Below are 72,089 nucleotides of genomic sequence, written 5' to 3'. Positions count from 1 at the left end.
ATCTCTTTTGTCTCTTCTTTAATTCACGACAATGTAGAAATTTGAATGTAAAAACTAAAAAAACAATCTCTAATGCTTGTTTGATAAAAGGGTCTATTTGGGTTTTACCTAGATTTTATCCTAAAAATCTTTGTTTGGTAAAAACTAGGAAACATAATAAATAAATAAAAAAAACCTTCCATATATTCGGTTGAGTATCTTGTGGGTAAATTTTTATTGCAGAGATACTCGGTTGAGTGTTTGAAAATGAAAAAACAAACTTCAAACCTGTTTGTATTTCTTGATGATTTGGCTTGCAGCTTCATTAATATTGAAGTCTGTATCTAGCTTTGAACCTTCAATTGAAGAACTTCCTCTTGTATTACTTGATTGTAATGCGGAACTCATCTCTTTTCTGTAATCATTGTATCTCTAACTCCAAATGACCATTGATGATTGAGGAGGTTGTATATTGAAACTAGGCAATTTTCATATCTCTAGATAAACAACAAATGTATTATGTTTGGTTAGAACTTAGCACAAGAAAAAAATAATGATGATTTATATGAAGTGTTATTATTAAATTACCTTTTTGTCCAATTTCTCCTTCGCCTTGAAATGATTCCACTACAATATCGTATATTTGTCCCAAAATAGACGTCGAGTGATAGCTTCTACTACGTTCCATAAAATGAGGGTACTACTCGGTTTTCAATTCTTTTGGAACCACGAATTTTTTTTTCCAATTTTAGGCGCGTCTAGAGAGTCATAGTATATATATAGCAATTGAATCATTTTTTCTTTCAATCGTTCCTTTTCAATATAATCCTTCTCTTCCATGGTTAATAATCGATCCATGAATGCAAGCCAACTATCAGCTGTAATACCTCTAGAGCTACTGCAATGGGGAAGTGATAATTTAGTATTTTGAATGATAATATAAATTGTTTATTTATTAAATGGATGGATCATGGATGCTAAGGGATTATTTTTTATTTAATCCAAATAGCTTTAAATCAAACAAGCTTTTGCTTTTTCAAACATTCATTTGGAAGATTCATGCCGTTGACCAAGATTTGAACTATAATTTGGAATTGCCTAAACATCTATTATTTAATTTTAATTATTTTTCAAAGATGAAACTTAATTATTAATCTAATTAATAATGAAAATGTTAACCAGATATATGAAAAACTAATAAAAAATACTATTTCCATTATTTATCATAACTATTAATATAACTCAAATATTTATTAAATAATTATTTAATAAATTAAATATTTGACTATTTATTTAATTTTTGTTTTTTTTTTTCAATTTAAAATAACAAATGACAGTACATATCTTTGACCAATTGTCTTTTACTTTTTTTTATTTATTTTTTTTTTCTGAAACGAATACAGTATAATGATATTTGTGCAGAAAAAGATTTTCTAATATTATTTTTATGATACTACTCAGTTTAAATGAAAAGAAAACAACATTGGTACTGATTAAACTTACTAAACTATCTCAACCATGTTTGGGCTTTTAAATTTCGTGTGTTAAGCATTTGCGTAATAAACTAACTAACTAAAAAATAATATTTTTTAATTAAATATAAGTAATTAATTATTTAATAACATATAAATGACTCAACAATAATAAAATAATAAATGGTCTAAGTTTTTTTTATCAATACCCATTTCTTTCCATATTTACACCAACTTTTTAATATAATAATAAAAAGTTAATATTTAACCAATTTAATGTTATAATATTAATTAAAATAAAATTTATATTTAAAAAAAGTTGTATATTATTAATTTAAATATAATTTGATTACGATATAAATTAATTAAATCATTTGAAAAATCTTTTGATCATAACCTAATAAATTGATTTTCATTAATATATTATGTCTTAACGAATTTCCAAACATTCCCTTATTTTTATTTTGTTGAACGAGGCTATACCATCATTTGATCTCATTTAATGAGCTGACAAAACTAAAAATCCATCCATTATATCAAATCTCTTCATATCACTCCTTCTATCACCCAATTTAAAATATCATTCACTCTCTTCTCTTCTGTTTGTGTAGCTCTTCTGTTTGTGTAGGGTTTCTATTAGGAACTTCTCATTCTTGAAATTGAATTTTTATCCAAATTTTTTATTTTTCATACAAACTTTTATTTTAAAATTTGAATTATTTTATTTAATATTTCTTAATTTAAGATTTAATATTAAGTAACAACTATATGTTTAAAATCAAAATATAATTTTTTTAAGTTTAAAAAATATAAACTATTATTTGTGTAATAGATTGTGACTTAAAAAATTAAATATTTTTAGCAAATGTAATCATTTTTGTATTAATTTGAATGTCCTTTGATATTGATAATATTTTTTCTTATACACAATTCAATTATATATAAAAAAAAATTATAAACCCTAAACTAAAAATGAGAAAATCTTCAATCAATTTAAATTAAAGGTGACTAATTAAATAATTTGTAAAAAATATGTGTGGTTAAAGGGTTAAATTGTTGGATTATATATGAGCAGACAAAGAGTAATTAATTATTTAAAAAATAATAATTATTAAAAAAAATTATATAATAAAAGTTATTTCATACGGGTCCTAATATATGCAAAGCTGGACTTTGCATTTACGTGGATTGATGGGTGATATTGACAAAGTAAACCAAATCCTTTCATTTGATTTGTTTTATTTTTGTTAATTAAACCTCTGTCTTCACTCTCCCCTGTCTTTACTCTCTTTCAAAACCGTTTCACTCTCCTTCAAACCCATATCTTTCAAAACATCCACCAACACAAATCATCTTCATTCTCAAAATGTTTTCACATTATATTGGATGGTTTTCAAAGTGTTTTCACACCACCACCAACACAAACCATCTTCATTATCCTTCATACTGTCATCCATCTCAAACTCCTTCAAACTGTCATTCATCTCAAACTGTTACCGACAACGACGTGGGGCTGAAGCCGCGAGAGAGAACGACGAAATGATTTATTTCAAACAGTTATTACTAAATCTAATCGCTCAAAAATAAATATTTTGTTTGAAGGATTTAAATAAGTTTCAAAGCGACATGATTTACATCACCCCTCTTTTTTTTGCTATGCAATAGTTATTCAGGCTTTTTCAGAAATTTACACCGGCTGGAGGGGGATAAATCGATATTTTCTACTTCGTTCCATAAAATGAGTATGTATCTAGCTTTGAACCTTCAGTTGAAGATTCGTTCCATAAAATGAGTATGTATCTAGCTTTGAACCTTCAGTTGAAGAATCTTGTATTACTTGATTGTAATGCAGAACTCATCTCTTTTCTGTAATCATTGTATCTCTGACTCCAAATGACCATTGATGATCGAGACGAAGTAGAAGATATCGATTTAAGTCTATTTTAGGACAAATAGATGATGATGGAGATGATGAGGAAGGAGTGGATGAAGATAATCAAGCGGGGGATGAAGATGATGATGTAGGGAATACACATTTTGAAATTAACGATGATGGACTACGGAGGAGAAATCTATCTATGCTCTGGAAGAAGAGAATAATTGAAATTGATACAAACAAGATGAAAGAGAAACATCTACTTTAAAAATACTTCTAAATTTAACCACTAAGTAGTTGGAGATGGAACCACATCCCGTTCATAGTAATTAATATTTTTTTAGTTCACATTTTTTGTTACTTTAGTAATCGAGAGAGAATCTGATATATATTTATCCCCTCCAGCCGGTGTAAATTTCTGAAAAAACCTGAATAACTATTGCATGACAATAAAGAGGGGTGATGTAAATCATGTCGTTTTGAAACTTATTTAAATCCTTCAAACAAAATATTTGTTTTTGAGCGATTAGATTTAGTAATAACTGTTTGAAATAAATCATTTCGTCGTTCTCTCTCGCGGCTTCAGCCCCCACGTCCACCACGTCGTTGTCGGTAACAGTTTGAGATGAATGAAAGTTTGAAGGAGTTTGAGATAGATGACAGTTTGAAGGAGAATGAAGATGGTTTGTGTTGGTGGTGGTGTGAAAACACTTTAAAACCATCCAATACAATGTGAAAACATTTTAAGAATGAAGATGATTTGTGTTGGTAGAGGTTTTGAAAGATATGGGTTTGAAGGAGAGTGAAACGATTTTGAAGGAAAGTGAAGACAGATGTTTAATTAACAAAAATAAAACAAATCAAATGAAAGGATTTGGTTTACTTTTTCAATATCACCATTGTGCCTGAAGGATTGTTGAAATATTGTGCCTGAAGGATTGTTGAATGGCCATATATGAAGATGATCACCATGATCAGTTGGATTGTTGAATGGCCATATATGAAGATGATCACCATGATCAGTTGGAGTCATGAACCACGCACATGGATAAACACATAATGCAATTCCAGAACCATTATTCTCTTGTTCAGAAGAAACATTATAAGTTGGAAGTGTTGGTCCAACAGAGATGCCATTTTGTGACCCATTTGGTAATTGAATAAGAGGAGACAAAAAAATGGCTGTTGATTATATAGAAAAGGCGGAGGACAGGCAGATCGAGAAGAGGATGTCTTAGGGGGGGTTGACTTTGGTTCTACATTGGTTTCTTCCACAGTGTCCCTTCTGCCGATCTGAAATATAAGAGCAATATCAGAAGAGAAGTGTATTTAATTGAAATTAGAAAAGACAATCCATCTATACTTCACCTGTACTTTTAAGCTTTCATTGATGTTCTTCAGATCATCATATTCCTGATTGACCTGCTCCTTTTCCTTCAACATTTTGAAAAAATACAGTCGCTAAACTTTAAACAATACTAGAAAACAAGATCTACCGAAAAGAGAAAAATAGTTCCCAATGAAAATTCTTGAGAAAATTTAACGAAGAAAACAACTTAGAACAGCAGTATTGGCTGGTGTAGATTTTACCTTTTTCAGGTCGTCATTCTCCCAAGCTAAACTAGCAGCTTATTTCCTCAACTCCTCGGAATGAGCCTACCAAAAATACAAGCAATAATTGAAGTACAAAAATGAACAATGTAAAGAAAATATAGAGATACCCCACCCATCAATTGCAATGAAATTCAGCATTAAAGCTTAAATAAACATATGAGCCAGAGAAATTTAACATTAAAGTATGGCCCTTTGAAGATGACTGAGACCTAAACCCTAAACATTTCTTCTTCACTAGAAATGCTAACATTGGACAAGACGGGAAACACATCTTCATGATCATATGACAACGGCATAGGGAGAGTATTATATTGAATGTTGTATTTGTTTAGATTTATAAAAATTAGATCCACATTGTGTTTACACATGTCACATGGTTATAATGTTGGACAATTTATGATAATACCCAAGGCATTGCTTATTTCTAGTGGCACTCCATTTTCTCTCTTATTTGTCCATGTCCTTATCAAGCATTCACATTTACAACTTCCTACTGTTATTCTATCTTATCCAATTTATTCTATCTTATCCAATTATTCAATTTATTCTATCTTATCCAATTATTCAGTTCTTAAATGGTTTGACCATTCTTTGGGCCTCTAAATCAGTTTCATCATTGGTGACTAAATTCTTTGAATTGTGAGGCTATATAATTATTTTTATTTGACTGGTTATATTGTTTCATGAGACCAATTCTAGTTTTGTTTCTTCACCAATGGCATCACTTCAAGCACACAGTAAAATTGAATTTAAATACAAGGCAATAAAAGAAGTTCAAACCAACAGATGGGTCACATCTTGCACTCAAACTTCACTTGGATAGTCTTCTTACTCTAACTCTTCTTTTACATCCACTTTCTTTCTAAGCAAAAGACTTGAGGAAGATTAGGAATAAGCATTTAACGGATAAATTCAAAATCCAAACAGATCCGAATCCAAAATACTAATTTGGATAAATTCAAAATCCAAACAGATCCGAATCCAAAATACTAATTTGGATTAACTATTTCGGATTGGATTGAGTTCGGATTAGATTGATTTCGGATTGAATTAGGATTGTCCAAATTATCTAAACAAAAATACATTTTCCAATTTTTTCCCTAAATTGTGTTTCACCAGAATAAATTGATTTTCTCTATTTTTTTAGCATCAGTTATGCCACAACCAGTTTTTTTTGTAACCATCAAATTTTTATTTAGTCAATTAAAATTTTGATTTAAAAACATACTTCAATAATTGTATTAACAAATTAGAGACGTTTTTAACCAAATTAATTATAATAAAATGTATTATTAAAAAACTTAAATTTAATAATATTTTTTTCTTTTTTTAAATTAAGTGGATTATAAAGAAAAAGTGGACTGAACATTAAATTAACAAAACAAAACAAAAAGAAAGTAAAAATAAACATATTAAGTACTGAGAATTAAAAAATGTTAAATTAGATTATTCAAACTATACCCAGTCCAATCCGTATTAATCAATGTAATGGTTTGGATTACAGATAGGATAAATATAATATGGATCAGATTTAACCATTTACCATTTGTTCGCCCCTAAGGAAGACAAAGAACATTTGAGATTGTAAGATATGCTGGATGGTAGGAGTTTATAGTGATTGCATATATAAGTTTTCGCATTCCATGTTTTTGCTTAGGATTTCCAGATGTCATCTATTTCCTGATATAGTCTCTGAGAAGGCCTATTGATCCACACTTATCAAAACTATTCTAACAGACAAATCAATTTCACTACTTGATAAGTGGTGAAAAAATAATATTGTGTCCTAGCTACACGGTTATGATGCTTTGTTTTGTCTCTGAATGGAATTCACCCCTTTTAACTGGTGCACAGAAAGTGGCAAAGGTCCATAAAGTATAAGAATGGAAATTGTACAAGTTTGAGGTGATCCAGGCTGGATTCCTTCCTTCCTAACTATTATACTCAAGAATACATTAAAAGTGTGCTTACCTGGCGGCGGAGAATTGTTTGTCCAGCTGACTCTCTGTTTGCCAATACTCTATGGAGCCTTCGAGACTCTTTTTCTGCCTATAACATTCAGAGCTTTAATTAGCAAGCATGAAGGTGTATTCAGTAAGAGATATCACAGTCTCCATATACCTCATTCAAATGTTGTCTCGACTTGCCCACACTAAGATGAGGGGAAATTATGGTGGGAGGCAACAGACTATTATGGAGATTAACATCTCTTCCACCATTTTCTGTTATCTCCCTGTTGCTGTCCACATCTCGGTAATGCTGCTCAACACTCAGAGGAGATGCATCCTATTAAAATGAAAAAAAAAATGTTCTCATGTCCTGAACAAAGAATCACAAAGAACAGCATTTGAACATATAAATTGAAAATATTATTTTCATACTAAAAATGTTTAAATTAAATTAGTTCTCAGGTCCTGGGAAGATACCATCACATTTCCCGGCTTCCAAATAACATCAATGGCTAACAAGTTCACATTGTCCCCAAAGCTACCACAACTTTTTACTAGTATTATCTAGATCAGTAGTTGTAACTATAGAATATCTTAACTATACACAATTTGCAAACTCTGTAATGGATAAACGTTTACCTTTCATATTTTTCTGTACATGATATCTACATTGGCATAACTGATGAGAGGTTGTTAAGAATAAAGAAGTAGGGAAAATGATTTGTGGGCAATCTTGTAAATATTGAATACATTATGTAGCAGGATGGAAATAGTGAACCTAAGTTCTCACACCATCTCCACTTTTTTTCCATCACCTCTTCTCACTTAGAACCCTAATTTTCCTTGCTGAATAACAGCTAGCAGTTACTAAAATAGTGGAGCAGTTCCTGCATAAAAAAAACTGTGTTTTAACACTAGAGGCAGAGGATTCTGACAAGGGCAAAGCAGGGTTTGATGTCAAAATCAAATCTTTGATAAGTGGACTCGTCTTCAAACTACTAAATTTTGAAATATCTATGTAAATGAAGGCATCAAGTCCAAAACTAGCTATAAATCAGAGATCTAGTTGTAAATTTTGAAGATCATCAAATACAAACAAAAATACAAGATAAGTAAAGATTAAACCTTTCCAGAACCCATAAGCGGCGAAAGAGATACATCTCCCTCTTTTGAAGAACTCCTCAGCAATTCTTCTTCTTCTTCTTCTTCGTTAACCCGCCAAGCTGATGAATGTGCCAAACCAGCCAAAGCTTCCGCCGCTTCTATCTCAATATTCACCATTCCATCACCGACACAACCCACGTCTTCGCCGCTAATCCTAACCGCCGAAACCACCGTCACAAACGACGTACTCAGTGAAGTATTATTACTAGTGTTGGAGTCGAGCGCGATTTCCATGAAGTTGTAAGTTTCTTTTGGGGGAGAAAAGAAAGATAGCAGTTCCATTGGGAGGAGGATTTGCTTGGAGGAAGGTGAAGAACAGTATATTACTACTTCGGCAGTAGAAAGAGAGTGTGGGGGTAAAATCGGAAGAGGAAAATCATGGAGGCGCCACGTTTCATGCCAGATCATGACCAGTGGACTGCAAAGGCAACAATTATTTTGGAATTAACTTTGTTCGGTTTGAATATTTATATAAATAAAATTACTAAAATTTAATTTCATTTATTTTCGTAATTTTAATTCATTAATATAAAATAATAAAATATTATTTATTTTTATTTTTTCATTTATATATATGAGTACCATTTAAAGCCTGATTCAAATAGTAATTATTTAAATTATTTGAATTATTTGAAAAAAATAATAGTTGATGGTAATTTTAAGAAAGTATAAAAATTTTTGATAAAAGACTTAAAAAAAATATTTATATATAATAATAAAATAATAAAAAATATTTTAATATTTTTCGGATAATAAATTGTATGATACAATAGAAAAGAGGGGTGAAATTATATTTTTTAAATTTAGTTTATTGAAATAACTCAAATTGAACTAGGCAAAGTGTTTTATTAAAAAAATCATCACTTTATTAAAATTATCCCTAATTATTATTATTTTTCTCTAGGTTATTCAAATAAGGGACAATTCCTTATCTACGAATATTTCAAATAATTTTTCTATAATACCATTTTTATTTTTTTAAAGTGTCCGAATTGTCGGATCGAGACATGTGATTAATTTGGATATATATGAGAGTAAATTGATACTTTGGTTGGATTGTGGGTTGACCCGCCCATAAACTTAAAACGATTAAAAATAAAATAAAAAATGTTATAAATATGTTTCAAACTTACAACCTAACAAAACAAGTACAACCTTTAACAAACAAGAATAATAAGACTTTATATTTTAAATTTAACACCAAATTTGATGAACGCGAAACATTTTAACAATATAAATTCAACTTTCTTAACTAATTAATTTATATATAAAATGTTAAAAATAAAAATAAAAATGCTATCACATTTTCACCGTAATTTTTTCTAGGTTTTATATCATTAATCGTGCAAATGCACGGATTACGTGCTAGTTAAAATTAATAATACTTCATTAAATAATTAAAATAAAATATATTATATTAATATAAAAATAAAATATGTTAAATAAGAGATGGATACTAACCATAAGTTCCTAAATTCGAGTCCGTTAGGCGGCAAATTTTGCACTTTGTTAAATAGTCAAGTGTATTTGCGAACTACATATTTAATCTGTTGTTATATTTTTTTATCCTCTCTTCTAGTCTAGCGACAATAAGAGGTGGATATTAGCCATAAGTTCTTGGGTTCGAGTCCGTCAGTCAGTAAATTTTACGCCCAGTTAAATGATTAAGTGTGTTTACGGGCTATATATTTAATCCATTGTGTCATTTTTTTCATCCCCTCTTCTAGCCTAGCGAAAATAAGAGATGAATACTAACCCTAAGTTCTTGGGTTAAATGTTTAAGTGTGTTTGCGAGCTACATACTTAATTTGTTGTCCCATTCTAAAGTCTTATTAGCCTAGTTTGTTAAAGGATTGTATTTGTTTTTGTGTTTGTGGGCTACATACTTAAGAGGTGGATATTAACCATAAGTTCCTGGGTTCGAGCCGTCAAGCGGCAAGATCTGTGCCCAGTTAAATGATTAAGTGTGTTTACGGGTTACATACTTAATTCGCTGTCCCAAAATAAAATATGTTAAAATAATACACATATTTATTTAATTTTATAAATATAATATATATAATTAAAATTAAACATACTAATTAAATTATTCAAATAAATATTATAAATTAAAATAAAATACTTTATATTTATATAGAAAATAAAATACATAATTAATATTATATAAAATAAAATGAGTTTATTATATCGCAAATTTCGTCTTATATGTTCTTCTTGTCTGAATCGTCCACAAATTCTCATTTTTTTAGAGTTGTTCATTTCAGTTCGAATATGCAAACTTTAACTCCTTTCTTTTTTCGTCTTCTTCTTCATGTCTACATCGACAATGAGAACACCATACATTTCACAATTATTTACAAATTGAAACGCTCAATATGCTCGATTAAAAATGGGTTAGACTCATATTTCTAAATTGAGTAATGATATATACAGCACCTACCTCATTTGGTAGACAAGAAAGAGAAACTAGTTTTCTCTCTCTTGTATTTTTTTAAGATATATTTTCTTTTTTTGCCAAATGAGGTAGGCGCTATATGAAGGTGTTGTATAAGAGTGTTGTATAAGGGTGTTGTATATATCATTACTCTTCTAAATTTTATAACGTGTTTGATAAATTGTGGCATCAATATACTATTTCACTTTATGACGCATGTCAAACAACCTGCCACAATATGTGAACATGGAAAATTATATCGACTCTATTTTTCACATGAACAAAAATCTCCATATAAATTTTTATTTTCTATATAACGTATTTTTTTTTTAATTTTTATATAAAATATTTAATTTTTATTTTTATTTAATGTATTTTATTTTAATTTTATGTAATGTATTTTAATTTTAGTATATAATATTTACTTTTAGTTTATAATATTTATTTGAATGATTTAATTTAGTATGTTCAGTTGTAATTATATATATTTGTAACTCCGTAAAATTCTTTGTGCGTTTCTTTTTGGAAAAGTTCGAGGTTCGAGAAGTTTAAACCTCGGTTTACGTGTCAGTAAAAATATCGGAGGACAATAAGCATTTACTATTTTTGCATTACTTTTTTTACTATTTTTATAATAAGAGCGATAAACTTAATAATGAGGCGTTAAAAAACAGTAAAAATAATTGTTTTTAATATATTATTTATTCCCTTGATTTGTATATATTATTTTAATTTTAGTATATAATATTTACTTTTAGTTTATAATATTTATTTGAATGATTTAATTTAGTATGTTCAGTGGTAATTATATATATTTATAACCCCGTAAAAAATTTTGTGCGTTTCTTTTTGGAAAAGTTCGAGGTTCGAGAAGTTTAAACATCGGTTTGCGTGTCAGTAAAAATATCGGATGACAATAAGCATTTACTATTTTTGCATTACTTTTTTTTACTATTTTTATAATAAGAGCGATAAACTTAATAATGAGGCGTTAAAAAACAGTAAAAATAATTGTTTTTAATATATTATTTATTCCCTTGATTTGTATATATTATTTTAATTTTAGTATATAATATTTACTTTTAGTTTATAATATTTATTTGAATGATTTAATTTAGTATGTTCAGTGGTAATTATATATATTTGTAACCCCGTAAAAAATTTTGTGCGTTTCTTTTTGGAAAAGTTCGAGGTTCGAGAAGTTTAAACCTCGGTTTGCGTGTCAGTAAAAATATCGGATGACAATAAGCATTTACTATTTTTGCATTACTTTTTTTTACTATTTTTATAATAAGAGCGATAAACTTAATAATGAGGCGTTAAAAAAACAGTAAAAATAATTATTTTTAATATATTATTTATTCCCTCTTGATTTGTGTCAAATCCGAGCATGCCTTTATAAACTCTTCTTGAATTTTTTTTGCATGTAATGTAAATGAGAACTTTATGAACAAAATATACTATCATCAACATAATTATGGTGTTTGTGAGACGCCAATTGTTGTTAAAGGAAAAAAAAGTATAGTGAAAAAAAGAAAAGCTTTTGATTTTTTTAAAATAAAATAATAAAAATAAAGCACACCCGGTGGGACTCGAACCCACAATCGCTTGATTAGAAGTCAAGCGCCTTATCCATTAGGCCACGGGTGCTTGTGTTTGTTTTTTTTTTCTTTATTTAAATTACAAAATAAACATGTTTTAACATTGAGTTAATGACTTATGACAAACATTGAGATTAAATTTCTATATTTTGTGAGGGGAAATAAAATTTTAGTAGTCAATTTTAAAATTTTGAATATATTTTCCTCCCCGTCTTAAATAATAATGAATATATATTTTTCTCCCCGTCTTAAATAATAAGTTTATAGACGACCTAAAATTTAGGTCTTATTTGATTATCATTTGTTTAATTTTGAAATTTTTCGGAACTAAGAGATTTTTTAAAATACTTGACCTCTATTAGATAAATAATATACCATATATATATATATATATATATATATATATATATATATATATATATTAAATTGTGATTAAATTTAATTTAAATATTGATGAGATTTCTAAAAATATGTGAAAAAATGACACTTACAAATGCCCTGATATAATTGAAATTTATAAACAAAATAAAGGTATTTATGTCGAGCAATTATCTAGAAATCGAGCAACAATAAATTTATCTTTTCTTGAAGAAAAGTTAGTGAAGTAGATTTTCAAAAAATGCGAGTGAACGAGAAGATTGGAGGAGAGGTTAAAAAACACATGAACGCAAAACTTATCGCGGAGTATCCATAATGAGTCACTAATATTTGGGAACAGATTTACGTTATCCTGAGTTGAACTGAAACCCATTCCAAAACAAATTTTATAACGTGACATTACTCAGTAATTTCTTAATTTTTTTAATCCAATTTAATAAAATATTCACTTAGTTTTTCTCTTTTATTTTCTTAAGCCCAACTCAAATATTTTTCAAACCAAACATAACTCTAATTCTTAGATTTGTCATTGTTAACATTGTATTCATACCGAAGAAATATGAAAAAAATCAGAGTTTGCATGCAATATTGAGATTTGAATGAGGAATTGCCTAAAGACGACTGTGCACCACCTCTCAACACATTGGTTAATGACATGGCCGAACAAAAATTATTCTCATTTTTAAATACATTAACATGGTACATTTAGTTCTTGAAGGTGCGAGAGAACAAAAATTAGATTCTCTTTTTCGTCGAGCAAGGCACATTTTATTACTGAGTCATCTCGTTCAGACTAAAGAATGTTAGTGCTACCTATTAGAGTATTAGAAGGATGCAACCTCTATTTTAAATGAAATGATTTATAAAGAGATTAACGTCTACCTCGTTGATTTGTCATCAAGTTCAAAGAGGGACGAACACTTGTGCAACTTGGAAAAATCATCATATATATCCAAAATTATGACAAGCAATTTAATCCACAAAACGGGAAATGATTGAATTCATGATAACCCAAAGAGCAAAATCAATTAGATTAAACAATGTAAGGAATTAATCCATATTAGTTGTAAGTAAAAAAATGAAAAATAAATCATTAATATATCATAATTAAAACAGATAAATATATAAAAGAGTTAATATATAGAACAATAATTTGATGTCATAAATGGTATCAAGATTGTTGTGACTTAAATTTAATATGAGAGAAATTTCATTTTTTAAATTCACTCACGTATAGTTATATCATTCCTGACACTATTCATGACATCAAATGTATTCTCTCTATCATAATTACTCTTATACAAATAAACACTAGAGTTCCATTAAAACTATTAGGGCTGCACTAACGTTCTTTTCTGAGGTAACAGGTTTAACTATTAATGAAAGCAAAAGTGTGGCATTTTATGGAGGCGTGAAGGACGAAACAAAGAAGGACATCTTCAACATCATGGGCATCAAGGAAGGCAGCTTTCCCATAAGGTACTTAGGAATTCCGTTAACTGCGAAGCAGATCGAGATCTCACACTGCAAGTCGCTGATTGAAAAGGTAAAAAACACGATATCTGGCTGGGCAGCAAAAAAACTTTCTTATGCAGGGAGGATCAAACTTATCAAAACCGTGGTTATGGGCATAGTTGGCTATTGGGCGCAGTAAATGGTCATTCCGAAGAAGGTAATGAAGGAACTCGACACGCTGATGAGAAACTTTATCTGGGGTAGTAGTGGAAGAGGAGGAAAGAAAGTCAAATGGACCGCTCTCTGCAAACCGAAGGACGAGGGAGGCATCGACTTGAAGAACTGTATCGAGTGGAACAAGGCTTTAACCTTCAAGCATCTGTGGGCTTTGGAGCGCAATCAGGAGTCACTATGGATCAAATGGGTGCATACGAGGTTTATGAAACACGAAACCAGCATCTGGACCTGCAAAATTCACGAAGGTATGAGCTGGTCTCTAAAAAAGATTCTTAAACTAAGAAGCGATATTGCAGATCTTTATGACATCCGACTAGGGGACGGGAAAGGCACTCTATTCTGGCATGACCCTTGGTTTGAAAACCAGCCTATCATCGACAAGGAGGAGTTTCAAAATACTCGTATCAGAAGGGACTGCGCAAAAGCAAAAATCGGAGACATCAAAGACGGGATTGGAACTTGCTCTTGAGAAAAATTCCAGAAGGAAAGAGTATACTTGATCATATAAGTAACATACAACTACACGACAGACCGGATATTCATGAATAGAAAGCTGGGGACAATGGGAAGCTAGTATTGAAGAAAATATGGGAGGTAATCCGGGAAAAAGCGCAGAAAGTAGAATGGGCTCCTCTTGTATGGTCAACGAAGATTATCCCTCGAGACCAGTTCATTCTATGGCTCGCCTTCTGGGAAAGACTCAGCACTCGTGATCGTATCAGTAAGTATATGAGCATCCCGGACGCGAGCTGTCTTCTATGCATAGGAAATGAAGAAATCATAGATCACCTATTCGGGAGCTACTGTATTGCTTCGGAGCTTTGGGACAAATTCTATAAAAGCCTGGAGCTGACCAGTTTCCCGAGTGAATGGAATGAAATCAAAGAAGCAACACTACTCAAAGCCAAGGGAAATAGATTTGCAACAAGCGTGTTCAAGTGTGGCTTTGGAGCAGTGGTGTATAACATTTGGCAAGAACGGAATGCAAGGGTATATGACAGAACCCGCAGGAGCATTGACGAGTTATGGAAAGATATTGTATCGGATTGTAGCGCCCTCGCGGGAACGTGGAGAAGAATTCCAAGCACGGAGCAGAACTGAAATATCTACAGGAACTGAAATTTACCGTTTTTTAAACTCACTAGAATTGAAAGCATTGTAAACAAATAATTCATTTACGTTTTTAGCTTTTTAGCTTTTATTCAGAATGTTACGACTTCAAAATCATTCTAGGCCTGTCTAGAATGATCTCTTAAACTCGTGGTTTTTTTTCCCGTTTTTGGGAATTTTTAATGAAATGACGCTAAGTCGTTTTTCCCAAAAAAAAATAAACACTAGAGAGCCATAAATGAAATAAAATGTGCAAGAAAATAAACACCTAAAAAACAACATTGAAACAAGAATATTAAAATTATGAGCTCACTCTTAAAATCTTAATTAAAATCATATGATTTTATGATTAGAGTATGCTAAATGCTTAAGGATGATAATATGTAATTGTATACCTGATACTCGTGGGTACCCGATAGTCGGGTTCAAGTATTTTTAATAGGGTTCGGGATTGGGGTCGAGAATGAGAAGTGTAAAATATTACCCAATTGGGTTCGAGGTTAGAGATAGGGAGGGTGCGAAACTCAAATCCGATACCCGAAATATTAATATAAATAATATATATATATTTATTAAATTTTAAAATGACTTTTCAAATACCACATCATTACCATCATTAGAAATTTACAATAAATATATAATTTATGTTACTCATATTCACACTTCACTCTAAGATATTTTAATTTATCTTTCTCGTAACTCTTAATCTTCATTTTATCTAGTAACAAAATATTTTCTTTCTATTCACTCTTCACTTTTTATTTTTAAATTCAACAATTTTTAACTTTTTTCAACTTTCTCTCTCGCTTTTGTTGAATCTAATAAGTAATAACAGGAAAGTTGTTGTATTTGTCAACTTTTGCAAGTAATATTTTCATTTGTATTTTTAATATTTAGTATATTTAGAAAATAATAAATATAAAATTCATATTTAATCGAGTAATGGAGTATCCGTTAGAGATCGGGTACCCGACGAATCGAGGATGAGATGCAAATAGAGATACCCATCGGATTCGGAGTTAGGTAGTAAAATGAAAATGAGATTCGAAGATAGACACTTCAATACCCGATTGATATGGTACCCGTTTTCATCCCTATAAATACTAATGAGTCTACTCTAGATAAACTCTAGCTATTTGAATTTACAAGAGTAAAATTTTATGATTTAAACAAGTTTTACTAGAAAAAAAAATTTATGTTTAAATTATAGAAAAGTTATTATTTATTTAAATAAATAAATTAAATTAATTTAAATATAACTTTTTATATTATTATTTATTTATTATTATTATTATTTAATTAGTTTTTATTTAAATACATATAATTAATAACAATATATAATTAATATTTTTTAACAAAGTTTACAACTTAAAGTAAATTTTGGTACGACATTCATCCTCCATTTAAACTAAATTCTCAATTTTGAATGTGTTAGTGAAGCTCTCCAATTAAATAAATGGGTTGGAGGTAATTATGGAAAAATTTGTTAAACCAGGGTAAATTTGATGAAATGATCGAAAAATGACCCTAATATTGGGTCAAATTCGAAAAATGACCCATGCTTGATAAACTTTTCAAAAATGACATTTTCGGCCTGCGAAATATCTATTTTGCCCATTCGACTATTTTTACAGCGTATTACACTTATGTTGAATATGTAATAAGCGTACACTTATGCGTAATATGTAATACATGTAAGTATAATATGTGCAAACTCTAATACTCTAATATATAAACATTTTTCTATCTCATGACTCTCTCTCTCTTAAATAGTCAAATAAGAAGATCATGGCTAACAGATCTGTCCGAGATCGAAGCGATTGGAACTTTCTGGAAAAGACTATGACCACGAACACAGTCCCTCCTCTCATTATTGTTCAGTTGAATCATCTCGTCTCTTAGTCCCCTCTCCTAGAACCTTCTTGAGTCACAGCCAAAACAAACTTCAATGTCGATTTCACCCATAAGCTATGTGATGCTTCATGACAGAACCTTTCATTACTTCCTTTAATGTAGATAATTCAATGTCGATTTCCCGTTTCTCTCTTTCTCTCTGAAATAGGAACACATGCGGACCACTTTCATTGGTGATTGGAATGTAAGGGTTTGTCTATAAATTTTAGGAAAAATCAAATTACTTACCTGCTTTATTTGATTTATCTGTTACTTCTATTTTACAGTTTTGCATCAAACACCTAAATTTGTTTAGCCGAAGTGAGAAACTTGATCGGTTGTGGGAAAAAGGGCTATATGATTCAAATATTCTAATATCTTATAGAAAACCAAGTCCAGAATGGCTCCCTCAAAAATTCGTTGTCATTTAGGTTTTTAATTTTATCTTTTAAACTTCAAAGACTTTATGATTTCAAAATTTTCAGATTGTTTTTTTTTTTCAAATTAGATACTACATGTTGTAGCTGTTGTATACTTCAATAAGGAGAGTTAGTTTGAGTATTTGTAGGATCCCTAATGTTGATAGTTCCTTTCTTTCTACAGCATTCTATTTCTCTCGACATTGGGATCCATGACTTGCCTTTGGATAACTTCTCTCGTTCAGGAAGTGAAGGAGTAAACATGAGTCGGGTATCAGTAGGATTGGATCTCAATGAGCCTGTAAGTTCACAATGGGGAAGCTTGATGGACATCAGTATTATCGAGTCATTGACTTATTGCATTCAGTTTGTCTTAACAAGTAAACGAGTCCATCATTGTAATGATGATTAATGGAGAAGGGCAATTCATTAAGAAAACTAATTTGTAAGATCATTTCTTTCGAAGCTTTAGAGTAGAAAACTATTTACAATTTGAAATGACATTCCTTATAATTTGACAGTACAATTTACAATTAGAAATCATATTCACTCTATAACACAACCTATATTTTAATAAACTTTAAGGACAAAGAGAACTGAGCTATGTTTAGCTTGGAGTATGGAAACAGTGAATTTGGTGGAGCTAATCTGGAAAAGATTATAACAGACGACTATTACCTCGTTGAAATTGCTCTATCGATTGAAAACGTGCTAAAATGTTTTGTAATATACTATGAATTTGTAATTTTTTTCATTTTTCATTTTGAAATATCTTTCTTTTTCACACGAAATTTTGAAATTGATCTGATCTATCACATGCCCAGTTATACCATATATGGCGGTCCATCTCTATGAGTTTGATATTTTAAAGGTGTTATCTTATAATTTGTTGTTATTTTTAAGAATCCTTTCGAGTCTTCATTCCATCCCATTAAAAACTATAGAGATAGAGCAATGTCATGTGTGAAGAAAGCATGGAATAAGTGGAGATATACGAATAAGAGGGACTACATCCAACCACATAATGGCGATGAAGATGAAATCAGATTATAACCTCCTCCTGAATTCGACGACGAAGATTATGTTAAGATCGGGGACGCCCTTGGAGGACCGGGGTGTTTCCGGTTTCGGGAAGGGTGGCCGCTTACAACACACACAACACTTTGGTGATAGTCCAGTTAGAGACTATAACCGTTCTCAGCACTACACAAACTGTCACAGACTCTTGAACCGGGTTCAAGGGCGGAAATGTCTGTTTCAGTTTGAAGCAACGTATGCGACTTAGATGATGTTTTAGAAGGAGTCGGTTTTAGAGATGTGAGTGGACCGGTTTACGGAGTACGATTAATTTGGTTTGAGGTTAGATTAATTGAGTAAGTAATGAAACGAAAGAAAAGACACGAGACAAGATTTTTTATGGATGTTCGGAGCAAACCCTCCTACGTCACCCCTTCTTCTCAGATTATGAGAAGGATCTCCACTAACTTTTATAGTTACAACAACACTGCCGGTCGAGCCCAACTCGCTACTCGCCGGTTACACTAACTCACTCTTTGATGTAATACAATAACTCAACACAACAAGACACAGAAAGGTTCCGGTTTATGACACACCGGTTTTGGATCGTAAAAGTTTATCTCTCTAGGATCTTTGTAACTTAATTCTTTTCTTAGAAAGATGTGAATCATATTTTTTGCTTGATGATTTGCATTGAATGAGGACGCTTCATCTTCCTTTTATAGCTGATGAGATCCAACGGTCATTTTCTTCTCTCCTCTGGATTGGTTGATCATTATCACACCGGTGCAGAAAGGTTGCTTGCACGTTTCACCTTCCTCAACACTTGGCAATCATGCAGACAACTCTGAGTGTAGGATGACGTAATCGGTTTTCAGATTTGAACACGTGTCGGGCATGCACCTTCGGTTGTCAACTTCGGATCAGTAAAGCATCATTGCTTTCCTCGCATGCTTCCGATCGGATCTGATCTTCTTTTATTCCTTCGAGACACGTCTATTTCGTCATGTTACGTCACTCTTGTAGGTTGAAGTTTCCGGTTTCATCTCTTGTGCAATATGATCCGGCTGGTATGTGAACTTTTGACTTTGCTGGCCGGTCACTTGAGAGAGTGAAAACCGGTTCCTCTGATCTTTGACTTGATCACTTGGAATTGGTTTCTTTGAAGTATTTCAGCAACCGGTTTATGAGGCTCCAGCCGGTTCATACGATTTGGCCTCCACCTGCACATGAAAGTTAACAACTGTTTAGTTTTTCTAGTCGGTTCCAAAAATTAACTTTACTTAATTTTTCTTATCAATTTCTCCCTTTTTGATTATTTAGAATAAATATTCAAAACTTGTAATGTGTGGCCGGTTTGAAAATTAACTTTCTTAATTTTTCTTATCAATTTCTCCCTTTTTGATTATTTAGAATAAATATTCAAAACTTGTAATGTGTGGCCGGTCTGAAAAACTTGTTTAGCGATTTCTCCCTTTTGATTATTTTCTGTTTGAAGAAAATTTTCAAAAACATGTGTTTGAGTTTTTCAAAAAGGTATGTAGAGACTAATAAATTCAAAATGATGATAAAACGACTAAGTTCTGAAACAAAGTTAAACATAAGTTGTTTTTAAGGAAAGAAAAAGAGACTAAGGCTTGGATGGTCCCCCCTTTTCAAGTTCTTTCTCCATTTTTTTCGAGCCGCCTTCTTTCTTCCTCTTCCTTTGCCTTCCACTCCCTGTCGCGTCTTTCAGCGTCAATTTGAAATCCGGCCCACACACTTGAGATGCCGGGAGTCTTTTTGCCAAATCCAAAACCGGTACAGACTGGTTTTGGTTGATGAGGCGGTTGAGCAACAATTGGTCTGGAGCTTGGAGTTGCGGTTGACCTTTCAAGTGTCCTCTTCTTCGCCGGTTAAGTTCTTCGATATCCTCTTCTTCATCAACAGGTTGCACGTTCAGCCCGACTGGTACAATTACTCTTTGGCTGCTTTGTTCTGCCCGCTTTATTACCTCTGTAACCGCCTTCTTTTCTTCTTGTTTCGTGTTTTCATAGCGTGAGACGGTTGAGCCGGTGTGGGTTCCTGGATAGCTGCATGTTCTTCCTCGTTGCATTTCTGGGCAAACTCATGATCTTTCTCCTCAATTTCCTTCTACAACCGTTCCTTTTCCCTTTCTTCGTCTTGCAGTCTCTTAGCAGTTTCGGCATCAGACTCGATTTGCTCTTGAGTCTTGCTTACTTGGAGTTTGGACAACTCCCCAATTTGAATAGCCATGGCCTGCAACATATCTACCAGAGGAGCGGTTGCGGTTTGGATGGATTCTGCGATCAAGGATTTGACAGAGGTTTGCACAGCCTCATCTATCATGGATTTGATAGATGTTTGAACGGTGTTTGCTATTTCGGTTTTAACAGATCCCCGTATAGTGTTTGATAAATTCGCTTCAGCTGTTGCAATCCTCTCATCGGTTACAGTTTTGTAATTTCCAAGACATGACTCAATGGTATCAATCACCGCCTGTTTTATCTGATCCAGTTCCGGAGCCTTAGCATTTTGAGGAAGATCTCGTTCCCGGTTTTCCGCTGTTCTAGACGTCTCCCCGGCAACAAAGGACTTACTCTTATATAGGTCGACATTGCTAAGTTGGTGTCGGCAGCCGTTTCTCCATTGTGCATCCAGATGGTCAAGGCTTTGCAGGAGCTTTTCCCGCACCGGATGAAACCGTTCAGACATTTTCATTTCAATCGGAGTTAGCGTTGCTCCTTCCACTTCCTTTAATGCGTCCTCAACTGCTTGTAACCGAGCGTATTCGCGAATTACCGCGGTTTTGCTGAAGGCGGGTTGAATGAGGTTGGTGTGTGCTAGCTTGAGGGACATTTCTTCCAATTTTATGAGTTTATCCCAATGTTTGTTGTCGCTCATCCCTGGAACCATATCCGACAACTTTGTCTCAAAACGAAGCTGTACCCATAGGAGGTATGGTGATATCACATCACTGGCACTTTTGTTCATATCCCTGATGAGCCCCTCGAACAATTCTTCCTCTTGTTCTGCTGAAAGAGTGGCCGTGTCCCCGGTTAAGATTTCTGGTTGGGAGCCGGTTTGTAGAGTACCTTTTCCCGTCACCGTCGAATCTTCAACAAGGACCTCTTTTCCTTTGTTAACCTGAACTGACCCTTTAGGTATGAAAGATGAATCGGTTGGCCCATCTTGAGCCGATTGGTTTGTTGTGACATCTGGAACTGACTTGTTCCCTGCGGAACCAGATGGTTCCTGTTCTTCAGAGCTACCCTCCTGAGCAGGAGGAGTAATGTTTGCGGTTTTGGCCGTTTCTTCGACCGGTTGAACTTCACTTTGATCGGGTATCTCAACCTGATCAACTGACTTACGACGACTTGACACATCGTCTTCGGTTTCCCTTGCAATGTCTTGGACTATGTCCTCAATAGCTTCAGAGGTATTTAAGCCTACGTCGGCTATTACCTCTTCGATCCTTTTGCTTGGGGACTTGGAGTTTTTAGAGTTGATACTTACCTCTGCTTCCTCCTTTGATGCTGACTCGGTTTTGTGGCTTCCCGAGGGTTCGGTTTGCCTTGGAGAGTGAGAGTGGACAGGAATAGAATGAACGGTGTTGATGGGGATGGGTTGAAAAACGTCTCCGATTCTCTCTGGTGGATTATCCGAGGAAAGGGTTTTCTCGGAGTCCGCCGGCTTGCTGGAGGTCTTCTTTGCAGAGTACTTCTTCCTCCCCTTCGTTTCTTGTGCGGTTTCGGCTTCAACAGCTTTTTTCTTCGGTTTCTTTTGTTTTGAACATTCTTCAGCCGGAGTGGAAGAACTGGTCCCCTTGGAAGACTTCGTTCTGGAAGACTTCGGCTTAACCGCTTTATCGGGCTTTTCAATCATCGACTCGGAGTTGAGAACATTGTTAGGTGGGAGCGGTTCACCTTCACCAAGTTCTAACTTGAGAAACTTGAGAATCTTGACAATCTGTATTGCGAAGGCCTGAACCCGGCCATCCTTTTGAATCACCATCTCACAGAATTCTTCGAAGATGACGGCTCCCCAATCTACCTTGTCACCGCGGACAATGGCCATCAACATTTTGAGTTTAAGTTTCGTCAGGTTATCGAAGTTACCTCCTCTTCCCTAAATTGAACGAGCGATGATGTTCAGCAGCCACCTGAACTCTGGTTTCAGCTTGTTCTTTCGGCTTGAGTGAATCACCAGATCCTGATCTTTAGCCGATATCACCAACCGGACAGCATTAGACTCTGCATCGGTTAGGTCGGTTTTGAGATCCAAACCGGTGTTGGGCAAACCGAGGGCTTCAGAAAATAGCTCCTCGTTGATCAGAATTTCCTTGCCATTGACGGTGGCGGAGACCTTCCTCTTTGTTAGCGTTGACGTCTCCAGAAACTCCATTACCGCCGTCGGATATACAATGAATGGTCCAGATAAGAACTCCTCCAACCCTGAATCTCTTAGAGATTGAAGAACAGTTTTGTTTTTGTCTCCAGCGTGTTCATCAATGTCTGCAAAATCGACCTGCAACATCCATTGGAAGGGTGCTTTGCCTAGAGCCATGGTAGATTTTGAGAAGAAAAGATGAAGAACGATGATGATCGGAGTTTAGAATGCCTTTGAAGATCTGGAAATTTTAGAGAGAGAAAGCGTATGTGACGAATGGGCTGATTTGAACTTATATAGACGACGGTTCCGAACGGTTGGAAGACGAACCGTCACTTGATAGTGTTTTGGCGCTAACTTTCCCTCCAAAAGTTACTGTAGTAACTTTCGGCGGTAAATGCGGAAAACCAATGGACGGTAAATTTTTGGGAGGTAAAACCGTGGACGGTAAGTTTTTCAAATCTTTCGTTTTGCTTGAGATTCCGGTTTTACTTGAAGCGTTGTTAACCGGAAGTTTCGTTTAACATGAGGTTTTGTGTTTATTAGATTTTAAAGGCCGGAAGGAAAGATATGGAAGGAAAACCGGAGACTTTAAAATTAGAGATTTTATAAATGATAGAAAGTTAACATCAAGTGGTTTTGGTCGTACAACAAAATGACCAAAAACCGGAAGGAAAGACAAATAACTTAGTTTTCTTTAAACCAATCCCCTTCCACCATTCTTTCGCACCACTTGTTCACGGTGTTGTCGGGTGTCCGTTCCTCAATCCTCGATATCCATCTGTCCAGCATGGATATGGTGATGGTGTTGGACGGTCCGACCGGAACACCGGGTTCAAGGTGGTGGCGCTGAGCCATCAGAAACCGGGTGATTTGAGGGGCGAAACTGGTCCTTCCCCTTGAAGCGGTTATGAGCAACTTCAGGTTGTTGAAGAGGTAGGTTGCCCAGTTGATTGACGAGTTGCGGATGATGGCTATCATGATGTCGAAAGCCTCCCGGTTGTAGTTCTGGTTTGGCATTCGGTCCATGATAGACCTTTGAACCAAATCGTGCAAGACTTGGTAGTGAGGGGCAAGTTTCTCTTTCTTCCCGAAGTCCTTGATCGGTACGTTGAAAGAAGAGAAGATCTGGAAGAAGTCTTCCTTAGCCGGAAGGAATGGCGTTGGGAAGTCAGAAAAGCCTTCGGTTGGAAGGTGAAAGAAGTTTGCAAATTGATCTTCGGTAATCCGAAGAAATTGACCGTCGATGATGGTGCGAATGCTACCATCGTCTAGAATGTGGTCATTATTGAAAAACTCGCACACCTCCTCTACGAGGATAGTGTCTGAGCCTTTGAGAAATCCCTGAAGCCCCGATTCTATGATCGGTTGAAAGATGCATTCATGATATCTACTGTCTTTTACGTCTTCGAAGTCGACGATGAGAGTGTTCCTAAGTTCAGCAGACATTGTGAGGAAAAGTGAGAAAAGTTGAAGGGATTTTCTGATCTTTCAAGCTTTAGAGAGAAGAATGAAGAAAGCGTGTTTTGAAAATGGAAGATTGAGTCCCCTTTTATAGCTTGAAACGGTTGGATGCATTTAATGAGGATATTTGAAAAATCTGACCATTTATGTCTGGTCATTAATGGCTTTGTGAGTTTTCAAAAGAATAAAGACATGTCTTGTCGAATCAAATCAGGCATGCTTATTGAAAATGAAGATTTCTGTTTCCAAGAGTGATTTGATATGATTTGGTACGACGCGTTAAATGTTTGATCATTTATGATTTTTAGATTTTAGATTAAAGTGGAAGGAAATAAGCTTCATTAATTATGGTACCAAACCGGTAGTACAACAAAATTACCGGTTTTGGAAAAGAAAAAGAAAGGAGACAGAAGGGTAGATAGGCTAAACGTTAGATGATTCGGCCGCTTGATTTCTTTTAGCCTTAACTGCTTCCCACCGGTCGACCAGCTCTTGTACTCTCTCTTTAGTGAGCACATGCTTTGGATGGAGGGTTACGAAGGGTCCGGAGTGGATGTCCAGACTGACACAAAAACTGCTCAGCTGAGGAGCGTAGCCGGTTTTGTTGGAGAGAAGTATCTTCTTCAGGTTGCTGAAGATGATCCAGGACCAATTAACTGGTGTCCCAACCGTTACAGGGATCATCATCTCGAAAAGCCTTTGGGTATAATAATAGCTTTTCTCTCTGCCCAAGATGGACTTTCCCAGAACCTCACAGAGAAGCTGGTACTTGTGGGAGAGTTGGCTTTTAGCACCCCAGGGTCTAACCGGGATGTCAGAGTTTGAGAACCGACGACACATCTCTTCCATGGTCACCGGAGAGTAGGTTAAGTCGGTTACCCCTTCAGTGGGCAAACCGCAGTATTCAGCGAAATCTGTCTCGCTGAATAGAAATTTCTGACCGTAAACTTGTGCAACGATTATGTCTCGATGCACTTCCTTTACTGTCTGGAAAAATTCTTCGACTACTAGGTAGTCGAGAATGAATCTGTTTTCGAGGAATCCTCTTAGCCCGCTTCTTTCAACGGCTAAGAATATTTCTTTAACCTCATGGTCTTCATATTGGTAGATGGAGTTAAAATTCGCCAATAGAATCTTCTTTGCTAGAGAGTTGGAGTTCATGTTCTTGAGAGAGAGTTTTAATCTCAAGACTGTTTTTGTGAATAGTAATTTTGTGAAGATTTGTGAGGGTTTAAGGGTGGTTTATATAGCCAGGGGTTCGGCTAGATTAGTAGGTTTAAGCATGCTTGATGATGTCATCAGTTATTTAATAGGCTTTAAGTTGTTGAAGTAAATAATGTTTATTTCCAAGGCAAAAACTAATTATTACCAAGATATTCATGATGACAAAAATCTGTTGACAAGATGTGAGTCTCCCTCTCTTGATGATGGACACATGTCGTCATCTCGATTGTGGTAGGCTGTTTTCATTTATTACAGGCTTCATTTTTCAAAATATGCATGAAAACTCAGTTAGTCATCCCAAGTTAATCAGAGAAGTTCATTTTATCATAACCAGAATGCATTTGTACTAAGCGGTTTTCCATAACCGGTTTTAGTAGGATGTTTTGTTCCGATTGTGAAGAAATGTTGAGTTACGTCAACATTTGTTCAACTTTGGATTGAGTATATCCACTTCAACCTGGTTATTTAAATCGTATAGTAAGTATACATGTGATTTGAAGTTATGAAGTAATCGGGCATAACTGGAGACTTCCTCCCGGTTAGCATTCTTGAATTATTAATGGCCTATTTGAATATGGTTTTAGAAGCGAGAGCTTCTCCCTGAACACATATCCCGGTTTCTCATTGTTACTTAGGTAATTAGTATGCATGCATAATCATGATATGAGTTGATTAACATTAGTAATTCCCAAAATATTTCGAAAGTGAGAAAACTTAGCTTTCTGTAGCGGTTTCGTGAAGATATTCGCTACTTGTTGCTCGGTCGAGACGTATTCCAGCCGGATGTGTTTCTCCTGAACGTGCTCCCGGATGAAATGGTGTCTTATGTCAATGTGCTTTGTTCTTGAGTGCAACACCGGATTGTATGTAATCTCTATAGCACTGGTGTTATCACAGAAAATTGGAGATTCCTTGGCTTCTATCCCGAAGTCCCTTAGTTGTTGTTGGATCCAGAGAAGTTGTGCACAGCAACTTCCGGCCGCTATGTACTCTGCCTCTGCGGTTGATGTTGCAACAGATGTTTGTTTCTTGCTACTCCAGGTGACTAACCGGTCACCTAAGAACTGACAGGTTCCACTTGTGCTCTTTCTATCAATCTTGCATCATGCATAATCGGCGTCTGAGTAGCTTATAAGGTTGAAACTCGAGTCTTTTGGATACCAAAGTCCCACTTCTTGAGTTCCCTTCAGATATTTTAAGATTCTTTTGGCCGCAGTATAATGTGATTGCTTTGGATTTGCTTGGAATCTTTCGCATACTCCAACCGCAAACAGAATGTCAGGTCGGCTGGCTGTTAGATATAGCAATGATCCGATCATTCCTCGATATGCTGTGATGTCAACGGCTTGACCATCCTCATCTTTGTCCAGTTTTATGGAAGGACTCATTGGCGTAGCCGCTTCAGCGCATGTATCCATTCCGAACTTCTTCAACAATTCGGCTGTATACTTCGGTTGACTTATGAAGGTTCCGGCTTCAATCTGCTTAACCTGAAGTCCTAGGAAGAAACTCAATTCTCCCATCATGCTCATTTGAAATTTATCAGTCATCATCTTTGAAAACTTATCACATAACTTTGGATCGGTTGATCCGAATATAATATCATCGACATAAATCTGAACAAGTAATATTTGTTCCTTTCTTTCAAATTTGAAAAGTGTTTTGTCTACCGAACCTATTGTGAATTTGTGATCAAATAAAAATTGTGTCAATGTATCATACCAAGCTCTTGGAGCTTGTTTCAAACCGTAAAGGGCTTTGTTCAGCCGGTAAACATGATTTTCGTGTTCTGGATTTTTGAAACCTGGAGGTTGATTAACATATACCTCTTCATTTACTTTACCGTTTAGAAACGCACTCTTAACATCCATTTGAAAAACTTTGAAGTTTTTATAAGTTGCATATGCTAAAAATATTCTAATGACCTCAAGTCTAGCTACAGGGGCAAATGATTCTTCAAAATCAACGCCTTCTTCCTGTTTATAGCCTTGAGCCACTAACCGGGCTTTGTTCCTCGTAACTAAACCGTCTTCGTTGAGTTTATTTCTAAATACCCATCGTGTTCCTATAACCGGTTTGTTTTTCGGTCTAGGAACTAGGTACCAGACTTTATTTCTCTCAAACTCGTTTAATTCCTCTTGCATTGCTAGGATCCAATCGGGATCTGACAATGCTTCATCCACCTTTTTCGGCTCAATTTGTGAAATGAAAGCTGAGTTTTCATAGTGATTCAAATTCTGTTGCCTAGTTCGGACGGGTGAGGATATGTTACCTATTACTAGTTCAAGAGGATGATTTTTGTTCCTTTTGAGGTTAATCCGAAACATGTCTATCAAGCTTTCGGTTGGCTGATCAAGGTTAGACTGATCGGTAGGTTGAACAGAGTCAGACCGACCGATTTCTTCAGTAGAAACTGAAGAGTCAACTTTCTGCGGTAAAGCAGCTTGATCAGGCTGAGTTTCAGCATCAACCGCTTGGTCCTTGACAAATCGTCTAAAAACCGGAACCTCGTCTTCATCATCAGAATAGATATTGAAATTTTCCATTCTGTTGTGAAGATCGAAGGGTAATGCAATGTTTCGTTCAACCGATTCATCGAAAACAACGTGTGCAGTTTCTTCAACTGTTAAAGTCCTAGTATTGTATATTCTGTAGGCTTTACTCACAACTGAATATCCCAACATTATTCCCTCATCGGATTTAGCATCAAAAGCGGTCAAGTAATTCTTGCTGTTATTGTGAACAAAACATTTGCTACCAAAAATTCGAAAATACCGTACGCTTGGAATTTGATCATTGTAAATTTCAAAAGGAGTTTTGGAAAAACGTTTAGTTACTAAAGATCGGTTTTGTGTGTAACATTGCGGTATAGATAGCTTCAGCCCAAAACTTTTGAGCAATGCCCGAATCAGCTATCATTGACCTTGCGGCTTCCTTGAGAGTTCGGTTTCTTCTCTCAGCTAGGCCGTTTTGTTGAGGAGTTCTGGCACTAGACAACTCGTGTCTAATACCGGAATCATCAAGAAAAGTAGTTAAATTGCTGTTTATAAATTCAGTTCCTCTATCACTTCTGATTTTGTTTACTCGAATAGATTTTTCATTTTGTATTCTCAAAATCAGTTTAATCAGGTTTGGAGTTGCTTGGTTTTTAGAAGCTAGAAAAGTTACCAAGTAAATTTAGAATAATCATCAATAACTACCATAGTATAATGCATGCCTCCTAAACTAGTTACTTTAACCGGACCAAACAAATCCATATGCAAAAGTTCTAAGCATCGTTCAGATTGATAGTTTCCTTACTTTTGAAAGATGACTTTACTTGTTTGTCCATTTGACATGCAGCACATACTTTATCTTTTGAAAACTTAACATTTGGAAAACCGTGAACTAGTTCCTTGGAACATATGAAGTTAATTGTTTTGAAATTCAAATGATTTAACCGTTTATGCCAAAGCCAGTTTGGATCATTTCCGGCTAACATACACACATGTTTTTCAAAATCAGTTTTCCAATTAACTTTGTAAATATTTCTCATTCGGTTACCGGTTAAGAGAATATCATTATCCTGATTCTTAACTAAGCATGCGTTTTTATGAAATTCAACTTTGTAACCCACATCACACATTTGACTTATACTTAACAAGTTAAAACGCAGTTCTTCTACCAGCAATACATTAATTATGGATAGATTACCATGGACAATCTTATCATTGCCCACGGTTTTACCTTTCGAGTTGTCCCCGAAAGTTATGATTGCTCCGGTTTCATACTTGATGTCGGTTAATAGCTCTTCGTTTCCAGTCATATGTCTTGAGCATCCACTATCCAGGTACCATTCTGAATTCTTTAACCGGTTGCTCCTCCTAACCTGCAACAGAAAATTATTTACACCTTTTTGGTACCCACATTCAGTTGGGTCCATGGTTGATTAGTCCCTTTGGGATCCAGACTTGAATAAGTCGGATCACTTTCCCGGTATCCGTTTTTATAATATTTGGCTTAACTTCTTGACTGTTGCTCAAGAATGCCTTATGTTGTGATGAGTTTCTTTGAGGTCGAGTTTTGTTTGTTTCGCTGTGTTTCCGGTTGACTTTCCTTCTCTCAGGATGAAGCCATTTTTCCGATTCAGTAGGGCTTACATACTTAAGTTTTTCTTCCGGTTTTAAGTCATTTTCGGTTGTTGAACTCTTGACAAATTTTATGAATGGAAGGTTGTCTTTCGTGAGTTTCATCCCGTTAGGTTGTTTTGATTCGTTTTGTTTATTTGGTTCGTAACCGATACCAAACCTACATTTAGGATGTCTTTTATAATTACACATTTGTTTTACACCTAGACGTGATCTCTCCCACGCAGCCGTGACGTACATTGCTCGTTCATCAGTTTCAGTTACCGGTTGAACTGTCTTCTCATTATCGGAGAATAGTTCATCCGGTTCATACATTTCGGTTTCATATGTTTTAACAGAGACATTATTTGATTGTACGGTTTTAGATTCTACCGGAGTCGGTATGTACGCAGATATGTTTCTGAACTCAGCAACCATTTCAATGAGTGCAGAAATCAGTTCTTCTTTGGTAAACTCGTCAGAAGAGAAATCAAATACCTCTTCGTCGTTTGCCATGAAACAAGTCACTCTTTCTTCATTGTCTTCATTATCGGAATACGCTCACTCGCTTCCACCGTCGGATGCAATGAGTGCCTTCTGAATCTACTTTCCTTCGTCTGTATGCTGATCATTGTTTCTCCGATAGTCGTTTTGTTGGTTATCGTTTCTTCGGTAGTTATTTCCCTGGTAGTTGTTTACCTGGTACCGGTTGCCTTGATAGTTGTTCCCTTGATAGTTTCCTTCCGGTTTTCTATCGTCTCTTCTTGGTTTTCTACATTCTGACCTGAAATGTCCAAAACCGTCACAATTATAGCATCGTTTATTTGATTTGTCTACATAATTATAATTAAAATCGTTGTTAGATGGTGGCTGGCTCTTCTTCATGAATCTCCCAAATTTCTGAGCTAGCATCGCCATCACATCTTTAGTGATCTGATCAGTGCTTTTGACTGGAGCCGGAACGGTTGATACTTGGACCGCCGGTTCCACCGATGTAACCAGAGCTCTGGTTGCGGTTGATGTGGATGCTTCATCTTCGATCCGAGACTTGATCTTGAACTCGTAGGCTTTTAGATCCTCGAACACATCATGCAACTTCATCTGCCTAAGGGTGCTTGATTCCCTCATCACCATGGTCTTGATATCCCAAGTGCTTGGCAGAGATCTTAAGGCTTTGATGATTACTTTTCGGTTGTCATACTTCTTTCCGAGTGTTTGAAGCTCGTTGACTACACTGGTGAACCGGTTGCTGAATTCTTTCATGTTTTCCCCCGGTTTCATCCTGATATTTTCATATTTCTGTGTAGCCACCAAGATTTTGTTCTCCTTTGTTCTTTCGTTTCCCTCATGGATCTGAATGATCGTTTCCCAGGCTTCCTTTGCACTATCACAGTCTGATATTTTGTTCAAGGTGTTATCATCTATAGCCTTGTAGATGTGCCTCATGCAATGGTTGTCCAGGTTACTCCGTCTTCGATCTTCATTTGACCATTGGTCTACCTCCTTGTTGATCTTGATCGGTCCCTCTTTCAGGACTCGTCTCATCTCATCATCTAGAGTAATCAGATGTAGATACATCTGTTTCTTCCAACTGCTAAATGCTTCGCTATTTAGCATTGGTGGCTTGTCGCTGTGGGTCATGCTTCCCATCTTCTTCAGTTGCTTGAGTGCTAAGAACCTCGCTCTGATACCACTTGTTAGGATCGGGGACGCTCTTGGAGGACCGGGGTGTTTCCGGTTTCGGGAAGGGTGGTCGCTTACAACACACACAACACTTTGGTGATAGTCCAGTTAGAGACTATAACCGTTCTCAGCACTACACAAACTGTCACAGACTCTTGAACCGGGTTCAAGGGCGGAAAGGTCTGTTTCAGTTTGAAGCAACGTATGCGACTTAGATGATGTTTTAGAAGGAGTCGGTTTTAGAGATGTGAGTGGACCGGTTTACGGAGTACGATTAATTTGGTTTGAGGTTAGATTAATTGAGTAAGTAATGAAACGAAAGAAAAGACACGAGACAGGATTTTTTATGGATGTTCGGAGCAAACCCTCCTACGTCACCCCTTCTTCTCAGATTATGAGAAGGATCTCCACTAACTTTTATAGTTACAACAACACTGCCGGTCGAGCCCAACTCGCTACTCGCCGGTTACACCAACTCACTCTTTGATGTAATACAATAACTCAACACAACAAGACACAGAAAGCTTCCGGTTTATGACACACCAGTTTTGGATCGTAAAAGTTTATCTCTCTAGGATCTTTGTAACTTATTGCTTTTCTTAGAAAGATGTGATTCGTATTTTTCGCTTGATGATTCGCATTGAATGAAGACGATTCATCTTCCTTTTATAGCTGATGAGATCCAACGGTCATTTTCTTCTCTCTCCTCTGGATTGGTTGATCATTATCACGCCGGTGCAGAAAGGTTGCTTGCACGTTTCACCTTCCTCAACACTTGGCAATCATGCAGACAACTCTGAGTGTATGATGACGTAATCGGTTTTCAGATTTGAACACGTGTCGGGCATGCACCTTTGGTTGTCAACTTAGGATCAGTAAAGCATCATTGCTTTCCTCGCATGCTTCCGATCGGATCTGATCTTCTTTTATTCCTTCGAGACACGTCTATTTCGTCATGTTACGTCACTCTTGTAGGTTGAAGTTTCCGGTTTCATCTCTTGTGCAATATGATCCGGCTGGTATGTGAACTTTTGTCTTTGCTGGCCGGTCACTTGAGAAAGTGAAAACCGGTTCCTCTGATCTTTGACTTGATCACTTGGAACTGGTTTCTTTGAAGTATTTCAGCAACCGGTTTATGAGGCTCTAGCCGGTTCATACGATTTGGCCTCCACCTGCACATGAAAGTTAACAACTGTTTAGTTTTTCTAGCCGGTTCCAAAAATTAACTTTACTTAATTTTTCTTATCAGATTAGAATTATCTCTTTGACCATCCCTACTTCATGACTGAATTTAAGGTATAATAGTCATTTTTAAATCATTATATGTTTAATCGACTATTAACCAACAACTATAACTATCTTATAATTACAGAAAAAAAGTACGACCAACGTCGGCAATAGAGAAAAATTGGTATACACCCACCACACCGGTAGCAATCCATTTTCACAAGTGGAGTAACAAATAATAAGTTTTAGTAAGAGTATTAAATTTTCATAATATCTAACAGATGGTTTGTATATTATTTGTATAGAAGAGGGACATTGGACACACCCCTAGTTATGAAGACTTCTTCCTACATATGCATACTAGGAAAACGATCGTCGAGGATCCGACTCTCATGCCTTCTCCGCATGTTCAACATGTCGTCATAGGTTATAATCCTTTTTATCATTTTAGTTTGTATGTCTAAGTTTAAAATTACTAAGATTGTTAAAAATGATTGTAGAATGTGATGCGCGAGCGACTAGAAGAAAACCTTGATATGTCGTCATTGGATGTGTTTGAGTCTGCTTTGGGACCATAGGAACATAGGAACATAGGAGGGTGAGCGGGATAGAATTGAGAGTACATCAAATGCAGATCAGAGCGGATCAATGGGGAAGTTACTTCTCGAGCATCAACAACACACGGGTGTCTCAACGTTAAGAGATGAAAGCGTTGCACGAGGAGAACAGGAACATGCAAGAACAGATGGCGCAAAAGGGATGTGAAATGGAAGAGATGTGCTTGATGATGCATACCCAACAAGAGGCTATACAGACGTTTATGTCTAGGATGCCCACTCCTCCCTGGATCAGTCTTGATTGACATACGATTTGAGATTTTTGTATTAATACGATTTGAGATTTTTATAATTTATAATTTATTTTTATTTATGAATGATTTTTTTACTAATAGTAGTAGAACAAAATATGAAACATGTTTAATAAGAATAAAAAAATGTCAAAAACCCGAGAGCAAACATTATCAACGTCAGCATTAGGGGAATGCCGATGTTGATAAAGAACAATACTAACGTCGACATTAGGGGAATGTCAACGTTAATAAGAGAACAAAAAATGTTCCAAAACCCGAGAGTAAGCATTATCAACATCGACATTAGGGGAGAACTAACGTTGATAAAGAGCAATATTAATGTCGGCATTAAGGGAATGCCGATGTTAATAAGAGAACCATAAATGTTCCAAAAACCCGAGAGCAAGTATTATCAACGTCGGCGTTAGGGAGCGCCAACGTTAATAAAAGAATCAGAAATGTTCCAAAAACCCGAGAGCAAGAATTATAAATGTCGGCGTTAGGGGAATATCACCGTCGATAAAAACCATTATCTTTTAACGTCGAACTTTTTAGCAACGGGAGATGATTTTGTTCATCGACGCTAATAGTTATTAGCAGCGATATTATGGCTTCTAACGACGGTTTATGTTGTTGCTAATGATGCATTTTTCAGTAATGTAATTAACCTTTATTATTCAATCGATCTTAACTACGCTGAAATCTTTGAAGGTTCACATCATAAAAAATTAAACATCGATTAGGCGGCCAAATGCGCGACCAAATGCACAAACTAAACATTTGTCCGATCGTTCATTAGTTTTTCTTTTAATTTTCTTAAGATCATACTATTGAAATATAATTATCGTCATGCCTAATTACTTCTAATTGGTTATAAAACTTATATTAAGTCGCACGAGGACCATCGTTCTTGAACCGAAGCTCAAGAACAACGGTTAAATTCTGATGATCAACTTTTTGGCCAAAACGAAAATAGAAAATCAACGATGAACGGACAATCAAGCTCAATCCATCACTCAAATAACAACTAAAGAGAAATGATATAAATAGTAATTGATCAATTGCACAATTAAACTCTTTAAATCAAGAAGAAAGAGAAACGTAGGATTATATTCCATATTAAAGTTACAATCGATTAGAAGACTTAAAAGGACTAAATGATACTTTTAATGAGTTATGAATGTTCTCCTAAGGTTTCTAGAGTAGCGATGCAAGCTTTTACAACGAGGTTAGAGAACTCTAACGAGCTTGAATATATAATGGCATAATTCTCTAGGAGGCGACTTAAGAGACCCACTTTCTCTCTCATGTAGGTCTTTTTACCTCTAAACTTGTTAAAATCTTAGGTTAAATAGTAAAGTATAACCCTAGGAAATTAACCGACATTCTAACTTGGGCTAAAAGTTATGGGCACTCTCTAGACCTACACATGGTGAGTGACCGATTGAGGCTGCCACCATTCGAAATCTTATTATTATTTATTTCATTTGTAAGGTCATTCACGCAATTTGGTTCACCATAGCCTTTGTTCTTTATTGTTAAAGATCAAGCATGTTCAACTGCGACTTCTAGCTTATGTGACATACCTTGTTTGACACATTATTAGTGACAGGTTGAGGCCAGTACATGCATGTAGCTGATCCTCAAGCTATCAATTTGGTAGGTGGCTCATCCTGCATGGTGAACCCTAGCTTAGTGACATGTCGGTTGAAGCTTTAATATCCTAAACCTATCACTATTGGGTTGCGGGATATCTCTCGGTTGATACATGGTGCATGGTGGGATGTGGTTGGTACCAACTAGTAGTTGACTTTTAAGTCGTCAATTTGGTAGGTCATATATCCATAACAGAGAACTTAGCTAGAATTCTCTTCATTTAAAGTCTAAGGCACCTCTAGATAACTTCTACGACTTATATTGCCCTTCTAAAGATCTTCCTACTTCATGAGAAATGAATGATGGTTTGAGGCAAGTACTGAATTGTTCCTTGTGGTGTGAATATTTTGGTACGTGGTACATCCTTTTTAGTGCACCCTAGCTCTACTTCTCATGAATTGAACACATGTTTCCCTATATTCCCTTAGATGACTCATCCCTTGCCTTTAAAAGCAAACTAGAAGTTTTAGGTGAAGAATGACGCATCGGGGCTTATACCTTGTTGTAGCTAGGTTCATTATCATCACTTTCGTTATTCATATACGTGGTTTGGTAGTTCGTAGCCCGACTTATCAACTATCCAGCCCAAGTATGCATCCATTTTGTTCTAGATTTGGAAATTACATGGAAATATGGTAATTTGCAAAGGGATGGCACGATGAAGAAGGAAAATGAGATGCTTAATGTGGTAATTTCCAAAAGGATGTCACTATGAAGAAGGAAAATGAGATGCTTACACATACATGACCTCATGTTTTGTCATCATATAAAATTTTCAATTAAGATCTCTTTTATTTGGTCAAGTAAACACAAAATTCATCTAGACATAGCCCCACTCCAAGAGAATTAAAGTAAATTGACAGTTTAGAAAGAATTCCTTAAAGGAGGGGCTAAATGGCTCAATAACATGAAGAAAATTAGACCGGTAATGTAGAATTTATCTGGATAGAGCCCCACTCCAAGAGAATCAAAATAAATATCACAGTTCAGAAACAAGTCTTTAAAGGGTTATACTTGAACAATCATTTGTCGTTGAATATGCAGTTCAAGATCAGATGTGTGAATCTTATACCAAAGTTAATAAGTGATTGTTAATATTAAATGCCTTATCCAACTGTTAATTCTTATGGATTTGACTCTACAACATCGTGCTTGATTATAAGTTGCTTGAGAAATAAGAATTATTGTCTATGAGATACGTGTTTCCTCAATTGGACTGATATGTCACCCATTGTTCGGGATTGGCTTGAACTCTAGAACACGATATGTGCATTTGATCTTTAATTGTATATTCGACATTGACGACAAATGATTGTTCTAGTATAGCCCCTCCTCCTTTAAGAACTTCTCTCTAAAGTGTCAATTTTACTTTGATTCTGTTGGAGTGGGGCTTTTCAAGATTAATTTTGCGTTTTCCAAGCTTATTTTTTTAATGTTCTTGAGCCTCTTAACGCAAAAATGTTACAAGTTCCTTGGATTCTAATTGGTTTTGATCCATGTCCTTGGCGACAAATGTAATTATCTATGTTCAAGAAGAGCATCATGTTCCCGAATGCGATAGTTATTTACAATCGCATAGGACATGATAAAAACCCGAATTAGAATCAAAAGTACTTCTAACATTTTATTTTAAGAGGCTCAAAACCATGAAGAAAATCATGGCTGGTAAATACATAATTCATCTGGACAGAGCTCTACTCCAAGAGAATCAAAGCAAAATTGACAGTTCAGAAAGAAGTCCTTAAAGGAGGGGCTAAGAGGCTCAAAAACATGAAGAAAATTTGGCTAGTAAATGCATAATTCATTTGGACATAGCCCCACTCCAAGAGAATCAAAGTAAATTGACAGTTCAGAAAGAAGTCTTTAAAGGATGGGCTAAAAGGCTCAAGAACATGAAGAAAATAAGGCTGGTAAACACAAAATTCATCTGAATAGAACTCAACTCCATGAGAATCAAAGTAAAATTAATAGTTCAGAATGAAGTATTTAAAGGAGGGGTTAAGTGGCTCAAGAACATGAAGAAAATCAGGCGGGTAAACGCAAAATTCATCTGGATAGAGCCCTAATCCAAGAGAATCAAAGTAAACTCACAGCTCAAAAAGAAGTTTTTAAAGGGATATACTTGAACAATCCTTTGTCGTCGAATATACAGTTCAAGATTAGATGTGTGAATCTTGATCTAGAGTTAATATATGATTGTTAATATTAAATGTCATTGCATTGCAAGGATAAATAAAAATGAAATTTACACAGTTGAAATAAGCAATACTCACCTCTTTGTGATCGTCATTGAAGAAATAAAATAAAAATTATTTTATTTGTAAACATTTTTTTAACAAAGTTGTTATGAATTGAGTAAAATTGTTAGGGATTTAATTAACTGCTAAGTATTTGTTAAAGAAATTAATAAACTATATTATTTATTTTGGTATTGATTAGTTAGATTAATTAATTTTCATCTAAACATTATGTTGATTATAAGTCTAAGGATTTATTTATACTATAGATAATAGTTTTTTACTTGTAATTGATATAATATAAATATAAATAGTTGTTGAATAATCAGAAATTCTGATATAGTCGAGTTATTTTCATTTTTCTCAACTTCTCCATCCTTTATCTTCTCTCTTCATATTGTATATTGTATGAAAAGTTTCGATATAGAAAAATTATACTGACATTTTCATATTGTATATCGTATCAAAAGTTCCGGTATAGGAAAATTATACCGAAATATCAAAAGTTCCGGTATAGGAAAATTATACCGAAATATATGTATACCGAAATATCAGTATGATACAAGTAACATCCTGTTTGTACTAAATATTGATGATATGCCGAGATTTTATAATGAAAAAATCAATTAAATATTTTGTGAGAACAAATCGAACATTTTATGGTGAAATCAAATTAGTTTTGTATCTAGTAAAATAAAATGTCTAAAAATAGTATAAATAATATTACAATTTAATTATATATTGATTTAGTTTTAAAAAATTAAGTTTTTATAATTAAATTAATATCAAATTTGTTTGTAGAATAAAATCTATGAAAGTTAGAAAAGGTCAAATGTTTATATTCGCTAAGTGAATTTAACTTAAAATAAAATTTTAATTATTTATAATTTTATTAATTATTTTTTTGTTTATTTTTAAATATTATATATATATATGAGCATTCATCATTAATTATTTTAACTTTATATTTGTTCTTCTTTCTTATGTTTTTTTTATTTTAACATTGATTATTAATTATTTTAAAATTATTTGGTCCTAAATCCTAATAGTTGGATATAACAATAACTTATCCTTTTAAAAATAAAAATCCTTCAACACAAAAATAAATTAATAATCAAGAATTGGATAATAATATCAACTCATTCATCAAAAAAAAATAATAATCAAATATTAGACAAAACAATGTTCCTTACTACTACGTACTACTATAAGTCATGAATAAAAATTTAAATAAAAATTATTAATTATACTTTTATTCATATTAAATTAAATAAGAAATAAATCCTTAAAAAAATATTATAGTAAAAGAAAAAATTTATAAATAAATTGTTAAACTTTAAAAAAAATAAGAATTTAAGAATTATGAGAAATATAAACTGATAAAAGAAAGATGAAATAAAAAAAAAAATAAGAATCAATCACATGTAATATAGTATACAGTACATGTGTTGTGTATATCGTATAGAAACTAAATAATCTAAAATTTATTGTAATTCTAAAATATACATTCATGAAAATACAACATAAAATTAAATAATAATAAATGAAGGTTTCGAATGATTAAATGAAGCTATCTCTAATTTATTATATAGGAATATGATGGATGTTAAGCATCTCTTAAATTATCTAAGCCAGAATGATGCAGTTATGGAATCACCTAAGGATGATTAAATCATTGAGTCAATAAAATAATGATGAAGGAACTGATCCTGAATCAAACGATACTAATGTAAACGATGGTAATGTAATCCCGTGTCATCAAATGAAGCATTTAAAGCCAACAACACTTTGAACCAACACTTTGAACCATTACTTGTTATAACACGAGAAAACATATTATTTATGCTTTACATAAAGTCAAGGAAGAGGTTAATTTTGATTTTGGTGGAAGGAAGAAATAAGCTATTATAGATTCATATTTAAAAAAAAATTGAATTTTGTAACTCATATATTTATATTTATATTTATATATATATATATATATATATATATATATATATAATTCTGACATTATTAATTTATATATTATTTAGGCCATTAATAACTTTCTAATTTTTTATTATGCTTTTAGCGAGAATATTATTTTACAACATTTTTTCAAGTTGGGACCGACGAAATTTACTACTTAAGTGAGGTTATTGTTTTATCGGATATTATTGTAAAGAGATTTAATTCTATATAATATATAATTATATAAATTATAAAATAATTATATAAATTATAAAATAATTAATAAAAATAGAATTATATATATAATTATTTATTAAAAATATAAAATAGTGTTAAAAAGATAATTAACTTTTCTTATACTATTTTTAAATTTAATAATTAATTACGCATTAATTAATTTTTAATAAATATATTTTTCTTTATTATTAATTAAAAAATTACAATTAAATAAAAAAAACTTTTAGAATAAGTTATACCCATACCATTAACTTACTATCATGTGTATGATAAAAATTTGACTCAAAGTATCCATTTTGTCTCACATACGTATCCAAATTAATCGCATGTCTTGACCGGCAATTTGAACACTTTAAATTTATATATATATTACTTTACTTGAGAATTTCTGGAGACCAATACATGTCCCTATCAAAATCACTATTTGCAATTTCAAAAGCAGCCGATCTTAGGTCATTTATTGAGAAAAATATCTCTAGGACCGAGCAAAAGAGCCTATATGCCCAAAAATATTGCAATATAGATCCTCTAGGGTCAACAACTATGTCCAAGAGGTAGTTAGTGTCCTTCTAAAGTGTACGATTTTGACTCCTCTTTTGTGGGTATAAATAAACCCTTTGTGCTATTCGAATTGAAATATATCTAAAATCGAATAGCACAAAAGGTTTATTTATACCCAAAAGAGATGAATCAAAACCCTAAACAAAAGTGAAATTCTGAAATTACTTGCATTTTCAGAAAGAACGAGGCGTGCCTCTATCTCTTTTGTCTCTTCTTTAATTCACGACGATGCAGAAATTTGAATGTAAAAACTAAAAAACAATCTCTAATGCTTGTTTGATAAAAGGGTCTATTTGGGTTTTACCTAGATTTTATCCTAAAAATCTTTGTTTCGTAAAAACTAGGATACATAATAAATAAATAAAAAAAACTTCCATATATTCGGTTGAGTATCTTGTGGGTAAATTTTTATTGCAGAGATACTCGGTTGAGTGTTTGAAAATGAAAAAACAAACTTCAAACCTGTTTGTATTTCTTGATGATTTGGCTTGCAGCTTCATTAATATTGAAGTCTATATCTAGCTCTTTGAACCTTCAATTGAAGAACTTCCTCTTGTATTACTTGATTGTAATGCGGAACTCATCTCTAATACTTGATTGTAATGCGGAACTCATCTCTTTTCTATAATCATTGTATCTCTAACTCCAAATGACCATTGATGATTGAGGAGGTTGTATATTGAAACTAGGCAATTTTCATATCTCTAGATAAGCAACAAACGTATTATGTTTGGTTAGAACTTAGCACAAGAAAAAAATAATGATGATTTATATGAAGTGTTATTATTAAATTACCTTTTTGTCCAATTTCTCCTTCGCCTTGAAATGATTCCACTACAATATCATATATTTGTCCCAAAATAGACGTCGAGTGATAGCTTCTACTACGTTCCATAAAATGAGGGTACTACTCGGTTTTCAATTCTTTTGGAACCACAACTTTTTTCTCCAATTTTAGGCACGTCTAGAGAATCATAGTATATATATACCAATTGAATCATTTGAAAAGCCTTTTGATCATAACCTAATAAATTGATTTTCATTAATATATTATATCTTAGCAAATTTCCAAACATTCCCTTATTTTTATTTTGTTGAACGAGGCTATACCATCATTTGATCTCATTTAATGAGCTGACAAAAATAAAAATTCATCCATTATATCAAATCTCTTTATATCACTCCTTCCATCACCCAATTTAAAATATCATTCACTCTCTTTTGTTTGTGTAGGGTTTTTATTAGGAACTTCTCATATTTGAAATTGAATTTTTATCCAAATTTTTTATTTTTCATACAAACTTTTATTTTAAAATTTGAATTATTTTATTTAATATTTCTTAATTTAAGATTTAATATTAAGTAACAACTATATGTTTAAAATCAAAATATAATTTTTTTAAGTTTAAAAAATATAAACTATTATTTGTGTAATAGATTGTGATTTAAAAAATTAAACATTTTTAGCAAATGTAATCATGTTTGTATTAATTTAAATGTACTTTGATATTGATAATATTTTTTCTTATACACAATTCAATTATATATAAAAAAATTATAAACTCTAAACTAAAAATGAGAAAATCTTCAATCAATTTAAATTAAAGGTGACTAATTAAATAATTTGTAAAAAATATGTGTGGTTAAAGGGTTAAATTGTTGGATTATATATGAACAGACAAAGAGTAATTAATTATGTAAAAAATAATAATTATTAAAAAAAATTATATAATAAAAGTTATTTCATACGGGTCCTAATATATGCAAAGCTGGACTTTGCATTTATGTGGATTGATGGGTGATATTGACAAAGTAAACCAAATCTTTTCATTTGATTTGTTTTATTTTTGTTAATTAAACCTCTGTCTTCACTCTCCCCTGTCTTCACTCTCCTTCAAAACTGTTTCACTCTCTTTCAAACCCATATCTTTCAAAACCTCCACCAACACAAATCATCTTTATTCTCAAAATGTTTTCACATTGTATTGGATGGTTTCAAAGTGTTTTCACACCACCACCAACACAAACCATCTTCATTCTCCTTCAAACTGTCATCCATCTAAACCTAAATGAGTAAAGGGTTTCAACAATAGAATAGAAGGTCAAGATGAAACAAGACTCTCATATTATAACATACATTTATAATTAATCTGTTTATTATTAATTAATGAAATATTCGATAATTACTTAAATACCCTTATTCTTATATATAAAGGGATTAGACTTGTAAAAAGAGAATCACTTTTAATTTAATGAAAAACTTACTTCTTTCTTATTTTCTTGATTCCATCTCTTTTCTCATTCAATCTTTATCTCATCTCTCCTTATTTCAAACTTACCATTTTCATCCCCTCCCTGTTTGACATCATCCACAAGCAGTACAAGCAGCACGCTACACTGGTATCAGAGCCAACGATCTTCCAACCGTTGGAAATCCATTTTTTTTTCCCCGCTTTCACTGCAAGAAAAAGAAACAAGAACTGGTTATTCGCGTCATGGTTGAAAAAAGATCGAAAATGGAGAATCAAGATTCCAAGAAAAACCCGAATCACATCAACGAATGTTTGGAGGAACACAATTCTATAATCCAAAGCTTAGAAGATTCTGTTCTACAAATCAATGAGCAGTTAAGTATTTAGAAAAAGAGTTTCGAGGACCTTAATGCTCAAATAGATCTAAAATTCAACAATTTACAAAAGGGATTCGAGACGGCGATCGAAACATTGATACAACAAATTAACAACAATAATACTACCAGCAATCAGGGCAATCCAAGAGAACATCAGGGGTATCATAACAATCCAGCATTAAACGTTAATCCAAATACAAGAGGCGCTCATACAAGTAACGTTCAAACTCCTAATACAAACAACGTTCAGCCGGATAATATAATTGCAAGAAGGGATCATAACCGTGAAGAAGATAATTTTATATTTCAAGAATATAATAATTATCATGATCAACACAATTTCGGACAGTCAAGACCATATCACATTCATAAAAGTCTAACAAGAATAGATTTTCCTAAATTCGACGGAAAAGATGTGGATGGCTGGATATATTCAGCAGAAGAATTTTTTGCGGTTGACGACACCCCTCCAAATATTAAGGCAAGAATTGCTCGATTACACTTCATCGACAAAGCAAGAATGTGGTATACAAACTACAGATCAAGGTTAGACCCTAATATGATAGTAACATGGGATATGCTTAAAGGAGAAGTTAAAAAGAAGTTCGGTTTAACAATTTTTGATGCCCCAATGAGCGATTTAATGAACCTTAAACAATCAGGAACTGTAGAAGCACATAATGACAAATTTACAGAAATTTCCTACAAACTTTCTAGAATGCCCAATGATTACATGATGGATTGCTACTTTGGAGGACTTAGACCAGAAATTGTCAATCCGGTTAGACTACTCAATCCTACAAATATCAATGATGCTATGACAATGGCCCGAGTTCAAGAAGCAACATATACGTCTTATGCTAAACAAGCACATTTGTACAACAACGGTCCTCCATTGCTCCCAACTCCGGCCAAAAGACCATTCAACAATAATTCTAACAGATTCAATTTCAAAAGAATAGATCCTAAAGTCGCAGCGGAAAAAAGGGCAAGAGGAGAATGCTATCATTGTCCAGAAAAATTTGACTCTACACACAAATGAAAGACAATTGTTTATACATTGGAAGCTTCCGAAAATATTGAACTACCTAATGACGAAGAAATAGAAGCTACGGATACAGAAATAGAAGACTTATCTGCAGTTTCATGGAATGCTTTGACAGGAACAAATTATTATAAAACAATGACAGTACCTGGGTATATCAAGGAAGTAGCAATCAATATTCTTATCGATTCAGGCAGTACACATAATTTCATAAATGCTAACCTAATGCCTTTAATTAATCACCCTGTTTCAGTTACTAATCCTTTGCAGGTTTCAGTAGCAGATGGGTCTACATTACAGAGTACACACTTTTATTCTCAAATACCATGTTCAATACAAGACTACCATTTTAACACGAATTTGAGAATTTTAAAAATGACTAGTTATGACTTAATTCTAGGAATAGAGTGGCTTATTAAATTGTCAGATATTTCATGGAATTTCAAACATTTAACAATGTCATTTTCTTCCCATGATAAAAGGTTTACGATCAATAGTCTTACATCTACTATGCCTAATGAGGGAAAACAAATGACAAGTTTCAAAAAAGAAATTAAGTTTGACAAAGCTACATCATTGAAAAATTGTGTTTAACTATCTCCTCAATTTTTTTCAATCTATACTAACACCAGTTTTGAGATGCCAATAGAACAACTAAACTTACTTTTGGATAAGTTTAACTTTTTATTCCAGGATCCAACAGAGCTGCCTCCCATTAGACAGCAAGATCATCAGATTGTTCTGAAGGAGGGAGCGATCCCAATTAGCCTCAACCCCTACAGGTACCCTGCATTGTATAAAACAGAAATTGAAAAAGTGATTTTAGATATGTCTAAACAAGGTATAATTAGACCTAGTAACAGTGCATTTGCAGCACCTGTCATTTTAGTTAAGAAAAAAGATATGAGTTGGAGACTTTGTATAGATTATAGGAAACTAAATAGCATGACAGTTAAAAATAAGTTTCCTATACCTATTATAGAGGAATTACTTGATGAACTTCATGCTAGTTGTATATATACCAAAGTGGATTTAAAAGCTGGATTTCATCAAATTCGTATGAACCCAAAAGATATACATAAAACAACATTTAAAACTCATGAAGGGTTATATGAATTTCTAGTCATGTCGTTCGGTCTAACTGATGCTCCTTCTACATTTCAATGTATCATGAATACAATATTCAAACCATATTTGTGAAAATTTGTCTTGGTATTTTTCGATGATATACTTGTGTATAGAAAAAATTGGAAGGATCACTTAACTCATATTCAATTAGTTTTCGATATTCTGAAACAACATACATTCTTTCTGAAAATATCTAAGTGTTCTTTTGCCTAAAAAAAAATAGAATACTTAGGTCATATTATCTCAGTTGATGGAGTAGAAGCAGATCCTGATAAATTGTTAGCAATGAAACATTGGCCTATTCCTACAACAATTAAAATTCTAAGAGGGTTTTTAGGACTAACAGGCTATTATAGAAGATTTATATGTAATTTTGGTTTAATTGTTAGACCACTAATTAATTTGTTGAAAAAAGATAGTTTTGTATGGTCTGAAATCTCACAAGAAGCTTTTGAAAAATTAAAAACAGCAATGTGTACCCCACCAGTTTTGGCATTACCTGATTTTAATGACACATTCATTGTAGAGACAGATGCAAGCAATATTGGTATGGGGGGCTGTTTTAATTCAGAAACGACAACCCATAACATTCATAAGCAAGTCTCTTTCTCCTAATAATAAACTTCTTCCTGCATATGAGAAAGAGCTACTTGCGTTAATTATGGTTGTGAAAAAATGGAAATCATATCTACAATTTAAGCCTTTCATAGTTAAAACTGATCATGAACCGTTAAAATATCTATTGGAGCAGAGAATACACACAGTTAGTCAGGAAAAATGGTTATATAAGCTTATAGGGTTTGATTTTTCTGTTACCTATAAAAAAGGTAAAGAAAATATTGTTGCAGATGCTTTTTCAAGAGTGGAGGGTCATTGTTGGGCTCTTTCTACTATTCATTCACCTTTTTTAGATACTATTTCTTCATTATGGAATACTGATCAAAATCTTAAAAATATTATTATGGATATTCAGAAAGATGCAGACACTCACCCTTACTATTCTTATACCAACAATCATCTTAGAAGGAAAGGCAAACTAGTAATAGGATTTGACACAGATCTTAGAAATAAGATAATAGAAACAGTTCATACATCATCGGTGGGAGGACATTCAGGAGTAAATTTAACCACAAAGAAAATACAACTCGCATAATTTTGGAAGGGTATGACAAAAAACATTCAGGAATATGTGCGTAATTGTCAAGTTTGTCAACAAAACAAACCTGACTCACATCTCCCCAATGGATTATTACAACCCTTTCCAATTCCTAATCATGTTTGGACTGACATTTCAATGGATTTTATTGAGGGCCTTCCAAAATCACAAGGTAAAACTGCAATTTTCGTTATAGTAGACAGATTGTCTAAAATGGCTCATTTTATAACAATTACACACCCGTATACAGCTTATTCAATTGCTATGGTTTTTATTGATAACATATTCAAATTGCATGGTATGCCAAAAAGTATTACTAGCGACAGGGATAAAATTTTCTTAAGTGCTTTTTGGAAATAATTGCTTAAATTACAGGGCATAGAACAAAAGTTATCTACAACTTATCACCCTCAAACAGACGGACAAACAGAGATAGTTAATAAATGTGTGGAAACTTACTTGAGAATTGAGATGCATGATTAGCCAAAGACCGCACTTATGGAGTAAATGGTTACCCTTAGCCGAATGGTGGTATAACACCAATTTTCACTCCGCAAGCGGCATGTCTCCATATCAGCTAGTATATAACCAGGAACCACCAGTGCATGTCCCGTATTTGGCTGGAGATGCAATTGACCCGAATCTGAATAGAACTCTACAAGAAAGGGAACACCATCTCCAATTAGTTAAACAAAATCTCCAACGAGCACAAAACAGGATGAAACAACAGTATGATAAGAAGCATAAAGAGGTATTTTTTGAAATAGGAGATATGGTGTTCTTAAAAGCTCAACCCTACAGACAAATCACGCTCACATAAAACAAACACACAAAACTCCAACCTAAGTTCTATGGGACTTACGAAATCACAGGCAAAGTCGGACAGGTATCGTATCATTTAAAATTACCATCTCATACTCGTATTCACAATGTTTTTCATGTGTCACAGCTCAAAAAGTTTATTGGAAATCATGCATCAAAGACTAACATAGATGATCTAGAAAGAATCGATTTTGAACTAGAGACGATTTTAGAAGAAAGACTTACCTTGAGAGATGGAGAAACGGTGCGCCAGTTACTCGTCCAAAGTGAGGGAAAAGATAGATCCGATGCTTGCTGGAAGACGCTTCTATAATCACTACAGATTTCCCCAATCTCAATGGAAATCGAAGGGGATTCGTAGGAGGCGACGCGGTCGTCTTCAATCTCAGGGAGGGAGTAGTGTTACGGCATCCTCCTAAAAGATCTAAACCTAAATGACTAAAGGGTTTCAACAATAGAATAGACGGTCAAGATGAAGACAAGACAATCCAACGGCTCATATTATAACATACATTTATAATTAATCTGTTTATTATTAATTAATGAAATATTCGATAATTACTTAAGTACCCTTATTCTTATATATAAAGGGATTAGACTTGTAAAAAGAGAATCACTTTTGATTTAATGAAAAACTTACTTCTTTCTTATTTTCTTGATTCCATCTCTTTTCTCATTCAATCTTTATCTCATCTCTCCTTATTTCAAACTCACCATCTTCATCCCCTCCCTATTTGACATCATCCACAAGCAGTACAAGCAGCACGCTACAGAAAATCATGGAGGCGCCACGTTTCATGCCAGATCATGACCAGTGGACTGCACAGGCAACAATCATTTTGGAATTAACTTTGTTCGGTTTGAATATTTATATAAATATAATTACTAAAATAAAAATGTTATCATATTTTTATCCAAACTTTTTTTTTTGGTTTTTAAATCATTAATAGTGTAAATGCGGATTATGATTACGTGCTAGTTAAAATTAATAATAATAAAGAGGTGGATACTAACCATAAGTTTTTAGGTCCGAGCCCGTCAGACGGCAAATTTTACGCCTTGTTAAATGGTTAAGTGTGTTTGCGAACTACATACTTAATCCGTTGACCTATTTTTTATCTTCTCTTCTAGTCTAGCGGCAATAAAAGGTGGATATTAATCTAAGTTCCTGAGTTCGAGTCCGTCAGACGATAAATCCTATGTCTAGTTAAATGGTTAAGTGTGTTTGCGGACTACATACTTAATATGCTGTTTCATTTTAAAGTCTTATTAGCATGGTTCGTTAAAGGGTTATATTTGTTTTTGTGTTTGTGGGCTACATACTTAAGAGATGGATATTAACCTTAAGTTCCTAGGTTTGAGCCGTTAAGCGACAAATTCTGTGCCCGGTTAAATGATTAAGTGTGTTTACAGGCTACATACTTAATCCGATGTCCCAAAATAAAATATGTTAAAATTATACACATATTTATTTAATTTTATAAATATAATATATATAATTAAAACTAAACATACTAAATTAAATTATTCAAATAAATATTATAAATTAAAATAAAACACTTTATATAGAAAATAAAATACATAATTAATATTATATAAAATAAAATGAAATGAGTTTATTATATCGCAAATTTCGTCTTATATGTCCTTTTTGTCTGAATCGTCCAAAAATTCTCATTTTTTTAGGGTTGTTCATTTCAGTTCGAATATGCAAACTTTAACTCCTTTCTTTTTTCGTCGTCTTCTTCATGTCTACATCAACAATGAAAACACCATACATTTCACAATTATTTACAAATTGAAACGTTCAATATGCTTAGATTAAAAATGGGTTAAACTCATATTTCTATATTTCATAATGTATTTGATAAATTGTGGCATCAATATACTATTTCACTTTAGGTAGCATGTCAAACAACCTGCCACAATCCACAATATGTGAACATGGAAAATTATATCTACTCTATTTTTCACATGAACAAAAATCTTTATATAAATTTTTATTTTTTATATAACGTATTTTGTTTTAATTTTTATATAAAATATTTTTTTTAGTTTTTAATTAATGTATTTTATTTTAATTTTATGTAATGTATTTTAATTTTAGTGTATAATATTTATTTGAATGATTTAATTTATTATGTTTAGTTGTAATTATATATATTTGTAACTCCGTAAAATTCTTTGTGCGGTTTTTTTGGAAATATTTGAGGTTTGAGAAGTTTAAACCTCGGTTTACATGTCAGTAAAAATGTCGAATGACAATAAGCATTTACTATTTTTGCATTACGTTTTTACTATTTTTATAATAAGAGCGATAAACTTAATAATGGGGCGTTAAAAACACTTTTGCATTACTTTTTTTACTAATTTTATAATAAGAGCAATAAACTTAATAATGGGACGTTAAAAAAACAGTAAAAATAACTGTTTTTAATATATTATTGGTTCCCTCTTGATTTGTGTCAAATGCGAGCATGCCTTTATAAACTCTTCTTGAATATTTTTTGCATGTCATGTAAATGAGAACTTTATGAATAAAATATACTATCATCAACATAATTATGGTGTTTATGAGACGCAAATTGTTGTTGAAGAAAAGAAAAGTATAGTGAAAAAAGAAAAGCTTTTGATTGAATTTTATTAAGCTAGAAGAATAGCCTATTTATACTTACAATATTGAATTGAAAAGGAAATAATAATGGAATAAAATCTAATCTAATCAAATAAATTAAAATAAGGGAATGTTTTTATGTTAAAATAATAAAAATAATACACACCCGGTGGGACTCGAACCCACAATCGCTTGATTAGAAGTCAAGCGCCTTATCCATTAGGCCACGGGTGCTTATGTTTGTTTTTTCTTTTTTTTATTTAAATTACAAAATAAACATGTTTTAACATTGAGTTAATGACCTATGACAAAATTGAGATGAATAACTTGTCTAAAATTTTCTATATTTTGTGAGAGGAAAATAAAACTTTATTAGTCAATTTTAAAATTATGAATATATTTTCCTCCCCGTCTTAAATAATAAGTTTATAAACACCTAAAATTTAGGTCTTATTTGATTATCATATGTTTAATTTTGAAATTTCTTCGGAACTATGAGAAATTTTAAAATACTTGACCTCTATTAGAAAAACAATATACCATATATATATATATATATATATATATATATATATATATTAAATTGTGATTAAAATTAATTTAAATATTGATGAAATTTCTAAAAATATGTGAAAAAATGACACTTACAAATGTCCTGATATAATTAAAATTTATAAACAAAATAAAGGCATTTATGACAATCAATTATCTAGAAATCGAGCAACAATAAATTTATCTTTTCTTAAAGAAAAGTTAGTGAAGTAGATTTTCAAAAAATGCGAGTGAACGAGAAGATTAGAGGAGAGGTTAAAAAACACATGAACGCAAAACTTATTGCGGAGTATCCATAATGAGTCACTAACATTTGGGAACAGATTTACGTTATCCTGAGTTAGACTGAAACCCATCCCAAAACAAATTTTATAATGTGACATTACTCAGTAATTTCATAATTTTTTTTAATCCAATTTAATAAAATATTCACTTAGTTTTTCTCTTTTATTTTCTTAAGCCCATCTCAAATATTTTTCAAACCAAACATAATTCTAATTCTTATATTTGTCACTGTTAACATTGTATCCATACCGAAGAAATATGAAAAAATCAGAGTTTGCATGCAATATCGAGATTTGAATAAGGAATTGCCCAAAGACGACTGTGCACCACCTCTCAACACATTGGTAAATGACATGGACGAACACAAATTGCTCTCATTTTTAAATACATTAACACGGTACATTTAGATCTTGAAAGTGTGAGAGAACAAAAATTTGATTCCCTTCTTCGTCAAGCAAGGCACATTTTATTACTGAGTCATCTCGTTCGGACTAAAGAATGTTGGTGCTACCTATTAGAGTATTAGAGAGATGCAACCTCTATTTTAAATGAAATGATTTATAAAGAGATTGACGTCTACATCGTTGATTTGTCATCAAGTTCAAAGAGGGACGAACACTTGTGCAACTTGGAAAAAATCATCATAAATATCCAAAATTATGACAAGCGATTGAACCCAAAAAAAGGGAAATGATTGGATTCATGATATACCAAAGAGCAAAATCAATTAGATTAAACAATGTAAAGAATTAATCCATATTAGTTGTAAGTAAAAAAATGAAAAATAAATTATTAACATATCATAATATATAGAACAATAATTTGGTGTCATAAATGGTATTAAGCTTGTTGTGACTTAAATTTAATATGAGAGAAATTTCATTTTTTAAATTCACTCACATATAGTTATATCAATCCCGACATTTTTCATGATATGAAATGTATTCTCTCTATCATAATTACTCTTATACAAATAAACACTAGAGAGCCATAAATGAAATAAAATGTGCAAGAAAATACACGCCTAAGAAACAACATTGAAACAAGAATCTTAAAATTATGAGTTATACCTGATACTCGTGGGTACCCAATAGTCGGATTCGAGTATTTTTAATAGGGTTCGGGATTGGAGTCGAGAATGAGAAGTAGAAAATATTACCCAATTGGGTTCGAGGTTAGGGATGAACAGTGTGCGAAACTCAAATTCGATACCTGAAATATTAATATTAATAATATATATATATATATTTATTTATTAAATTTTAAAATGACTTTTCAAATACCACATCATTACCATCATTAGAAATTTACAATAAATATATTATTTATGTTACTCATATCCACACTCCACTCTAAGATATTTTAATTTATCTTTCTCGTAACTCTTAATCTTCATTTTATTTATTAGAAATTTACAATAAATATATTATTTATGTTACTCATATCCACACTCCACTCTAAGATATTTTAATTTATCTTTCTCGTAACTCTTAATCTTCATTTTATTTAGTAACAAAATATTTTCTTTCTACTCACTCTTCACTTTTAATTTTTAAATTTAACAAATTTCCAAATTTTTTCAACTTTCTCTCTCGCTTTTGTTGAATCTAATATGTAATAACAGTAAAGTTGTTATATTTTTCAACTTTTATAATATAACTATGCAAGCAATATTTTTATTTGTATTTTTAATATTTAGTATATTTAGAAAATAATAAATATAAATTCACATTTAATTGGGTAATGGGGTATCCGTTAAAGATCGGGTACCCGACGAATCGAGGATGAGATGCAAATAGAGATACCCATCGGATTCGGAGTCGGGTAGTAAAATGAAAATGAGATTCGAGGATGAACACTTCAATACCCGATGGGTATGGTACCCGTTGTCATCCCAATAAATACTAATGAGTTTACTCTAGATAAACTCTAGTTATTTGAATTTACAAGAGTAAAATTTTATGATTTAAACAAGTTTTACTAGAAAAAAAAAAGTAAATTTATGTTTAAATTATAGAAAAGTTATTATTTATTTATTTAAATAAATAAATAAAATTAATTTAAATATAACTTTGTATATTATTATTATAATTATTATTATTATTTAATTAGTTTATATTTAAATACATATAATTAATAACAATATATAATTAATATTTTTTAAACAAAATTTATAACTTAAAGTAAATTTTGGTATAACTTTCATCCTCCATTTAAACTAAATTCTCAATTTTAAATGTATTAGTGAAGCTCTCCAATTAAATAAATGGGTTCCAGGTAATGATGAAAGATTTGTTAAACTAGGGTAAATTAGACGAAATGACCCTAATAATGGGTCAAATTCGAAAAATGACCCATGCTTGATAAATTTTGCAAAAATGACATTTTCGGCCTGCGAAATGTCTGTCTTGCTCCTGTGACTATTTTACAACGTATTACACTTATGTGTAATATGTAATAAATATATTACACTTACGCGTATTATGTAATAAGCGTACACTTACGCGTAATATGTAATACAAGTAAGTGTAATACGCACAAACTCTAATATATAAATATTTTTCTATCTCATGACTCTCTCTCTCTCTTAAATAGTCAAATAAGAAGATTGTGACTAACAGATCTGTCCGAGATCGAAGCGGTTGGAACTTTCTAGAAAAAACGATGACTGCGAACACAGTCCCTCCTCTCATTATCGTTCAATTGAATCACCTCGTCTCTTAGTCTCCTCTTCTATAACCTTCTTGAGTCACAGCCAAAATAAACTTCAATGCCGATTTCATTGCATCTCCCAAATCCTACCAGCTTGAAAACAATCTGTAAAAACACAAAAAAGAAGAACACAAGAACACATAGATTTATAGTAGTTCACTCAAATTGAGCTACATCCACTTCAGTCACCACCAGATTTACTACGAAGAAGAAGGAATACATAGTTTTTGCCTCACACTTTATCTCTCTAGAATTCTGTCTTCCATGTAAACCCTTAATAATCATATATTTATAGGGTAAACATTCAGGTAATAAACCTAAATAACTTTGGTCAGGCCCAAGCCCAAAACCAAAAAAAGAAAACCCAATAAACTCTAATTTAACAATGTAGAATTTATTATAAGTGTAGGCTCCATAACTCAACAATCTCCCACTTGGAGACTAACTTCATCATCTCTCGATCGGTAGTGGTTTTCCATTCGGTGTCTTAACGAAGAAGACCAACTGAAGTTGCACACAACTTCAGTTTCTCATTTGTCACAGCTTTCGTCAACATATCAGCTGGATTTTCACTCCCGGGAATCTTCTCAAGAGCTAATACTCCATCTTCTAAAGCTGACCGGATGAAATGATAACGAACCTATATATGCTTCGTCCTGCCATGATAAACAGGATTCTTTGCCAAATGAATGGCACTCTGACTGTCGCATCGCAACACACTTCCCTCGTAGTCTTGACCCAATTCTCGCAGAAAGGGTTGTAACCACATCATCTCCTTAGCAGCTTCTGTCACAGTAACATACTCTGCTTCACAACTAGAAAGAGCAACAATCTTCTGCAATTTTGATACACAACTGATTGTAGTACCTCCTAGAGTATAAATGTACACTGTTGTGCTCTTCCTACTATCAACATCACCACCATTGTCAGCATCAACATATCCTTCTAAACCCATATTAGACTTTCGAAAACACAAAGCGAGACCCTTACTTCCTCTTAAGTATCGTAGTATCCACTTTACTGCTTCTCAATGTTGTCTATCCGGGTTGCTCATGAATCTGCTAACAACTCCCACTGCATGTGCTATGTCTGGTCTTGTGCAAACATCGCATACATAATACAACCAATGGCAGAGGCATACGGAGCAGTGGCCATGTAATTTTTCTCCTCCTCTGTTGAAGGCGACTAATTTTTAGATAGTCTGAAGTGACTAGCTAAGGGGGTAGTAACTGGTTTTGCATCATACAAGTTGAACTTGTTAAGAACTTTCTTCACATATTCTTCTTGTGAAAGCTTGAGAACTTCTTCATCCCTGAAAATTCTCATCCCAAGGATTTGTTTAGCAGCACCCAAATCCTTCATTGCAAACTTTTCAGACAACTCTTTCATGAGCTTGTTAATCTCATACAAGCTTGCTCCAACAATCAACATGTTATCAACGTAGAGAAGAAGAATAATGTAAGATTTATCAAACCTCTTGATATAGCAGCAATGATCAGCTTCACACCTAAAAAAATTGTTACTTTTCATGAAGCTATCGAACTTCTTGTACCATTGCCTTGGAGCCTGTTTCAAACCATACAGACGCTTCTGAAGCTTACACACAAGCTCATCTTTTCCTTTGATTTCAAATCCTTCTGGTTGTCGCATATAAATTTCTTCATCTAGATCAACATGAAGAAAAGCAGTTTTGACATCCATTTGTTGAAGATGAAGGTATTCTTTCACAACCAAACTCAAAATAGTTCTAATTGTCATCAATTTAACTACTGGAGAGAAAATTTCATTGTAGTCAATACCTTCTTTCTGTTGAAATCCTTTCACAACCAACCTTGCCTTGTACCTCATGGTTTTATCATGTTCAGATCAATTTGTTGTGAAATGCTTTCTTTCCCTTTGGTAGCTCAGTGAGCTCCCAAGTCTGATTCAACATCAAAGAGCCCATCTCATCTTTCATCGCAGACTCCCACTTAACCGATTCATCAGATTGTATTGCTTCCTCATAGCATTCAGGTTCACCTCTATCTGTCAACAAGATATAGTTCAGAGATGGAGACCACCTCTCAACTGGTTTTCGATTTCTTGACGATCTTCTCAACTATATAACCGGTGTTTGCTGATTTACCTCTGGAGCCACGTTCTCAACGATTTCATCTTCAACAACACATTGTTCTTCTTCGACAGTCGGTATATATTTAGCTGAAAAATATCTTAAATCGACTATACTAGTCTCTTTCAACTTGGAATCACCATCTGATGTTTTCCTAACACAATCTTTGTAGAGAACCTGTTCATTGAAGATAACATTTCTGCTACGAATGATCTTCCGATTTTGATTATCCCAGAAACGATAACCAAACTCGATATCACTATAACCAATAAAAAACATTTATTAGACTTTGGATCAAGCTTTCTCCTATCACATTCATTAATATGAACAAATGATAAACAACCAAACACTTTCAAATAAGAAAGATTTACCTTTTTATTTCTCCAAGCTTCTTCAGGAATTCTGAATTCAAGAGGAACAGAGGGTCCCCTGTTTATCAAATAGGCAGCAGTATTAATAGCTTCTGCCCAGAAGGTTTTAGGCAGCCCTGCATGCAATCTCATACTTCTAGCACACTCGTTCAATGTTCGATTCATTCGTTCAGCTACTCCATTCTCTTGAGGCGTTCGGGGAACAGTCTTCACCATACTGATCTCATTCATAGCACAATATTCTTTGAAATCTAGATTGATATATTCACCTCCATTGTCGAATCTCAAGCACTTAACTTTCTGATTTGTTTCATTTTCAACCAAAGCTTTCCACTTCATGAAAATAGCAAATACTTCAGACTTGTGCTTCATAAAGTAAACCCATACTTTTCTTGTTGAATCATCTATAAAAGTCACATAGTAGTATGATCCTCCAATAGAAGAAACAGGTGCATGTCCCCACACATCAGTGTGTACCAACTCTAGTCTTTCTTTCTTGAGCTCCTTCCCAATCTTTAAGAAACTCACCCGTTTCTGTTTTCCAAGAATGCAATTTTCACATAACTGATGTTCAACAGACTTCAGTTCTGGAATCTGTCCATTCTTCAAAAGAATTTTCATCCCTTTTTCGCTCATATGGCCCAACCTGCAATGCCACAATTCACTGTTCTTCGAGTCATCAACTACAGCAGCAACTGTTTCTTTGCAAATTGAAGTCGTGTATAACGTTCCAGTTTTGTGACCTCGAGCAACAACAATTGATCCTTTAGTCACCTTCCATGCACCATTTCCACAACTGAAATTGTGACATTCTTCATCAAGTTGTGTAATAGAGATCAAATTGTGCATTAAACCTGGAATGTGTCTCACCTTATTAATCTTCCAAACAGAACCATTTTCTATCTTCAATTTGATGTCCCCCATGCCAACAATATTCAGTGGCTCACCATCTACAAGATATACTTTCCCACAGTTTCCAGCCACATAATTCTCCATTAATTCTTTGTGAGTAGTGGTGTGGAAAGACGCTCCTAAGTCCAAAACCCATGAATCTATCGGGCTATCAACAGACAGAAGTAACGCATCAATGACAGATTCTGTAACAATGTTGGCTGCATCATTTTTATCATCACCGTTTTTCTTCGGTGCTTTGCAGTTTCTCTTCAGATGACCCTGTTTACCACAATTCCAGCACTCAAATGTCCTCCCAGACTTGGACTAACTCCTCCTTCTCCTTGACATAGATCTGCTCTTACCTCGGTTGAAATTTCTATCATTACCTCTACCCCTGTTTTCCACATTCAGAGCAGAACCTTTGAATGTTTCACCAGAATCAATTTTATGAACCTCTTCAGCAAGAATACGATCTCTAACTTCAACAAATTTCATTTTAGCATTTCCAACTGAATTACTAATTGTTGCCCTCATAGGTTCCCAACTATTTGGTAGAGATGCTAACAAAATCAGGGCACTAACTTCATCCCCAAAATCAATCTCAACAGATAGCAATTGATTCACAATAGTATTGAATTCATTCAGATGAGTAGTGACAGAAGTACCATTAACCATTCTTAAGTAAAAGAGTCTTTTCATTAAGTGTACCTTATTGTTAGCAGATGGTTTCTCATACATATCAGAAAGAGCTTTCATCAGACCCATGGTGGTCTTCTCCTTTGCTACATTATGAGCAACCGTCTTGGCTAGCGTCAATCGGACAACTCCCAAAACCTGTCTATCAAGGAGTTTCCATTCAGCTTCATCCATCTTCTCTGGTTTCTCACTCAAAGGAACATGAAGCTTCTTTCCATAAAGATAATCTTCAATCTGCATTCTCCAGAAGGCATAATCTGTCCCATCAAATCTTCCAATCCCATGTCCTATACTATTCTCACTTGCCATCATTTCCAATGCTCAGATCTAGCTTAGCTGCTCTAATACCAGTTGTTATGATTTGTATCTCCTAAATCCTACCAGCTTGAAAACAATGTGTAAAAACACAAGAAAGAAGAACACAAGAACACACAGATTTATAGTGGTTCACTCAAATTGAGCTACACCCACTTCAGCCACCACCAGATTTACTATGAAGAAGAAGAAGGAATATAGAATTTTTGCCTCACACTTTATCTCTCTAGAATTCTGTCTTCCATGTAAACCCTTAATAATCACATATTTATAGGGTAAATATTCAGGTAATAAACCTAAATAACTTTGGTCAGGCCAAGCCCAAAACCAAAAAAAGAAAACTCAATAAACTCTAATTAACAATGTAGAATTTATTATAAGTGTAGGCTCCATAACTCAATAATGTGATGCTTCATGACAGAACCTTTGTAGATAATTCAATGTCGATTTACCGTTTCTCTCTTTCTCTCTGACATAGGAACACAGGCGGACCACTTTCATTGGTGATTGGAAGGTAAGGGTTTATCTATAAATTTTAGGAAAAATCAAATTATTTATCTGCTTCATTTGATTTATCTGTTACTTCTATTTTACAGTTTTGTATAAAACACCTAAATTTGTTTGACCGAAGTGAGAAACGTGGGAAAAAGGGCTATATGATTCAAATGTTCTAATATTTTATAGAAAACTAAGTCTAGAATGGCTCCCTCAAAAATTCGTTGTCATTTAGGTTCTTATTTTATCTTTTAAACTTCAAAGACCTTATGATTTCAAAATCTTCAGATGTTTTTTTTCAAATTAGATACTGTTGGAATATTTAAACTAATTTTATAAATTCTATTAATGAATGGAAATTAGAATGTGGGTAATAAAATTAAATCAATTTCACGTGAAATTCAAATGGGAATTATAGAGTGAAATTTGATCTAAATGTTTGAATTAATTAATTTAAATTAATTAATCAAAATCCCTTGATGACCGATTAACAAAATGTTGTTAATTTGTAGTGTGACTTACATGAGTTTGTTATTATTATTATTGTTAATTGTTATGATAATTTAATATTATAATTAACAGATTAAAAAATCATGTAATGTGAGTATTGCAAAATAAATGTCTTCATTAATTTTGGCAAACAATTACCCTTCATTAAGAAGAAATATTAAGGCAAATGAAGAGGCAAGCAATGCCAACCGTTGGATCAATTGATGATTTAATTAACCGTTTAATATTTCAACAATCTAAATAGACATTTTATCCCATACCATCTGATAGAAAAAAAACCCACATAACTTCATCATTTCATTCTTTCTCACTCTAGAATTCCAAAAGTCTTCTTTTTGTTTTGTGAGTGTTCTTCGAGTTCTTTGCTCGATATTTCCGTTGAAACCTGGTGATAATTCAGGTACGTTGATCAAGTTTGACGAGTAGTGATTTCAGTGTAGAATCACTACTGGATTCGTTGTACCCTAGGAGACAGCCATCTACGATAAACTCCAGCACAAACGGGAAACGATGAACTGTTTTAAGGGAAATGTGTCTAACACATGCCTCGAATCAACATATCAATCGGTGATTTCGTTCTTCATATATTTTATTTATTTCATTTATTTGCACATAATTTTATATATATTTCTGTAATTTATTTCAAGACAAGAATATCTAACAATCTTAAAACAGTTTCATGTGCTAAGTTATTTAGTAGCTTTTGCCGTCGAAAATCTTTGTCTTTGATGTTTCAGAAATACGAGCCGCGATGTTGCAAAGGAGATGATGTCTTATTTCGATAAGATAAAGTTGTTCATCTAAATAGAAAAATCTACAAATAAATATAAGTCTTTATTGTATACATATAATGTTAATTATTATTAATATTATTTGTATGAAAGCTTACTTTTATAAGTTAATATATGTTGATGTAGATTTACATTCTAAAGAAAAATGATGTATATTCATTATACAAACGTTTTCTTGAAAATAATTTTAAAAACAATAATTTGTTTTCTTTTTCATTAAAAGTTTGATAGTTACTAGAATTATTATTTTTATAAATGAAAAGGTAACTACAAGGTTAACTTATAATTTTTAAAATAAAATAAAATTAGTAGTTATATTTAATAGTAATTAAAATTAATTATAATTGAAACATACGGTTTCAATTTTAAAATAATTAATTATAATATATGCATTCTTAAATTAATTAAGAGTTGATAATTAATAAGAATGTGGTAGGATGATTACTAAATAAGAAGAGATGATCTATTTATTTATACATTATTTTACATAATATATTTTATTATGGTATTAAGATATCATTTTAAAATGTGTGTATATATTTGTTTGTTGACAGAGTTGAGTCAAATAAAATAAATAGATTCTTCTAATTAAAGGATACAAAATGTCATAAAAACGGTAAAATGATGAAAGAGTGCATTGGCGTAGTGGTTCAAAGTTCCAGCTGATGAGAAATGATTTGATTTCTTTTAGTAGAAATCAGATTTACTAAAATGACTATGGTCATTGATGTTAAAACTATTCTAATTTTTTGTGTAGAAATTATAAGTTGAATGGGATTGTCAATGATTTCTTTGTTGAAATCAACTTGATAAAGTCATTGATGTTGAAACTATTCCAATTTCTTGTGTAAAAATTATGAGATGAATGGGTAGTTAATGATTTCTTGGTAGAAATCAGACTTGTTAAAGTTGATGTTAAAACCATTCTAATTTCTTGTGTAAAAATTATGAGATGAATGGGTAGTCAATGATTTCTTGGTAGAAATCAGACCTGAGTCTTGATGTGAAAATTATTTTAATTTTTTTGTGTAAAAATTATGAGATTAATGGGTTCATAATGATTTTTATAATATATATATATATATAATATGATTTGTCTAAATGACATTAATCATGAATGTTGAAATCATTATAATTTCTTATGTAGAAATTATAAAATAAATTGGGTATCCTAGTGATTTTTCTTAGGTAGAAAATTAATTTGTCAAAATAATGTTGTCATTAATATTTTGAGATATTTTAATTTTTTTGAGATTAAATAAGTTATTTGTGTTAGAACTTATTATAATCATGCATTTAAAGAGACACGAATATGAAAATTAGTCTCGGTGAGAATAATCTACTCATATTTGTTTTGAGAGTGCATACTCGCTTCACGTTAATTATTGTTCAAAACATGGCAATGTAAGTGTTTCGATTAAGACATTAAATATATTTATAGTTATATTTAATTTGATTATGTAGCCAAGTGATTATTAATATAAATAATGCATATTAGCTAATAATACGATGATTAATGTTCATTAATAATAAGTATGATCATCTAGAAATTTATATACATATATAAATAAAGATTTATTTTCTATCTATTTTATTTTAATAGATAATTTTGAAATTTGTCACAAATTATGTGTTCTTTGATTGACAAAGATTTGTTGTAAAATGTTAAAGGTCATCTAATTAATTAAGAAACGAATAATTAATGACATGAATAATTATTTATATAATTAGTTAGTTTTTCATTTTATTAAAGATAAATGGTCAACATTCTAATTAAATGTAATAATAAATATTCTAATTAATTATCATGTATTTTTAAACGTATTTTTAATGATAAATGAAATTATATATATATATATATATATTTGTTTAATAATATATGACATATCATTTATTTGATTATGTTTTTATGTTATTGACTATATATATTATAGTTGTTTTGTCGTGGTAACTAAAATTAAAGAAGCAATAATATATATACAATATCATATATATGGATATATTAATTTTGGTTTAATATAATATATTTGATATACATTGTTCAATGCATCATTAAGACTTACTTAATTTAATAATTTTGAAATCAAATAATTATAAGAAAAGTCTTGTTTGATTTGAGAATAATGCGGCAAATGTACCGATATTATGGGATGTAAACGTGCAACCAATATAAATGTTTAAGCGGCTTCGGCCAAAGATGCTTGAAACATTATGATTTTTTTTGTAGAAATAATGTGACATGGTGAATATTTATTTGATTAAATATTCTAATTTCTTTTATAGAAATAATGTGATGAAATAAATATTTTGATTGATTAAATATTATAATTTCTTATGTAGAGATTATATGAAGAATAATTTATATATGAATAAATATTTTAATCTCTTGTACATAAATTATGTTTTATTAAATTAAATATTTATAATATAGTTATCTTATTCATTGTATGATAAGTATAACAACATAAATCTGAAGAAATGCATCAACCCACAAATGCATTATGTCGAGAGATGTTGTTTTCGACGAAATTTCTTCGTACTACATGAAGGATGTTGAGGATACTGTTCATACTAATCTTCTCATTCCTACGTCAACGGGAAGCTCTTGTAGTAGTGATAATAGTGACCGGGGGAACCTTGACTTAGGTCAAAATACTTTAGTCGATGAAGGAGAAAAAAGTGAAAGGTTACTGGGAAGTCCACATCAGGAAGAATCTAGTCAACAACAGAATAGGGAATCTCGACCAAAAAGGAATATTGTAAGGCCATGTCAATTTAGGGATGATAATTGTGTAACAACCTTCTCTTGTTTCTTGTCAAACGCAACAGACGACGAAGAACACGCTTCTTATAATGAAGCAAAGAATGTCAAGGAATGGGTTGTAGCAATGGAGGAAGAAATTCATGCTTTCAAGGAGAATGAGACATGGGACGTCGTTCTGAAGTTTCTTGATACTCAAGAAGTCACATGTTAGTGGGTGTATCGAATAAAGCGAAAGGATGATGGAAGCATAAATTGATACAAAGCTAGATTGGTCGCTCGAGGGTTCTCATAGAAGTATGGAGAAGATTACGAGGAGACATTTAACCCAATTGCGAAGATGACGTCAATTCACACTCTATTGGCCTTAACAGCAAGTTCTCGATGGAAGTTGTGGCAGTTGGAAGTCAAGAAAGCATTTCTCTATGGAGAACTTGATCGCCCAATATATATGGAACAACCACCTGGATTTGAGAAGAAGGATGGTCACCAGTTGGTTTGTAGACTTAAGAAGGCACTGTATGGATTAAAGTCAGTCTCACATACTTGGTATGGAAAGATTGCAGAATATCTTTAGATTTATGGGTATAAAGCTTCAGAATCCAACTTAAGTCTATTTATAAAGAAGTATCAAAGGTAGATGGTGGTGGTACTTTTATATGTGGATGATATAATCTTGACGGACAGTAACTATGATGAAGTTGCTCGGATACCAGATGAGTTCTCGCTTCGCTTTGAGATGAAGAAACTTGGTGAACTTGGAACTTTCATTGGTCTATGTTAGGAAAATTAAGTAAGTTAATTTTAAACCAGCCAGAGAACTTAATTAATCTCAATTTTCATGTGCAGGTACAGGTCAAGCCGCATCAGACCGGCTGAAGCACATACCGCAGTGATCCGGCTCCAAATGATCAAGTCATGATCAAGAGGAACCGACTTCAATATTCTAACCGGACCGGCCAGCAATAACCTTCTAATCCAGTCGACTCATACTACGAAAAGATCAACGGGAAACTTTGAAAATAAGATGACGTAATATGACAGATAGAAACTTCTTGGAAATATACAAGATAAGATCCGGATCAGAAGCATGTCATAAAAATAATGATGATCTGCTTATCCAAGATCCGAAGCAAAATCTGAATCAGGCGGCCGGAGCGTGCATGTTTGCCATGTGTCCAAATATGCAAGCCGCTCACGTCATCAGAACCTGACCGGTGCACGCATGCTTGCCAAGTGTTAAAAAGATTAAACGTGCACGCAACATATCTGAACCGGCGTGGCTTCAGATGACCAATCCAACAGAGAGAGAAAAAGGTGACCGTTAGGATATCCTCCACTATAAAAGGAAGACGAAGGGTCTTCATTAATCGCGGTTCTGCATCTTACAAGAGAAAGAATTGAACATCCAACAGTAAAAGGAAATCTCACGCGCGACTCTAAACAGTAGTTGAAATTCTTGAAAGCATTGTATGTGTATTGAGTTATTGTATTACATCATAGTGAGTGGTGTAACCGACGAGTAGTGATTAAGACTCGTTCGGCATTGTGTGAGTGTTGTAACATTCAAGTTAGTGAAAATCCTTCTCATCATCTGAGAAGAAGGGGTGACGTATGAGAGTTTGCTCCGAACATCCATAAAAAATCATGTCTTGTGTTATTTTCTTTATTTCTGGCTTACTCACTCTAAACCGGACTATCACTTACTTCAAACCAAACTGGAACATAATCTTCTTCCTAAACTGAACCGGTCCATCTCTCCTCTCTAACCGACTCCTTATAAACATCATCCAAATCAAACTTTGAGTGTTGTTTCAAGCTAAAATATACCTTTCCGCCTTGAACCCGGTTCAAGAGTCTGTGACAGCTTGTGCAGTGTTAAGAAGCGGTTTTAGTCTCTAACCGGACTATCACCAACCAGTATGTGTATTGTGTTGTGAGTGTTCTCCCTTAGAAATCGGAACCCTGGTCCTCCAAGGGCGATCCCGATCCTAATAGTCTATAAATCGAAAATTCTGAGAAAGGTTTGTTTGTATCGCAGATCAACTACGCAAAAAAGTTTTTAGATAAATATGGTATGACAGATGGAAAAAAGAGTTATAGTCCTCTCGACGTAAATCCCAGACTCAGTTGAGACGAAGGAACATGTCTACCGGATCCTCGTTCATATCGTTCTCTTATGGGAAGTCTAATTTATCTGACTATAACAAGGCCTGACATTGCTTATGTGGTTGGAGTGGTGAGTTGATACATGCACGAGCCAAGGAAACCACACCTCGAGGAAGCGAAGGAAATTCTGATGTATATTACTACATCACTAAATATTGGTCTACTCTACAAAAAAGAAGCACAATTTTTCTTGTAGTGATTTGCGGATGCTGACTTTGTTAGAGATCGAGATGATCGAAGTTCTACGTCCGGGTTTGTTTTTCTTTGTGGAAACACTAGCATATCTTGGAGTAGCAGGAAACAAGGATCAGTATCCTTGTCTATAATAGAAGCAGAATACAAAGCATCAGCTCACGCAACATAGGAGTGCATATTTCTTCGTAGAATCTAGGAGAATTTTCTTGTCAAGTTTAATCAATCGGTTCTATCCATGGAGATAATTTGAGTGTTATTAAATTGGCTTCAAATCCTGTGTTTCATGCGATGACAAAGCACATTGAGTTGGATCATCACTTTATTTGTGAAAAAGTACTAGAGAGAATCATTGAGATGGTTTTAGTAAGGAGTGAAGACAATGATGTTGATATCTTCACAAAAGAACTTCCTAAAGGTCCTTTCGAAGATCTACGATCTAAGTTGGGACTAGTTCATCGGACATCACTTTAAGGGGGAGTGTTAGAAATTAAAGTAATAATTATAATAAGTAATGTGTCTTTTTTGTTATTTAAGAGCCTCTTGGTTTGTCCAAGTGTCTTGGTCTTATCTAGTAAATGAGACTTTTCATGTCTCTTAATTTAATGTCTAAGTTTTGTTTTTACTTTATATAAGTTTGTAATAGTGTTCTTATTTCAACAAGTTCAATAGAAAGAATTTTATTCCAGTTTGTTTTCATTCTCTAAAGTTTTTATTCACTTTCTAATAAGTTTCTTCAGAGTTCGATCATCGAAGTCTTGTTTTTGACTTCGTTACATATATGTGGCAATAAGAGGACATGAATAGTTCCAGTCTCCATCTAGAGAACACCAACAAGAATAATGGGGGCAATAACCTCCTTTGTGGGAACTAAAGCATTTTTATTCACGGTGAGTAACTTACAACTATCTGACATCGATAACCAAAATAGCTTTTGTTTTCATACACCAACAATACATTTCTACAACGGTTCAGACTATAGTAATCTGGGGATAATGAACCAAAAAATCCAGTGAATGTTATCCGTGAAGTTATGGCTCAAGTTCTCAGGAAAAAATTGTTGTGTTTTATTAAGTTCTAGGCATATCATATTTATATTTACAATATTGAATTGAAAAGAAAATAAATAACATAATAAAATTTAATTAAATCAAATATAGTCAAATTAGAGAATGTTCTTAGCAAATTTCCAAAATATGCTTTAGCATATTTTTTAAGATAAAATCATTGGGTTAATATTATTTAGGGCATGATGTTAGGATCAGTGACAACAATAGAAGGGGGGTTGAATATTGTTGTACTAATTATCATTTTCAATTCGATTTTAATCCTGTTAGAGATAAAAATTGTTTCTATTCTTTGACAAATCGTAGCAAACTCTTGAACAATTTCAAGTACAGAAAATACTTGCTAGATTTGTAGCTGCAGATAACGGATTGAGTAAAGTAGTAAGGAAATAATACACGATTTTATGGATGTTCAGAGATAAACTTTTACATCACCCTTTTTCCGTTACCAGAAGGATTCTACTAGAAGGTTTTGATTTGTATAGCTTATACAAACCTAGTCAGAACTCAGGACTTAACAGTTGTTTGTTCTAAACTCCTAGATATCACTCACTGTTAAACATAACACGTTTTGTTCAACTTACAACACACTGAAAATGACTATCAGGTAGTACAGTAAATTATCTCTCAGTTTAATGTAGTGAATTACAGAATACACTTGAAAAAGATGAGCTAAGAGAGAGTGAATTGATTCAAGATTCACGCAGAGCAATAGATCTAGTGATCAAGAGATTCGTTGTAGTATTCTGCTGCTCTTTTATATTGAAGTCGTAGCAACGGTCGAATCAGATTCTTGGATACATGTCAGCTTTCTGATTGATGTATGTCAGGTGTACGGGATAGTATGCATCATAATATATTCGTTGGATCGTGGCATACCGGATTGTACTGTGGAATATTCGATAGAGCGTGGTGTACGCTAGTGGAATAATAGTGTATGTGGTAGTTGTACATTTGTGTCATATTAAGTTGATTGGGCAGTTTGTTGATAGCGGACACTGCAGTTGTTTGTTACTCTTCAGGTTGCTATTAGCGCTTCTTTAGACTGTTGCTAGCGCTTCTTCAAACTGCTGCTGAAGTAAGACTGCTACTAGCATTTCTTCATACGGCTTCTATAAGCCTTCAAGCAATTTTTGACATTTTTGTTCTTCAAGCTTTTTTACATTTTATCACTTTCAAGCGTAGTGAGTTGAGGTTTAAACTAGGCATCCAAAAAGCTTCAGACAACTTTTAGGAATACTTGGATCTCACTGTAAGCCTTCATTCTACATGTAATTTCACTTATAATTTTGTTTTGAATTTTCAAATATTTGATTTAATGTTTGTTTATTTATTATCTTTTTCTTTAACTTCTTGATTGTAAAACATTCCTTGCATGTTTTATAGGCTTTCTATAGAGCCAAAAATTTCTTTAATTTGCTTTGAATTGCGCCTAATTTTCATATTTTCATTTTGAAAAATAGGGTTATTGTTCTTGAATTTTTTTTTGCTTAAGAATAAGCACCCAAAAAGCATGTTAAGATATTTTGAAATGGTTTAAGATTAATCCTATCATTTCTCATGAGTATAATAAAGATTTTCAAAAACAATAAACGATTTTACCCTTAAGATTTTTGCTTGTACATTTTTATTGACTCCCTTATGTTATGATTACTTGCTTGTAACATGTTTTTTTTTTGTAGGTTTAGAATCGATTTGGCATCAACTCAAATCAATTTTGGTTCTTTTTTTCTAGGATTTGCGCTTCTTCGACATACAAATCCCATTTTCAGGCAATCCTTCGACGAACACTTTGTTAAATGGCGTCTTCTAGCTGCTATGAGAAAGTTCCACATGTCATGAGGAACCCGCATCCTATCATCTGACCGATGGCTTCGTCCGCAACCGAGGCTGATTCTCACATGCAACCAATGCCCGCGCCCAACTATGAACCCGATCCACTTAAGCCACGAGCCCTCTTTTTTTGATGTTTATTTATTTTTGATTTTCTATATTTTTTGGCTTGTTTGATTTTTCTAAAATTTTCAAAAAATAAAAAATGGTTGAAAATATTATTATTAACAAAACAAAAAAACAATATTTTTTTCACTTGAGTCGTGTTACTTTTTTGGTTAAAATTTGAACATATTTTGTTCAGATCAAACCGACAAACTGAATCGCTTATAACAGATATGGGAAGCAACAGTTCTCTTTCTCACAAAGAGATTCATAAATTCCTCTCTAAATGATAAACCCATTTTGGATGCTGAACAGAAGAAATATTACAATTATCAATGAATCCAAAGTCAGAAAAAGCATTAATTCATATATATTATTTATTAATGGCCCGTTCCTCTACAAGGCAGGTAGAAAAGATAACATACCAAGTCCCAATACAAATATATTGTAACATAACTTATTCTACAATGCATAAACAGGGATAGGTTCATTTTGAAGAATAAAATAAAAACATCAGGAGGAGACAGCAATTATTTATTTAAATCTTACATGCAAATGAAAGTCCTGCTTTGGCCAAAGCATCAGAACTCTCAACAGACGGTTGGATCCTAGCAACATTGGCAATAGCCTTGTTCTCTTCAGCGGTCCCACCTTCCAAGAACACACCAACAACTTTCCCGTCTTTGATCCAGTAAGATCCAAACTTGGGCTTGTCGCTCGCTGGGTTGTTGTCTCCAAACAGTACCGTGTCACCCACATTGTCCCCGTAGAACTGCCATGAAAGATTGAAGGAACGGGAATAGAAATAGGGAAGATAGTCATAAGCATCAATTGTCTCCCCAAGCTCACTTGCAAAGATTGCCTGTTTATTTGACCAACAAATATTTAGTTATTATTTGTTTAGCAATCCTAAATCCAACAAAGATTGCCTTGTCAATGAAAAGTTGTCTATTTTATCAATACATGATCTTGTTGTATTCTAGATCCCAAGCAAGCTCATATGCATGTTCACATGTGGCATGAGCCATAGTCCATTACTTTTTGTGTTAATAAAAAACCTTGAGGCACTGAACAGAGTACCTTAACAGCATGTTCAGCAGATTTTCGGGCATGGTCAACATGTTCAACTCTTCTCAATTCGTCATATATTTTCATGGGGAAAGTAGCAACATCGCCCACAGCATACACGCCAGAAACACTTGTTTGAAAGAATGCATCAGTCTGCAATGAACAAATGCAGTGAAGTGTCATCAAGTAAAAGGTGCAACTAGTTGAAATTGCAAGCTAAAGTAAATAAATGCAGAAGCATATGAACCAATCAAGCAAAAACCATGTACTTATAACAAGAGAAACAGTATATAAACAACATAAAAGGCTGTGAGGGTGATTGAAGAAGTGATGGTTGATTGGATAATGAGTTATTTAAAAATAATCTCAAATAACCCACATAAAACAAGGTCTTAAGTTTCGTTCAAAACGAGAGACAATTTTTTGTAACTCCCGCCATCTTACTCTCTCATGCTAAGAACTATCTATTTCCATTGTCAAATTAACCACAATAAGTGAACCTTAAGAAAACAAACAAAACAATAAACTACACATCATGGTTAGTCATTTGGGAATAGAGACTATAGAGTTTAGCCCAATGTTGTACCCTATATATAAATATATTTAGTTAATCATTATGGTTACAACTTTACCCTAAAATCAACATGGCATCACAACATCGATTTTCCCATGTTGATGAGCATCTCAGAAAGAGTCTGATACGAGGAGAGGCAAACTAGGACAAACTAATCCAAATTAGGGGAATAAAGGTGAAAATAAAACTCTTGCCATTGTTAAAACTTTTTACAAATGCCTGCTATCAGTTTTGTCCAGAAAACATGTAAATTGATAGTCCAGATAATAACAAAGATGATTTAGGATAAGAAATGAAAAATGGAACAAACCTTTATGCCACCTTTCTCTTCTTCAACCTGTCCTTTGAATAAAGCTGTAAGAGGTCTTCCTCCAACACCAACAACAACAATGTCTGCTTCGAGTGTTCTACCATCCTTGAGTTTTACGTCCTTTACCTGAGTGACAAGATCAAAAAGATTGTGATGCAGATGTAACAAACATAGTGATAATAGCTTCACAGTTCTGACAAAATACCTCTCCATTAGAGTCGGCTGTAAAAGCAACCGCTACAGTTCCTTTAATGATCTTGATTCCTTTATTTGCATAATAACCCTCATAGAAAGCAGCTATTCCAGCTGTAAAAAGGCGTGGCACTGGCAAAAAAGAAACAGAGGAATATGATTAACAATTTAACTCAAAGTGAGAAAGGCATCATCAATAAGAGAGACACAATTATATCAATGATTAGGTGCAAACATAAAATATGTTGGAGAGTTTCACTTACTGCACCAAGGTTCTGGGTAAACCATGGTGACATCGAGATTGTTTAAGTTAATTGCTGCACTAAGCTCTAGACCAATGTATCCTCCCCCAACAATCACTACTTTTCCATTCTTCTTTTGTTTAATGGTTTCAACAAGTAGATCAGCATCAACAATATCTCTCAAATACAAGATATTTTTCGAATCAGCCCCTTGTGCACCAAAATCAGACAGCTTTATCACCTGCACATTATTAGAATTTTTTAAACTAGACTATTCAAATCGGAAAAGAAAGCAGGTTAATTACCCAGGTAAGCATACTTACATTCGAACCAGTAGCAATGATCAAAATTTGATATTTAAATGTTTCCCCAGCAGCACTAGTGAGAGTCTTGGAAGTAAGATCTGCCTTAACTATCTCTGTTTTTAGAATCAATTCAATTCCTGCAAACAATAAAGAAATCATGGATAAATAATGTGTAGTAGAGTCTTAAATGAAACTCATGATTGATATAAAAAAATTTGTTTAGGTAGAAATGAAAAATCAGTTTCTTCATTATAAACATTCAGAACTTAGCAGCCATACCTTTCTCGACGTACCACTCTGGTAGCAATCTTTCACCTCCACTTCCAACACAGACATGAAATCCCGGTAGTCTTGGTGGTGCTGTACAATCAATTTAATAGCTCGTTTACATGTAAACTTACATTATGTCGAAACCAACAAGAAAATGGTATATTAGTTGCAAAAATAACAAGTTCACAGAAAAAGTAAAAAGCCTTCTATGAACAATAAAAATTCCATCAAAGTTATCTCATTTGGAAGATTTAAATTCATTCCAAACATTTTAAAAGTTTCAAATTCTCATTTTTTGTTAAATTGAAGATTGAAAAAGTGGATGTCTGAAATTCACTGACAAGAGTGCCAATTGGACAAGAAATATAAATGCCTTGGATTATTAGCTTTTATGATTTAGATTAGAATACTTACAATCAGGTAAAAGGTAGCCTTTGCTGAGTGTTGGACGTTCATAAGGAGCAACCTAAAAGAGAAAAAAAAAATCAAATCATCACAGTACCTAACTAGTTCAAGAAGGCAATAAAACATGGACTTTATTCACATAAATACAATAAGAGTTAGAGTTATGATTCCTAAGAGGAAGATTTGTTGGTTCGACCACTATTTGACGCGTTTCAAAAAAGAGTAAAGAATAAAACAACATAACTCATTTTATCAGATAAGTGATGGCTTAACGAAAGCAAAGCTAACACAAGGGAAGGATGTAAACATAACTCACAAACAGACATCATCACATGTAACAGTTCAATCACCAATAGTAAAGCCTTGAACCAAACATGTGAGGATGCGATATGAATATAATCGCTTTGATTCGTGGAATGCAGATTGGGTTTATAAAACAAAGTAAGAGTAGTCAAAGAGAAAGCTCACAGTAGAATCAGAACTTTAAAACTGTAGGCCTTGTATGCTTCATTGTTTGTTAATGTAATCTATCTTTGTTTGTTTCCAATCAAATACTCTAGAATCGTTGTTTGTCATCCTTTAATCAAAAGTAGGGACTGTTTAGCTTTGAGTTTGACCATTTCTCCCACTTTTTGAGCTTTTTAATGAAATTGCACTAAACTGTTTTCCAAAAAAAAAATTAAAAGATATAAAGTCGAGCGGTCTATCTGTGATATTCAACATTGACTCTAACCCAATGTTGGTTGATTGATAAGATTATACAGAATTCATTTTACATCAACCATATATTAGCTCAAAATACCTCACAATAGTGAAAGAGTCAAGCAAAGAAAATGCAACCATCATAGAATTTCCACCATAGAACATATACTAGAACATTGTTTGTTTCTCTTATGTTACCCTTTTTGTATAGTGTAAAACAAAAAGTAAAAAATATTCCTAAGTTTCATTCTTTCGAGTATTCGGGTGTAAGCCATAAACACAACTTGTTATACACAAAATCGGTCAATAAACGCTTTGACAAAACACCCAATGAAATGTTTTATGCGAGAATTCCTACAGTTTTTTACTTTAGATCGCAGATAAATGAAATAAAAGTGAAATAAGTGTGCTCCTAGAAAAGTATACCGCTTCATTTGAAATAATTGCAAGCTCGCCTGGCTTAACCCCTTGCTTAGCAAATTCCCTTGCAGCATAACCCTACAAAAATAATTCATTTTGGAACCTTTACCAAATAGTAATTGAATATCAAAGCAAAATGTCCTATGAAATTTCATTCAAATCAAACT

The 72,089-nt window shown here is 33.2% G+C and overlaps 1 protein-coding gene, 1 long non-coding RNA gene and 2 other non-coding genes across 4 annotated transcripts in view; all 4 read right to left on the bottom strand.

The window, feature by feature from the left end:
• Positions 1-4,358: 4,358 nt before the first annotated feature.
• LOC124933483 lies at positions 4,359-5,028 on the bottom strand. Its single transcript, XR_007098972.1, has 3 exons — positions 4,918-5,028; positions 4,696-4,761; positions 4,359-4,620 (listed from the first exon to the last, which is right to left on the bottom strand). It is a non-coding gene; the product is annotated as an uncharacterized LOC124933483 (long non-coding RNA).
• Positions 5,029-12,065: 7,037 nt separating this feature from the next.
• TRNAR-UCU lies at positions 12,066-12,138 on the bottom strand. The gene has a single exon. It is a non-coding gene; the product is annotated as a tRNA-Arg (tRNA).
• A 37,599-nt stretch (positions 12,139-49,737) lies between these two features.
• TRNAR-UCU lies at positions 49,738-49,810 on the bottom strand. Its single transcript has one exon. It is a non-coding gene; the product is annotated as a tRNA-Arg (tRNA).
• Positions 49,811-67,770: 17,960 nt separating this feature from the next.
• Positions 67,771-72,089, bottom strand: part of LOC124934109 (monodehydroascorbate reductase, seedling isozyme-like) — a 4,590-nt gene continuing 271 nt past the window's right edge. Inside the window, exons 2-10 of the mRNA XM_047474584.1 lie at positions 71,929-72,000; positions 70,810-70,861; positions 70,405-70,485; positions 70,144-70,262; positions 69,842-70,061; positions 69,592-69,710; positions 69,387-69,512; positions 68,515-68,655; positions 67,771-68,296 (exon numbers count right to left, since the gene is read on the bottom strand). Coding sequence (XP_047330540.1) covers positions 67,973-68,296; positions 68,515-68,655; positions 69,387-69,512; positions 69,592-69,710; positions 69,842-70,061; positions 70,144-70,262; positions 70,405-70,485; positions 70,810-70,861; positions 71,929-72,000 — 1,254 coding nt within the window. The 3' untranslated portion in view covers positions 67,771-67,972. The remainder of the gene's footprint in view (positions 68,297-68,514; positions 68,656-69,386; positions 69,513-69,591; positions 69,711-69,841; positions 70,062-70,143; positions 70,263-70,404; positions 70,486-70,809; positions 70,862-71,928; positions 72,001-72,089) is intronic.

This window comes from Impatiens glandulifera, chromosome 4 (genome assembly GCF_907164915.1).
Source record: "Impatiens glandulifera chromosome 4, dImpGla2.1, whole genome shotgun sequence".
Classification (NCBI taxonomy): Eukaryota; Viridiplantae; Streptophyta; class Magnoliopsida; order Ericales; family Balsaminaceae; genus Impatiens; species Impatiens glandulifera.
Note: the sequence above shows the minus strand (reverse complement) of the source record. Positions and strands in the feature narration are given on the sequence as shown.